The following is a 71,431-nucleotide window of genomic DNA, read 5'->3' as shown; positions in this document are numbered from 1 at the left end:
CATGGCAGCTCTGTGCTAGATATAGGAACACAGAGATACATCAGACACGATTCCTAACTTGGAAGCGATCACTCTTGGCCGCTCCTTTGCTTTGTTTCTAATCCCATGTGGTACCCTAGTTTAGCTTTTCCTCTCTTCTCCAGCTCCAGGCTTGTCTCTCTCTCTCTCTGGCTGGTCCATCCAGACTACCCCACTGGCGATGGGATTCTCCAGTCTGGCTTTGGACTCCCTCCCGTTGGGCCATCCCCAGCATGGCAGCAGCATAGGGGAGAGGAAGTAGTTTTGGTGTCCTTGCTACATCTTAGCCTTGGAGGTTCAGGAGTCTGGCTGTGTTGGCTATCCACCTTCCTGCCTGGGCATTAAGTTTCTAGAGTTGCTTGTTGCCTTTCTCCCTCACCTGTTGGGACATTCTGGCCATCCTTGGGACATTCTACTATGTCTACTATGTCATGTCATCCACGTCCTGTCTGGACCCCAGTGGACTTTTGTACGTACCCCTGAGCACCGATTTGCCCTGCAGATGGAACCTCTGAGCCGCAGCGCTGGGACCTTGCCTCCATCTCATCTTGGTCCCACTAAGTCATGGGAATCTTCTTCCTGATCACAGTTCCTCCATGGCTGCTGAGAGGGTCCAGCTGAAAATGACTGGACAACATGTCACCTTAGCAAGAGGAGGGTTCTGCCCCAATTGGGAGAAGCACAACTGCTCTGCATCCTTAAGATTTTCATCTTTTCCAGGAACTTTGACAAGAGGCACTTTCTTGCTCAAGTCTGAACCAGTTTTCTGAGTCCTACCAAGCGATCAAAGTCTAGTCTTGAAGCCAAAATATCTCATTTTTGGCCTTAATGTCTGTATCTCTTTTAAAGTTTTCCTCTTTTTTTTTTTTTCCAGAGATGGGGGAAACCTAATTGAGAATGGCTATACTGGTCTGGAGGTTGGCAGAGGTTAGGGTATCAGCTAGCAGCAGAGTTGCTTGGAACACGGCTTTCCTTCTGACGTCCAGCAACCCAGTTCCAGGGAGAGATAACCATCCCCTCAGCCCTCAGGGCCAGTCACTTCTGCAAGATAGCAGAGAGCAGGGAGCTCCATTTACTATGTGGATATCATTATTTTTCCTATGTGTTCCACGACGTGAAAATGGTTGAGAGGCTCTCTTGTAGGTTTGGACATCCACTGCTACCTTCCTCATTGCTCTGGTGGAGACAATGCCTTAGAATTCTGGGGTACAGCTGGTGGGGAGGAGAGAAGGATGGACTAGACCAGCTGGAGAGAGGTCCAGGAGCCACTCATAGGAGAGAATGTCTCTCAGTTAACAATCTCAGAGATGCTGAAGACAAAAAAGTGAAGAGCCAAGCTTTGGACCATAAGACCAAGGAGTCTAGATCTATCATTGACTCAAGGGAACCGGGGGAGTTTCTGGCCCAGATGTGAAGGACCAGGAAGTGAGAGCATCAGGGAGCTGATGAGAGGACCAAAGGAAGGGAATCTGAAAGATGTTGCATCCTTGTTGGACTTTCACCTGGGACCCTTGAGAACTAGATGCATTTCAAGGGCCAGAGTGGATCAGAGAAATTCATCATCGGCAAGCCCTACACTACCAGTGCTTGCAACTGGAAGTATTCTTTTCCCTCACTTCCACCTCTTCAAATCCTACTCCTCCTTTGAGGTCCAGCTCAAGACTGACCTCCCTCTGTAACTCGCCATGTCCTCTGAACTCCCACCACCATCTTGATCTCCATCATTCACTTTGGCATGTGACTGCTGATGCATTGCATTGTAAAGGCTCACAGGTACCACCTTAGCCTAGTTTCTCTCCTGGAAACAAGGCACCCTGTCTTAGGTCCTTTCATAACCCTCCCTGCATCTAGCATTCTGTTGGGCTTAGTAAATTCTCATGAAATGGACACAGTCATCAAGTGATATTGACATTCTCAACGGCCCAAATGCTTCACCAAACTTGGGTGTTGCCTGTCTGGCTCCATGCAAATAAACAAATGTCTGTAAATGGAAAGATTTTCTTAACACGTGTCAACTGGTAGAGGGTAAACTTAGCGCCAGTAGGAGAGGCACACCATGGGGCTTAGCAAATTAGGCTAAATCAGTGGTTCTCAACCTTGGATTCCCATTTCCAAAAGCTCCATTCTGATTTCATTGGTCCAGGATGGAGCCCAACCAAGAGTGTGTTTTAAAAGCTCTCTGGATGATTCTAATAGACGACCGGGATTGAGAACTTCATTTCATATTCTGAATCTTTTCAATGTGTTTTTCATACTCTAGTGTCCAATCCTATCTGATCCAGTTTACCCATCCCAATGTCTAACCGGTGTTTTCTACTTTTGTTTGTATAATTTGATTTATTTATCAAGTACTTAGTACATGATGGGCCAGGCAGAAACAAAGAGAAATCTGGTGGTCTGCCCTCAAGAAACCCACTGTCAAGGGAGAGACACTTTTATGGAAATAAATAAAGGTACAAGTAAACTTTGCTGCCTAAACTCGAGAACTTAAGAGACTCAGATAAATTTTTAGAACACACCGTGCTGTCTAGATTCTCACAGCTTGCTACCTGAAATTCAGAAACCAAACAGATTAAGACAGTGTGGGACTCCTCTCTACACAAATTTACCATCCAACCTCTTGCTAAGACTCAAGACCTAAACAGACTGGGAAAGTACACTCTTGTAAGTGCTGTAGAGGAGAATGAGTTGAGAATGGGCAGGAAGGAATGGCCACCCAGAGGAGTAAGGCTCCCTGGTCTTGGGATCTGACAGCTCCCAATAGCCAAGCTGGGTTAAAAAAGGAAGCTTTGTGGGCTAAGTGTGTCAATGCTGTGCTCAGTCTCAGCTGGAGATATTTTCTTTTTTCATTTTTGAGACTTTGGTGTCACCAGTAGCACCTGAATGTAGTTTCAAAGAAAAGGCTGAGAATCTCCCCTGTTTGGCTTAGTTGAGTCCTGCAGATGGCCAGTGACTAGTCAGACAAATTGGGGGTATTTGGGAGGAGAAGTAGGTATAAAGGAAAGGGCAATCAAGGGATGTTGCTTAGCATGGGCCAAAAGATTGAAGAGAAAGCTCGAATTAAGAAGCCAGCAGTGGTCCTGTTGAGTCCAGAAGAACACGCTCCGGGTACCACGCTCCACACTCTCAGTTGACTGTCATGCCTCCTTCCTGGGGCACTTGGATGCTTTCTACAACTGCTCATCTGCATCCCATCCCCTGTCTTAACCTTGACTTTGATATACCTTCAGATACATCTGCGGTTACTGGTAACGTGAACCTGTCCATCACTCACTTACCTCATGGTCTTAGGATAAACGTGAAGGGGCTTCAGAAGTCACCTCTTTTGTGTCCCACCCAACAATGAGCAGAGGAAAAACGCACTCTTCCTCTGTGGGATCCATGCGTGGAGGTTCTCCACCAGGACTGGTATCTCACCTCCTCTGATGCTGCCGCAGAAGCCCAGCCCCCAGTTCTGGACTCCTGATACGCCTGCATTTCCCAAGGCATGGCTGACTCTGCCCATTCCCATCTTTGTCTCCTCTTTCCTCTGGCCTCCCTCCTTCTGCAAATTTTTTCTGCACTTGACTCCAACCATAAATTTTATTAATACTTTGTTAAACTAATAACAAAGACAACAATAATAATGAATGGCAGGGTAGCTATATTGGAGACTTTCAGTTTTTTAATAACCAACCTTTGGGAAATTTAGTAACTATTAAAGCATCTACCAAGAGAATCCTCCAGGGACTTCCCTGGTGGTGCAGTGGTTAAGAATCCACCTGCCAATGCAGGCGACACGGGTTCGAGCCCTGGTCCGGGAAGATCCCACATGCCGCGGAGCAAATAAGCCCGTGCACCACAGCTGCTGAGACTGCGCTCTAGAGCCTGCGAGCCACAACTACTGAAGCCCGTGTGCCTAGAGCCCGTGCTCTGCAACAAGAGAAGCCACCGCAATGAGAAGCCCACTCACGGCAACAAAGAGTAGTCCCTGCCCACCACCTCTAGAGAAATCCGGCGCCCAGCAATGAAGACCCAACGCAGCCAAAAATAAATAAAATTTTAGAAAAAGAAAAGAAAATCCTCCAGAGAGACTTATAAATTAAAAAAAGATGGCTATTTGGGACTTCCATCTGATGGAGTTCACTGCACCAGAAAAGGGTCTCGTGTTGCAGTTTAAGAATGCTCTCTCTGAGTTATGTCCCTCAAAACGATTTCCCAGGCCCTTCATCTGTTGGCCCACAAAGGAGGATTGATAAGAGAGTTCAAGGAAGCCGAAAGCCAGGAGCATTCCCCATGCTGGGTCGAGGAAAGGTTGAAGCAGGCCAGGCACCAACGCTTCAGCTCCTTGTCAGCAGCCTTTGATCTGCGTGGCAGCTGACACGAAAGTAGAATTTGGCCCTCCAACTGTACAGGACGAGACTTGACAAGGAAATCAGTTTCTCTGACAATTTCAAAAGCCCTGACACTTTCGTCACTTGGCACTTGGCCCTGGGGAATGGTGCTGTGGACACACAGGCACCCACCAGAGAAGCCATTTCCCTGGAAGGACTGACAGGCAAGTGAGGGCAAGTCTGTGAGGAATGAAGGACACGCTCTTCCCTGCCCTTCCTGGAGGACAGGTGTTGCGGAAACCAAGAGAATTTTGATCGGAGAACTGAAGGAACTTCCTACCTGTCTGTCTGGGTGGAAAGGCACCAGGAGGGGTGGCCAGGGAGTCTGGAGAAACTCTTTCCGTCTAAAGAATAAGCATAACTGCTCTGGGCTTGTAGGTCTAAGCAGAAGATGCTGTAGCTGGCTCCGGGAAGGATCATTCCACATTGGCGAGGCTACGTGGGATTTAGATGTGCATTTTCAGCGTGCGTCACTGAGCAAACCAAAATACACTGTGTTTGGCCTTTTATTATAATTCCGTCTTACAGTTTGGCTGCCTGAGTGCTGTTGTCAGTAGACTCAGCCCTTCTAGGCTGCCCTGTTTGGGATTCATGACAGATGCTAAGGTGCCAGGCTTGGTTCAGGACCCCTGCTTGGCAGTGAGTCGAGCTGACACCGTGAGTGTTCTTGATTAAAAAGCCAGCAAAGTACAATTACCTTTCAGGGATGCCTAGGACGACACCTGTTCCAGTGAGAAGTGGATGAAACGTCCTCAGAAACTGACGGCCAGAGTCTCTGACATTTCGCTTTGGTGATGGGCTCAGGGCACCATTAAGTCCCAGAGGCTTCTGGAAGCCAGGCTTGACAGGCGGCACTAATTATTCCCCCAAAGACGAATGAGTCTGCAACTGAGTTTGGTGCGGAGGTACGATGAGCGTTGGAGACGCAGTTCTCTCCCTCGGGGGGGTCCCAGCTGACACGGAGTGAGAGACCTCGGGAGATGCCAGCAGTGCACGCTCATCTGTTATGACGCAGACTGAACTCAAAGTTAGTGTGTGGAGCTGCAGACGTGATGTCAGAGCCACTCACACAGGCAGCCAAGAGCAAGAGAAGGGGCAGATTCTGAAAGCTTCTGCGGTGGATGGGTAGTAAGGGTGTTAGAGGCCCACACGCAGTCACCTGGCTGCCGAGAGGGGGACCACCTGCTGTAGGTCAGACTTCCCAGGAAGCAGATTCTGAAATGAAGATTAGCGTGAAGGACATTTATTGGGAAATGCTCTTTGGATCACCACCTTCGGGGGAAGAGAAGAAAGCAGGTAGGAGCAGAGGGTGGGCTGGGCTGCAATGCAGTCCCAAAGGCCTCAGCTGGTCCATCAGTTACAGGGGACGTGCCCCCAGAGGTGTCTCAGGCTGAGTCATGGGGCCATGTCTTTGTACCCTTACTGCCCAGGCTGCCTTGGGAAGGGGACCTGTCCATGGAGGAGGCATCTCTGTTCAGCAAGGGCAATTCCGGAGACAGCTGAGAGCTGAGTGCTGTGAGCCACCGCATCCCTGCCGGGAAGGGGAGTAAATCCTTTGGTCCAGAAGGGAGATCTGAGCAGTACAACATAGCATCTCCTACACCTGTCAGTCAGACACTTCATAGCTCACCTAGATTCTACTCTCGGACTGGGCTTGGGAAAACTTGGCAGAATCTTCCCATGGTGCCCCTCACGGTCCTCTCCAGCATCTTTTACATCCCCCTCTCCTCTAGCACCGCGGAGCTTCAATATCTCCGTACGATTCCATACTAAGGGCTCAGAACTCACTATGTTGCCATCTCCTAAATGTCAAGGAGCATTTTAAGGGTGTTTCCAAGGGATGCCATGTTTAATTCAAAAGAAAAGGCCATTAGTGGTGCAATTTTCATATCAGTCCAGATTGTTAGAGAGAAATCAAAGCCAGAATCCTTTCCCTCGAAGGTATGCTGTTCGGGGGAATTTTATTTCCCCGGAAGACATGTTCCCTGAACTTTGAGCGAGATCCAAAGCTAGTGAAAGTTTCCCCTCCTGGGTGAGTTCCCACGAAGGGTAGTGGCAGACTTGCGATGCTCGGCAGACGTGAAGATGGAGCTGCGGAGGGTGGTGAGCATTGGTGCTTCTGAACTCCCTTCAACACCACATCAGTAATCATTGCTCTCAGCATCCCTCTCTACCACCACCAGAACCATAGAAGTAGCCAAGGGAGGGCTTCCTTAATTAAAGCAACTATCTTGCCTACCCATCAGCGCAATTCGAATTTAATGAACCCACAGCCACTTCCTTCAAGCCTTAATGGTCACATGCTGAAAAAGAAAAAGCCACTGTCCACTCTGAAAGCCCAAGAAGCGGCAGCGCAATTGGAATGAAAGAGATGGGGTTGTTCCGTGCTGGAGAAAACAACCAAGAGAGATGGCTTGAGAAGGACCAGGGGAAAGGCGATCACTTCCTTTTAAGCACTGCCAACTTCCTGGCATGGGGGCAGGGCACGCATATTAATCAACTGTCCATTAATAAGCATTTATGCAACACCGCTTTGACCAGGCCCTAGGTTAGGTCCTCGGGAGACTTGACAGGAAGGGAAATACAAAGATAAAAGCATAGGACCTGATTTCAAGGAACTCACGGACCACTTCAAATGCTACTTCAGGCATGAGCACTGAAATCGTCAGCTAATAAGGCAAGAAAGTCAAGGACCATCTAAAGTCCCAGGAGTTCCAAGAAACCATGCTGTTTTGGAAGACGCAGATCCCGAAGAGGTGGAGGGGAAGTGGAACGCCTTCCAACAGAGGAAACTTAAGTCATTAAATGCTCACAATAACCTTAGGAGGTCGGTCTTATTCTTATCCCCATTTCCCAGATGGGGAAATGGAAGCCCACAGGGATTCAGGAACTTGCCCAAGGTCACACTGGGAGGATGTGGCAGAGCGGAGTCGCAAACGCTGGTGGTTTCATTCCAGACCCTAGAAATATCATGTGAGCTACAGATGTCAGCCACGTACGTAATTTTAAATAGTCTAGTTGCCACATGAAAAAAGGAATAAGAGGTGAACTTGATTTTAATAATATTTTATTTAACCCAAATTTCTAAAATATAATCATTTCAACATGGCATCAACATACAAATTATGAGTGTGCTGTTAGACCTTTTCTTAATACTAAGCCTTTAAAATCTGGTGCGTGCTTTTCACCTATAGCACACCCTCAGTTCGAACAAACCCCGGTGGTCGCAGGGTGCCGAGACGGGGGAGGTTAGCTGCGGCAGGTTGGGGAAGGTTCCTCGGGGCAGGTGAAGGGGTAAATGGCTTCTAGAGACCCCTTTAGACCCGAGGTAACAAACGCGCTGCCTTATATGGGAAGAGAGCTGCACCCTCTTGTGTGATCCGCTCAATGGCACAGAGAAATGCCTGTGACTTGTTTCCTACAGATCCCGTGGTCCGGCAGAGGAAAGCCTTGATGCTGGAGCCCGGGAGACTGAGGCGTGGCCCTGCTTGCCCCACATACGGGTTCTGTGATCTTGGGTAAATTATTTAATCTCTTTAAACCTTAGAGTCCACATCTACAGCTATCAAATGGGAAGAACATCACCCCGCTGTTGTGTGAGGATTACACCGTGCAATAGAGTTAAAGCTCTTAGGACAGTGCTTGGCACATTGTAAATGCTCAGTAAGTGTGAGCCATGACTGTTATCAGGAGCCCCGAGCTACACGGTTACCGAGTTCCAAGTCGCTCAGAGAGCCGGTCACTGGATCGTCACCCAGGTCCCCGCACACTGCCTTCCCATGTGGCCTCTTTCCGTGGTGCCAGGTAGAGCCCCATCAGCCTGGGAATGAACTAGCAGAATCCATGCAGTGACCTAGGAGGGGTGTGGTGGGAAGACCCAGAGGGTCACTGAGAGTCCATCAGCTTGAGAAAAGCATTTAAGAGATGAACTGGGGGGATGAATAATACCTCCCGGACGGGGATTCTCACCCAGCCAAGAGGTGTCGTTGCCAGTGCCAGGCAGCTCCTTAGGGGCAGAAGCCAGGAATCTCAGTTCCCTGTCTAGGGGTCCACACTTAATGAATCCTCTGGGACTGTGTTGTTCTCCTGTCAGCCCTGGCGTGGTGTCAGGATCACCTGGAAAGCTTTTAAAACTTACAGCTGGGCTTCCCTGGTGGCGCAGTGGTTGAGAGTCCGCCTGCCGATGCAGGGGACATGGGTTCGTGCCCCGGTCCGGGAAGATCCCACATGCCGCGGAGCGGCTGGGCCCGTGAGCCATGGCCGCTGAGCCTGCGCGTCCGGAGCCTGTGCTCCGCAACGGGAGAGGCCACAACAGTGAGAGGCCCGCATATCCCAAAAAAAAAAAAGGATCCGAAGAATCATCATTATCAACATGGTTTATACTTTCTCCAGAGCCTTCACTCTGCTGATCTCAGATTACTTCTCCCAACATCCCAATAATGTCAGAGGGAAGAAGAAGGCAACTGAGCAGAAGGAAGTGGCTCAAGATCAAGGGGGAAACTTAGGAAACAAGAATCCAGATCCCGTCCCAAAGCAAGGCTGGTTAGATCAACTCTAACTCTGCTGCACTGAGTCACTCAAAGGCAAGAAGCCGCCTCTCTTGGGGCTGAAGGCCAGACAATTTCATTTCCCTCTATCAGAAAACGATATGTTAAAAGAAGCATTAATTTAAAAAAAAAAAAACAGAGAAAGGAAATAAGCAAATTTCCATCTCTATTTTTTCATTTCTCAAAACACCAGCTTCTTCTGTCCCATTGTTCTGAAAAAAAAGAAATTTCTTTTGCATTTTTCTACGTGTTTTTTTTTTATTTCCCATAGGTAGTTGTAGTCACCTTTCTCCGCTCATATCATTTAATTCAGGTTCCTGAGTCTTTGGCATCGTTTTGTCTACTCCCTCCAAATATCTCATTTCATCTCTTCTCTGTCTTTTTTATTGGAAGAGTTTCTTCAAGCTGTAAGAAAACTCACCCCTTGTCTTTTCCCCATCCCCACTCTTTCCCTTTCAGCTGCTTTCCTGAATGGCTGCTGCACCAATTCTGTTTTCTTGACCACAATTGGTGCAGCTGGGATAGAGAAGGACCAACTGAAAAGGAAATGCTAATCAGACCATTTTGCAGAGTACAGTGAACACACACACACACACGCATGCACACACGCACGCACATGCACACAAATTAAAAAGGGCTCTGGTTTAAGGAGAAAAATATCTTTTCTCAGTATCCCACATTGTTAGGATGCTGGGGTTTCTGACATTCTCCTGATACACTTTTCCTCCAGTGATCCAAGGAGGCCAGGGGACAGCCACGCATGGCTTGTCCTCTCCACAGTCCCCTCTTTCATTGAGCGGTTTCAGACTGAGCTGGAACATTCGGAGGGGGAAAAGTGCACGTACACTCGAAGGCACATTCATCAGCTCCATGTCTGGCTAGGGGCTGCCGCGGGAACTAGAAAGGGCGCCAGAGGAGGTGTCCAGGTAGCAATGGGGCCATGAGCTTGTTTCTGCTTCGGTTGGGAAACACAGAGAAAGCTCAGGAGGACCTTTGCCCTGAGACCAGCGGCACGAACCGTATTACGTAGAGGGTTTGTTGTTGGTCTTTTGTTTTGTTTTTTAACATGCGGGAGAGGAAGAGTAAGTGGCAAGGCCACAGCTGGTGCTCCGAATCCCTTGTGGCCTGATATCCAAGGTGCTTTACTGGATTTCTTGGAGGATATTCTCAAACCCCTAGCTGGGAAGGAGGGAGGAAAATTGAAAGAGAAGGTGAGCAAACAGGAGGAAGCTTGTCGGAAAGGAAAGAACCCCAGGTTTGCAAACAACTCATGCGCAGCTCTCGTAAGGGATGGGACACATCACTTACTCTCTCTGTGCTCTGGTGTCCTCATCTGCAGAAAAAGGTTTAAATTGATGAATCTCAAAATGACTTTCCAGCCCTGGTATTTACATTACCGAATAGTAGAAATAAAAGCATTCCACCAACAAGGACCTACTGTAGAGCACAGGGAACTATATTTAATATTCTGTAATAACCTATAAGGGAAAAGAACCTGAAAACGACTAGATAGATACATCTATGTATAACTGAACCATTTTGCTGTACACCTGAAACTAACACAATATTGTGAATCAACTAAACTTCAATAAAACACATAAAACAAAACACAAAACCAAAGAATTCTCCTTAAATTAAAATCCGCTTTTGTTGTGGACAAGCACATTGGGCTGTTACTTACTGAAGCTTATCTCTCCACAGAGAAACTAAACACAAAGGGGATGCGATGTACAGTGTGGTGACTAGAGTAATAACACTGTATTGTGAATTTGAAAGTTGCTAGAGGCAGTAAATATTAAAAGTTCTCGGGACTTCCCTGGTGGTCCAGTGGTTAGGACTCCGGGCTTCCACTGCAGGGGGCATGGGTTTGATCCCTGGTCAGGGAACTAGAACCACGCATGTGGTGTGGCAAAAAAAAAAAAAAAAAAAGTTCTCATCACAAGGAAAGAAAATAGAAAGGCATACCTCCGGTCTGTTTTGTTATGGCGGGGGATAGAGAGTAGTCATGAACTGGGACTTAATTTATCTTGGGCAGTGTCTCCACCAAGCCAAAAAGCACCATCTTTGAGTGTGAGCCTTGCTTTCTCTCTCTCTCTCTCTCTCTCTCTCTCTCTCTCTTCCCCTCCCCCTCCATGTCTGACGTGGCAAGTGACGGGGAGTTGGGGGGACGCAGGGGAGAGGAGAGCAGGAGATGGGAGTTTTCTAATGATCTTCTTTAGTTAATAGGCGCAAGTTGTTAGCTGGATCTGAGAAGGCTTCTTTCCCCGTGTGCCAATACTCCCCCCTCCTTTCTGTAATGGGTTTAGTTCCCACAGCTAATGTACTGCGTAATGAGGCAGAGGGGGGCCAGTGCTCTGGAGTAATGATACGGAGCCTCCCGGGCCTGACAAAGGACAGAGAGCCCGGCTGGACAGTCTTAATGACGGGTACGGGCTCCTTTCACTCACGGCGCGTTGGAGCCTCCTGCCAGGGCTGGTGTAAGCAGAGTGGCACAGTCCAGGCCCTGGAGTAAAACCCCAAGCGGTCCTGGGGCAGGACAGATCCCTGCCAGGCCAAGTTCCTTTCTTTCTCCAAGCCCTGATCCGACCTCCCCGCCCCTCCCGCCTGGTCTTCCATCCACTGGCTCAGGGGCTCTTGCTCTCAGGATGGGGTACCCTTTCCCCATAGAAGCCTCTCCCCATAGGGTAAGAAAGGCCCCTGCCCTGTTCCGTCAGCCTTTATCAGGCTGCAGATGAGTACAGAAGAGACACAGGCAATGGCCCAGCAAGAGAAGTGGCCGCCTTGAGGAGGGGACCCTAATCCCCTCAGGCCTCCGGGTCCCCCAGCACTTTGCTCTGGTGGAGTTTCACCTGCTTTACTGTGCAAGGTCTCCCCGTGACGCGTGCACCCATCACTCCCGTTCGACCCGCGCTCTGTGATGTCCCCTTACTCACCTTCAACTCCTCACAGCCTCCAGTTATAACACACAACCCAGACTGGAAGCTCACACCATGTGTACCGAGTTGAAATTATTTGAATGACCGGGAAATGGGCTCTGAATATTTATGTCCTTGGGAAAAACTTAAGATCATTATAGATTATTCCCTGAAGCCATCGACCCAGTGGGCTCCAGGGATTCCCGAAGGGAAGGGAGGAGAGGAGGAGAGGTAAGGTCAGAATCAAGGGGGAAAATATTTATCCTTCGGACAAATCCAGTGTTCACTTGTCCATTTAAAAAAATTAAAATTCCACAGCCAGGGGCTTCCCTGGTGGCGCAGTGGTTGAGAGTCCGCCTGCCGATGCAGGGGACACGGGTTCGTGCCCTGGTCCGGGAAGATCCCACATGCCGCGGAGCGGCTGGGCCCGTGAGCCATGGCCGCTGAGCCTGTGCGTCCGGAGCCTGTGCTCCGCAATGGGAGGGGCCACAACAGTGAGAGGCCCGCGTACCGCAAAAAAAAAAAAAAAAAAAAAAGTTAAAATTCCACAGCCGGGAAGTTCAGGAATAGGCAGTTTCAACGATCGATCGGGAGGAGGGTGGTGGGAGAATGTCGCTGGTATGACTGCAGCCTCAGTGTACACTTCAGGGTTTACAGAATGGGTATAATACTGACTGGGTCTTCCTAACATCTAGGACAGCACCCTATAAAATGCAGGCATGAAACCTGGGCTCCCAGAGGTTGGCTTCCAAGGGTGCACGGCTAGTAAAGGTTAGAAATGGTGCCCCCGGCCCTGGGCTCTTGTCACTGTGCCACGGATCTGGAAGGATCCATCAGTGGTAGAGAGAAGGCTGCGAATAGAGACAAGTTTGCGAAGCCCCAAAGGACCAGATCTGGTGAAAATATTCTGCCTTCACAAACCTATAGGTTACCTTCCAGGGTAACTGTTGAAGCTTGAATGAGATAAAATGGGGAACAAACAAGAAGACGGGACTTTTATGAGGTGAGCGGGAAGTAAGCTTGTGGAACTTAATTAGATAAGAAATAGCAGGGCTTCCCTGGTGGCGCAGTGGTTGGGGATCTGCCTGCCGATGTGGAGGACACGGGTTTGAGCCCTAGTCCGGGAGGATCCCACATGCCGCGGAGCGGCTAGGCCCGTGTCCCACAGCTGCTGAGCCTGAGCTCTAGAGCCTGCGAGCCGCAGCTGCTGAGGCCTGTGTGCCTGGAGCCCAGGCTCCGCGGCGGGAGAGGCCACCATGGTGAGGGGCCCGTGCACCGTGGCGAGGAGTGGCCCCCGCTCTCCGCAGCTAGAGAGAGGTCGTGCACAGCAATGAAGACCCAAGGTAGCCAAAAATAAATAAATAAATAAAATTAAAAAAAAAAAAAAGAAATAGCGGGGTCACCCAGCCCCACTGTGTGTCACCTCCGTGCTAGTGCTTTGTTTCCCAGGGGAATTCTATGATTGGACGGGGCCCCTGCCCTCATGGGTCTACTTTAAGAGATGATGCTATTGGGAAAAATAAAAATCTTTAAAGGCAACTGGGAAGTCATATCTGATGATCACAAATAGTTTAGTGGAAAAGTGGGGAGTTGGGGAAAGCTTCCCAGTCCTCTGAAGCTGATACTGGCTTTGCCTTTCCTCCACCAAAACTGCCTTGGACACTGGACGGTGACAGACCCCGGACTGAGCCAGAACCACGCGGCTCTGTGTTCTGACGCACGAGGCCATTTCTCAGACTCCCTGCTAAGTCACAGGCAGTCCTCATGGCCTCTTCTCATCTCTTGGAAAGTTTCAAGATGCGTGGTCCCTCTGGCCTGCATCTCCACTGTGGGCCTTGCCCTGCCCCGGGCCTGTCCCTAAGTTCTCCAGAGAAGAGCCTCTCAGCAGTGAATCACTCATTTTCCTGCAACCAGGCAGGAACAGAGCATTCACCTTTAGCCAGGGATCAAGCCGCATTCCAGACACGTGGCCTCCTTGTGGTTCCACCTCAGAGCACCTCCCTCGGCCTGGAATCCACCCCTGCCCCCATGCCATGGTGATCACGTGACCATCTCCCTCCCCATCCAGGCATCTACACCTCCTCCAAGAGAGAGTCCCTCACTAGGCAGCAATCCCTCCGACTATTCTGTCCCCTGGCCCTGATCCATTTATGCTCCTACTTCTTACCCCTATGTCACCAGTTCTTAGGAAAGCGACTGGCACATAGTAGGTGCTCAATAAATGTTTGCCCAGTGAATGAGTGACACGGAGAGTTCCCACTCCTCAGATCACTTGCAACTAAAAACTGGAGTCGGAACTTCTCTGGTGGTCCAGTGGTTAAGACTCCCCACTCCTGGGCTTCCCTGGTGGCGCAGTGGTTAAGAATCCGCCTGCCAATGCAGGGGACGCGGGTTCGAGCCCTGGTCCGGGAAGATCCCACATGCCGCGGAGCAGCTGGGCCCGTGAGCCATGGCCGCTGAGCCTGCGTGTCCGGAGCCTGTGCTCCGCAACCGGAGAGGCCACAACAGTGAGAGGCCCGCATACCGCCAAAAAAACAAAAACAAAAACAAAAAACTGGAGCCAACTCGAGGGCTAGGTCCCCAAAGCACTTCTCCTTCTTCCTGGCCTCATTTCTCGTGCAATATCTAGAGCAGTCATTGTCACCACTGCTACCACCACGGCTGTTATTATTTGTTTATCAGCACGATGGCTAATGGTTTCACAAAGATTCATTAGACTAATATGATCCTAGTAATTAATGAAATGCTTATAATAGAACAGCAGTGCGCCTGGCAGACAGCAGCAGCTCGGTTACCCTTTGTTCACTGACTCTCGAGATAGTACAGTCTCTCAGTCAAGAGGGTCACAGTCACAACGAAGGAGCTGTGACCATCCGTCAGGTGGGGTCTGTTAGGCACACACCAAGTTTTGGGGGCTTTCAAGTACATCCTTATTCAGTTCTCTCGAGAGCCCCAAGACGTAGGCATTCTCATCCTCCAAGGTCACAGTTAGTATCTGAGGTTGCTGGTATTCCCACTCAAGTCTGTACTAAACATGCCCTGTCCTAGAAAAAGTCCTCTCAGTTACTCCTGGAATAAGCCCTGGTTTCTTCACCTGTAAAATGAAGGCACTGGCCCGAGAGAACTTTTTTTTCAAAAATGCAAGAAATATTTTTCTATTGAAGTAGAGTTGATTGACAATATTATATTAGTTTTAGGTGTACAGCACAGTGATTCAATATTTTATAGATGATACTCTAAAGTTATTACAAAATAAAGGCTATATTTCCCTGTGGTGTACAATATATCCTTGTTGCTTTTTAAAATTTTATACAGAGTAGTTTGTAGTAGATACAAGCTACTATGGATAAAATAAAGTACCCGGAGACCTCTAAGAGACATTGCAGTTTTAAGTTCTAGATTTTCTCTCCCCTCTGCCTTGGTGTGAGGAGAATCATCTCATGCTCACGTAATGAGCTTTACCACCTGCCTCTCTCTCGGCAAGATCTGATGACTTCAAAAGACCCTCAGATATTGTCTCCTCGCTTCACACCTCTTTTTACTTCTCAGAGCATTTCCCTCCTCTGAAGAGGTCGTGGGATCCCCCTTTGGATCTCATTTGCCTCTCCAGGAAAAGGCTTCCCCCAGGTTCTGCTCCCCTGACACGCACCCCCTCATCAGAAACCAGCGACGCCCTCTCTCAATTGGCCCCATCACGTCCTCCTGGTTTCGCCCAGAGCTGCTGCCACGACTTCCCACCTCGCCTGTCTGGCGAACATAACTCCTGTGTGCCAGGGCTCGGGTATCGGAAAGGAAGCAGGACACGTTTCCATCGACAGCCCATAAGAGCATCAAGCCCAGGAGGTCGGGCCAGCCTCTTCATCAGTTATCAAAGTGAGGGAATTAGGACCCAAGCCCTCCTCCTAGAACCAAAGTCTATTTACCCCAAACACCAGCAGTCACTAGCAGAGCGATGCACCGGTTTGATTTGGGAAAAAAAATTCCTGGCATTCTAAGCAGCAAGCAGAGAACATTGCGAGGACTCACTGGTTGGGAGAACAGAGGGGGTTTATGATGCACTTAAAATATTTGTGTAAGGAAAGCAGGGATTCACCACCTGTTCCCCCTCCCACTGCTATTTATGACAGCTGAGGAATCTTACCCTTTACGAAAGCCTAGGCTCCATGCCCGAACTTTGTCGCCTATTCTTTCCATTCACATTAACATTTTCATAGAAAAGCCTAAATCTCGTCCTGTCATGAGAAAGCAGAGTTCTCCCAATGCCTAGTGGGGTGGGGAGCATTTTTCTACAGGTCTTGACAGCTCAGCCCCAACTTCCGGTTTGGAGTGTGAGGTGCATGGGCTGACCTACTCTTCCAGATCCGGCCCGGTGTTTGGCTCTCAGCATCTCCTGATGGAGGGAGTTTAAGAACGGGGTGCACGGTAGGCATGCAAACAAGAGGTGGCAGTCCCCCCAGCCTCTCCTAGTGCCTCTTGCTCCTAAAGCATCATTGGCTTCCTCCTGGAAGGTGACTGGGTGGGTGGGATCTATCTCCCACCCCTCCACCACCACCTTCAAGGGCTGGTCATGCCAGGAACCCTGTAGGTGAGGTTCTCCCCTGCCCCTGAGGAGCTTACAGTCTTCTGGAGCGGGGTACCCCTGCGAAAGCAGAAGATTTCAGAGCTGTAGGTGCCCTACAAGGTGATTTAGTCCAAATCTCCTCCTTGAATAACCCGGAGACTGGAGAAGCAAAGCGAGACTTGATTCAAGGTCGCCCAGCTCATGGGGGGCAGGCAGGGACTCCACCCGAGCTTCTGACTTCAATCCAGTGCACTTTTCATCGTAACATCAGGATCACGATAACAAATAATGGATTGAGCACCTGTCTTTGGAGGGAGTTGAACAAAGCACAACTGATGGACCTGGTCCAGGCCCTTTGCCCAGAGTCTCGCGTGAGGACAGAGGGCTGAACGCATCCACGCCGGCAGCACTGTTGGAAAGGATGCCGTGGTCACAGCACATACACTTGACCGAGGGGAATGCAGACACCCACGTGCTGCTGTGCTGCGAGGGTTCTTGGTGGAATGATGACATTCTAGCAAATCCTGTAAGTCGTGTCAGAACGGAGAGACGGGAGAGTAGCTGTGGTTTGCTGGGCGGTGACAGAGGCAAGGAGGCAGCCTATTGAGAGACGCTGGGTCCAGATGACAGACTTTGCACACGCTTCGGCACCACGCTTTCACCCCCAACCCCTAGACATCATGCACTTTAAACACCCATAAAATGCCAGGAAACGGGAAGCCTCAGGAGGTTCTAGAATGCCGGGTTTGGAGAGCATTCTAGAGCACCCCCAGAGGCCAGCCCGTCCCTCCTGGAGGAAGGTCTCCACCCATATACACCTGCAGGCTTTTAAAAAGACTTATCTACACTGTCTTAAAATCGAGAGAGAAGAGAATTCTGCAGCCCGCAGGAAGCACTCTCCAATGCCGCCCTAACCCTCATCCCCGGGAGCCTCGATTCAGCGTGCTTCATCCAATGGCCACTCCTGCTTGCCTTGGAGGGAGGAGAAGCAGAAACTGAGCTGCATTTTGGCGCTACCGCACCATCCCTCACTGAGCTGGACCATATTAACTATGCCCTCTGTATCCCTCTCCACCCTCTCTAGCCATTTCCTCTGCAGATTATAGAGAGCTGCAGCTTTCCAAACTTCATGATCCTACCAGATCCCTCCTCTTGCTTCACCGTCATACAAGCCCAGAAAAACTGCTTCTACATCCAACCCCGGCCACCCTCCTGTGGCAGACTCTGGATCCTCTGGAGGGCTTTTCTGACTGTCTCCAGAGTGAGGGTCATGAACTGGCCAATATCATAGCCCTATGATTAAGCCACTAATAGTTGAGCATCGTAAAGTAATAGTCACCAGCTCATTTTAAAGGAGCTCTTTTTCCCCGAGTCCAATGTGCTTCCCAAGTGTTATACCGCCCCATCCCCTTATTACACGAAAAGCCAGCAAGACAGTGTTGAAAATCTTAACCCAAACCTCTGCCTCGTCTTACCTTAGCGTCCTTTCCCCTTATGTGGTTCACTGTGGTCCGCTGAAGCCACCCCTATCTGCCTCTGGATTGGTGGTCGATTCTCAATTATCCACAGATAGAATGGCTATTTTGCGGGTCTTTGTTTGCTGATGGGTTGAGACACAGTCCTAAGGCTGGGACCTGGGACCTGGGACCTGGGACCCTTTGCTGCAGTGCTTGCACCTGGATAAATGTCTCCTGGAGCAACAAAATACAAAGAAACCATGAGGGACTAAAAATAACTGTGTGCATGTGCAGTTGGGCCAAATTATGGACAACAAGACACAAAGAGACCAAAAAAACCCAACTGCCACTTCTGAAGAGTTGGGAGCAAACACAAGGTGTTGGGAGCCAAAGCGGGGTACTGCGTATCCCCCCCCCCCCCCCCCCCCCCGCTGCACACAACGCTACCGGAGAGGTGAGCAAGCCCCCTCCCTAATCCACCCCTCTGGCCCGACACCCTCACCCATAGAAGGAACCAGCCTGCTGCATCCCCACCCTGGGGAGTGAGCAAGGGAACTTGTTACTTCTTTTTGCTCCCCCCTGCTGCAGCAGGGACCCCAATAAAGCCTTGCCTGAATTTCTTGTCTGGCCTCTAGTCAATTTCTATTGATTAGAGAAGGCCAAGGACCCTGGTTGGTATCAGCGCTGCAAGGACTTCCAGAAGCCAGGCCGTTCAGTGCAAACTATAAGAGGAAAGCAGGCTTCTGCGCCACAGAGAGCTGAACACAGAAACTTGGAATGGCCGAGCTTTGGGTAGTTGGCCCACCGCAGGGACCAGGTGATGTGCGGTCAGCTCCTCGGGCTTAAGGGAGAGGAAAGTCATCTGCTCTTCTAAGAAAGCTGGGTCCTGGGTGATGAGCAGCATTCCCCCGTGAGCTTAACGGGATGCTGCAAATGTTCGTTGATGAACAGGCATCATTAGTTAATCCATCTGCAGGCTCTAACCACCCACAAGGGATTTGAATTCCACACGACTGAAGCAGCAGCAGAGGCAGCAGCTGTCGATCGGCACCTGCCACAGGGGAACTGGCCAGATTTCAGAAAGGGTCCCCTGAGGCCAAAGACCGCAGGAAGGAGAGATTCCAGGGGGATCGGGGGCGACAGCTGGGGCTGGAGGGGAAGGTGCGGAGAGGAACTCGACGGGGAAAAGAGAAAGGAGAATGTGCAAAGAAAGCAAAGGACCCGCCGTGAACATAGGAAGGAAAAGGGCTAAATGGCAAAGGAGTGACCTCAAAATGAAGCCAGAGATGACTTAGGGGAGTCCTGGCGGGAAATCTCAGCCTTTCCCAAGGACACCATCCTGCTATTTTGGCCACCAGAGGGCTCCTGTATTCCAAAAATATTATGGAAAAGTGGCAAATGTCTCCAATATTTTCCACTCTGAGCATACACACGTGAAATTAGCCCTTTCTGTGTATGCGTACAGAAAACTGTCTTTGAGACTTGGAGATTCAATTCTGATTTCGACAGGGTCCGTGAGTCAATATGGACAGAAAGTATCAACCTCTCTGCTCCGTTCCTCTATCTGCCAAAATGGAGAGGTGGCCGCGTATCTTGTTACAGTCCACAGCCAGAGTCAGGTGGGAGAGAAGGAGAGGGAGAAATGGGCTCTACTGAGTCAGACTTGAGATTTCAGAAAGACATCACCTCTTCTCAGTATTTATATCTAGCTAAGGATAAGAAGGCCGGTATCTTGGATGTCTTGTACCACCCTTGCCCTGGTGAAACTCGTATATCAAGGAAAAAAATTAATGCACATGTGTTTGGCAAAAGGCTCAGGTTAATGGGACAGTTCTGTCAATTTCTAACTATATGGCCTTGGCCTAAACCCCTAACCTCATGAGCTACAATTCCCTCCTCTATAAAAGGTAAAGTGTTCTTATCTCAGAGGCTGGATGCAGCATTGAATGAGATCATGTCTTTGAAGGGAGTTGGCACACGGTCAAAGCTCAGGATTCACACACTTACTAGAATCTGCCCTACACGTGAAGTTGACATTACGGAGAGTAGCAACACCATTGCAAAACTGGCACAGACTGGGCGTGAGGAAGAGAAGACTAAGAATGCCACCATCCCTGCCTTCAAATATTTGAAGGACTCTTACGATTAGGACTTTTATCACCCCAAGGTGTAGAAAGAGGACTCATGAGTGGCAGAATTGGGGAATCAGATCAAGCTCGCTAGAGAATGACTGCGATTTCCAAACGTGAAAGCTTCCCCCAGACGGAGTAAGTAGTCCATGCCAAACAGCAGTTAGCAGTTAGTGTTCCAGGAGAGGTCGGCTGAGCGATAGAAGGGAAGTGACAGTGCAGATTCCTGCATCAGGTGGGAAAGGCTGGATTCGGTGACCCACAAGAACCTTTCCAACTCAGGAAATTCTATTATTCTCTGTTCCAAGCAAAGGGACAAAAGGGAAAGCATTGTTATGTCAGGCTGGTGAGAAGGATGGTCTGTTTTCCAACCTGGCCGTTGTGACACCTTTCCTACATCACATGCTCTTTATGCATCTAGCCACCTCTGATCTTTTTTCTGCGCGTCGAGCCGCTGGTGCTTAAGCCTTGAATAATTACTTCTATGCCAAGAGTAGGGTTATGCACATCAAAGATGGCTAGTATAGACTCACTCCAATATTTTTGGAATGACTGATCGGTGTTTCTGACACAATAGTGATGTCCAGAGGAAGGCAGAGATGGAGGGCAAAGCTGTGAATAAGTGCTGAAGAAACGGGGATAGGTTGGCTCAGAGTTCAAGCTTATTTAGATCAGGAGCTGTGTAATTTGGGCCACTTTCCTTTCCTCTCTTCTATCTGACGCTGAGAACAATCCTTTGTTTCACAACCAGGGAACTCCATCAAAAGGCAGAAGTCTGAACATACAACTTTTGGAAATTCTTCCTCTGTATGAGTCCCAGTGCAAGACTAACTTCCACTTAGACCTTCTATCTTAAGGAGGTAAGTGAGTGTTCCTGCTTTTTCTAAGATAGAATGGGCCAAGAGAGAGAAGGTATTCCCAGCTCTTGGGGAAGGATGGTTTTGAGAGGAATCAGGAGATGCAGCACATCTCAGGGGTCAAAGCATGGGTTACTATCTCGAGAAACTTGGTTTTGAGACAGCTTGATCATTCACTAGATGTGAAACGTTTAACAGTGTCCAAGTTTTGGTGTCTCCATCTGGAAAAGAGAGATAATAATATCTCCTGGAACTTTGCTGAATATATAAAGTGTCCAGTATAGGGTGTGGCACAGAGTGGCGTTCAGACCACGATTGATTGGTCTTGCTATTGCAAATCTGGTACCAGTCAGGAACAAGGGACAAAGGAACTGGAAAAATCCCAGCTCGGATAGGAAGGATATGCAGATTTATGGAGTCCAAGAGAGGCGTGGATATGTTTGCCCTGAAGTTGTAACCAGGAAGCTGTATATCTGGAGCTACATAAATGGGCTGGTATCTGTACCACAGGGTTTGGTTGGGGTAGGGAGAGGAGGGCGTGGGTGTGCACAGTGTGTCATCACAGGCAGTGTCAGTCACCTTATAATGAAACAGACTGGACCATGTTGCATTACAACAAGGGAGCAACATTCTCCACGTGGCTGAACTCTGGAAAGGAACAAAACCCTGTTGCACGTAAGGCTGCCCGAGTTAGGACAAACGTAGACCCTGAGAACCAGTCTTAAAGCAATGAGTATGTCCTAGGGCCTATGGTGGCAGCAGCTCTGGTTTTTGTGAGGCCAGCAGAAGGGAGATGTCCTATGACTGCATAAATGGGAAACTACATGTGAATGAAAAACGGTGCCGTCGTATCAGTGAACCAAGGATGTTGCAGCCACCAAACCAACACATTACAGCTGCCCCGATGGTGAGCGCTGATGGAACTCAGGATGGAAACAGGATGCCCACCATCAGCCCCTGCAGCCACCCCCCGACGGTGCACTCTGAGAGGACTCACGGTGGGAAAGCACAGGATACCAGCCCCGGATAGCTGAAGTGCATATCAAAGGAAGGACTCCAGTGAGCCCAGAGTTTTGCATAGAAGAGCGCTAAATTCCTTAACTTGAGATGTCTGGTTTTTCTTTAATTAACAAAAATCTCTTGATGTTCCGGCTACCCAGTCTTTGTTGCAAAAACCCATATAGATCCCGGTTCTTCCCTTACCTCTTCAGAGCAGTCCCTCGGTGTGACTTGAGATGCTGTGGCCCGGGCTTAAGTCCTCAGTTTTGTCTGCCAAATAAAACATAATTCTCAACTTTTAGGTTGTGCATTTTTTTCAGTTGACATACATTATCCCCACAGGGCTTCCCTACACTCAGGTCTGTTAAGATACTGGTATTACTGACCACAGACATTGTGAAGTCATCTTCTTCAGTGCTTTAAACATAAGTCCATTACTCACGAGTGGGGGATGACGTCTGTCTCCCATCTTCACTGAACTGGTACCCAGATACCAATCACACCACATCAGGGAACCATACACATCTACTGGCCCCCACTGATGGCTGCAGTAAGTGCATCATGTTTCATTGGAAGAATGGAAAAACACCATGGTTTTAATCACAGCATGATGATTTGTACCAGGATCATGAGGGTCTGGGGCAGAGATTGGAAGGAACTGAATTCCAGCTCCTGGCCGTGTTATGTGCTCTGTCAGGCAGGTGTCCTGACAATGCAGCAGGCTACCAAATACTTCAATAGTCCCCTCCGTCATGCAGGGCAAGTGTAATCACCTTTCCTCTGCAGAGGAGGCCTTGGAAGAGATCAGCTAACTGTCTTCAAAAGTTAAGCAACTTCCTTCTCAGGAACTTGAAGTGGGAGAGAATGCAGGTCGCCTGTTGTTTGCAAGAACTTCCTGTGTCTCCGCCCTCCAGCCCACCCCCCTGGAGGGGCTGCAAATGCAATGGAGTTCAGACTTTTAAGATCATGACTGACAGTGATAAGTACCTTTTATATCGTGACCCAGGGCACACACACAATCATACACACAAAGACATATACTTCATGAACCAGTACTTACTACGCGCATGTTCTTTGATATTTTCTATTTCATTCTATACTTATCCATTCCATTTTTAAGTTGTTCATGACCTGAATTTCACTGTATAACCTGACCTTTGAACTATGTTCTTCAGCATTGATCTTGCCTACCGATTCAAAAGCCTGCAATTCCTCTCCATTTCCTCCCAAATAAAGCCCAAATTCTTTAACACGACAGATAAGACCATTTAAATGGTCTCTATCTTCCATTTCAGTTCTGCCATCTTCACCTAAGCACCCTATGCTCCCAACACACCTGGCACCTGCCTCTCCTAGGTGCCTCAAGCCCACTGTGCACTCTCCCATCTCTCTGCCTTGCCTGCGCCCTACCTCAGCATAGATGTGCTTCTCGCTGCAGGGAAAACTCCTCTCCATGCTTAAGAACTATCCCAGATGTCACCTCCTCTGAAGACTACCTTGACCTTCCCAAGCAGAGCTAAACTCTCCACTAGATTCCCACGGTCTTGAGGAATTCCCTTTTTGCTTAGCATTTAGTGATCATCTGACCCTCCTTGTCATAGCTGAGCTGGCCTTTTCTATTTTTGAATTGGTAGAAATAACTTTAAAAGAAAAAAATACCACTTTGGGTCTTTTCTTTCCTTTACGATTGGCCCTTGTCTTCCTCCTTCTTTATCTTCAACCTACCTCTCGCCCCACCACCATCTCCACGCTGCTCAGAAGCACCAGGAGAATGCGAAGGTCAGCTTAGGAGGAAGAGGCCTGTGGTCAAAATTAGTGGTGGCGAACCAATCTGGTTCTAGTGTCTCTTCCTCCAGACTGACAGGGAGTCCAAGCTTGGTAGAGGCACAACGCAATCCATCCGAGTCACAGGAGGCTGGAAGAGGCAAGGGGAGGTGGAGAAACCAAGGCAGAGTGAGAACACTGGCGAAGGCGCGGACGTGAGGAACGGCATAAATACTGATTCACGGGCTGCAGCAAACCCGGATGCCAAACAAAGGCCCTGTGGCCGCCTAAGATGGTAGGCAGTAGAGGCCCTGATAGAGGCCCTGATTTACAACTAGTCGCAGAGTTTAACCGAAAGACCCCGCAGTGCTCTGTTGTTTGCAGAGCAATCATCCACACATTATTCCATTTCACTATGGGGTGTCAGAGCTGGAGGGAAATTTCAGAGGTCAATTAGCCTTATCCCTCCTCCCACAGCAAGTCAAAAGGCAGGCAAGTGACTTGGCCGAGGTCACATCCCTGAGTTAGCAGCTGAGTGGGATGCTCTTCTATCAAACCTGCTTCACACACACGGGTGCCCAGAGCTCCCCTGTTCCCGTGGGTTCAGAGGGCTCTCACGGTTTTACACAGCCTGCATTTCAAAGCCCCTCTAGGAAGCAGTGTGGTGCCTCCCAGATCTTTGAAAGATTCCCAGGCAGAGACTCTACAGCCTCCCTCTGGTCAACCTTCTTAAAATTTGCTGCCACATGAGCTAAGCTGATCTTCACAGTATCATATCCCTATGACCAAGAGTGCCTAAGCTATGAACTCACCAGTAACTCGTGCCAAGCTGCCTCTTCTTTTGCACAAGATGTTCATTTAAAATCAAATTGCACATAAATCCCTCCAGTTTCTGCTCATTTCCCTCAGCCCTTGGCCTTTTTTGGTCTTTTTTCCCCTCTCTGCTCCCAACCCTGTCTGCTGCGAGTCTCTGAGATGACACACGGGCAGGGAGAGCTGGGCCGTCTAGGGGAGCATCCTGGAGTCGCGCTGGAGCCGATGGGCGAGCCCCAGGGCCGCGTCCGCCCGAAGCGCACAGGTTCCCCGAGGGTGTTACAGGGGTGGCCTGACGCAACTACCCTCATAGATCTGGAACGCCCCTTAAGGACTCTTCTAGAACAACTCCCTCATCTTACAGATGTGGAAAATGAGGCCCGGAGTGCAGAACGACTTGCCCTTGCAATTGGGGAACCCAAGCTAGGAGAGCACCCTAAGTGGCCCCTCTCCCGGACTAGTTCACTTTCTGGACCGCTGCCTCTGACTCTGCGGATGAGGAAACTGAAGCTTAGAGAGGTGAAGAGATCAGCCATGATCCCAGAGCTACAAAGTGCGGGCTTCAGTACTGGACCCACAGTGCGATGGGAGCGGCAGCGAAGGGAGACGGGGAAGGGGTTGGCCAGCCATTTCCCACGCGGCGGGAGACGCCTGAACAACTCCAGGGGACGCTGTTCGTACCGCCCCGCCAGTATGTGCCCCGCTGGAGACCGGGATGGGGGCGCAGGGTGGGGAGGAAGGTGCCCCGATCCTGCTGACAATCAGCCCCTGGGCCCGGCATGTCAGGGGCGCCCGCCCAGGTTGGGGTGCCTGGTCCCCCAGCACCACCCGCGGCCCCTGTTCGGGAAGCTGGGGACCGGGTCCGAAGGCCTTTTCCCATTCAGTGGGATTATGCCTTTTGAATTGTTTTTTTAAAAAAAAGCTGCAGCGAGCGAACCCTGCCTGACAACACCGAAGGAATTTTTCCCAGGGATCGGCCGAAAGCTGACTCACATTTAAAGACTTGCCCAAAGTGGTCATGCCCCTCTGAGCAAATACCACAGGCATGTCAAACCCCGCTCCCCACGGCCCCGCCGCCAGGCCCCGCAGCTGCCCGGCCCGGCCCAGCCCGGCCCGGCCCGCGATTGGACGAGCGCCGCGCTGCTAAGCCGGGCCAGCCAATCGCGGCTCCGCGTAGCCGGGCCAGCCAATCGTGGCGCCGCTTAGCCCGGCGCAGCCAACCGCAGCGTCTCTTAGTCGGGCCAGCCAATCGCAGCGCCGCCTAGCCGGTTGCTATCCGGGGCCCGGGTCCTAGGGAGGCGCGGCGGAAGGCGGTTCCTGCTTGTTTTCTGTCCCGCGGGCGGGGGCGGAGCGGGAGGCTCCGGCTGTGTGTTTAGGCAGGTAGGGCCCCGGAGGGAAGTGAAGAGTGAGGGCTGAGCCGCCTACGAGGGAGGGAGGCTGCCTCAGGGCCTTGAGCCGCAAGGTCCCACTGCGGCACGTGAGCTGACGCGAGCTGCCAGGGACTCTGGCGCCGGCGCGGGGCGCATCCCTGGGAACCCGTCCTTGGGAGCCGCTGACAGTCCAGCTCCAGGCTGCCCCAGAGCTCCACAACCCGCCAGTCTTTTCTCCTCCAGTTGTGGAAGGCAAGAAGAGGCACAGACCCATCAAGAGTGCAGCAGGTGCTGGAAAGATATCAAACGTCCGAGGTCTCTCTGTGTTCCCAGATAAATACACGTGTGAGCCTGGCTGAGTCTCTTCACAACTATGGTTCTCGATTTTTCTCATCTTTAGAATGAGAGGTCTGGGCCCCTGTCACCTCTAAGATTCTGGTTCTTATCTCAACACCTAGAGGAACATTGAGGTCTGGTTCTCCTTCTCAGGCCAAACCACTTTCCACCCGGCAGCCCAAGGGCTTTTCTTAACACATGAATGGAATCAAGTAGCCCCCCCCGCCCCCCCCCCCCCCCCCCCCCGCCACACTTGTCCCCTTCCCCCACCCCCACCTCTTTCCTCCCTCGAGGGCCTTTGCACTTGCTGTTCCCTTCATCCCCACCCCAGCCTCTCCCTTGGCCAACTCCTAACTCCTCCAGGTCTCAGCATAAACGTCACCCTGATCTGAATTGGTCCCACTGCCATTCCCTCTTACGGCACCCTGTGGTTTTCCATCATAGCACACACCCTAAACTGTAATTTTATAAGTTTATTTGTGTTTATTTGCTTAATGTCTCCTCCACTAGAAAGGACAGAGGCCAGTTCTGTTTTTTTTTTTTTTTTTTTTGTACCACATCCCCAGTGTCTACGACAGTGCCTGCCACTCGGTAAATATTAGGTTGAATTCATTAAAAAATTATCTTCAGGAGAGTAAAGAATCATTGTACCCATTTAACAGATGACGCTGTGGAAGCTCAGACGGGTTAAGTAACTTACCTACATTCAAATGGTCAAAAGGTGACCAAACTTATCTCTGGTCTTCGGTTTCTGTTAGGCAATTGTATTAGGAGATCATAGGCCTTCCAAGAGGTAGCAAATAAATACTAGAACAGACGGTTATAGCATTTTGGGTGCTGTGGTTTTCCTTCTGCTATCCAGGACTTTTTCCAGCCCATTGAAAGTTCCATTCACTTATTCATTCTACAGATACTTATGGAGCATCGACTATGATGAGCCCAGCAGCCCAAGGTTAAACAGGAGAGTTCCCTTCCAGAACTTACTGGTAAGTGTGAACTTTCAGACCACAAGATATAGCCTTGTCTACCAAAGCACAGAATCTACTCTGTCCATTTAGTAAAAAAATTGGGTCATCTATTCTGATGTTTTGTTGATTTCAGTGTCTGTTCTGGTATGTAGTAGGCTTAACCTGTATTTTTAACTGGACTAAAAAAATGCATTCCCAAAGCTGGAATATATTTTTTAAAGTTTAACCTACTGTTTCTTTGGATTAGCAGTGTTGTCTGGGAACCAATCATGGTTATTTCTAAAGGAGAAAGATGCTACAGCAGGGAAAGGTACACATGGCAAGAGGCTTTTCTGGGTACCATTCCCTCAGCTGTGATCTAGAAGCTGGCTGTGCTGTCAGCTGCACCAAGGACACACGCACACCACCAGCACCACTGCCACTGCCACCACCAAATGGCTGAGTCAAAATGACATAAAAGGGAAGGGAGATGATACTCAGACCAAGTCCCAGCTCCCCCATATAGCCACGCCATGTGATCTCTGGCAAGTCTCTGCCCTTCCAAGCCCCAGGCTCCTTATCTGGCCCCAGTGCTTTCCAGCTATGAAGCATCTGTAAAATGAACTGGCTCCATTACTTTATTCCTTTACTTATTCAGCAACATTTATTAATCATCTCCTATAGGCCAGGCACTCTGTCCAGCACTGGGACTACAATTGAGAATAAAACTAACTATGGTCTCTGCTCTCAGAGAGCTTACGCTCCAGTGGCAGATACAACCATCAATTAAATAGTCACTGATCAAACAATCACCATACACATGAATTACAAATTGAACTGAGTGCCGCCGGGTGATCACATTGGCGTGTGCACCAACCCTGAGGCAGGAAGCCTCCTGCACACTGAAGGACCCAGGGGAATCCAGCGTGGCTGGAAGAGAGCTGGGAGGATAGGAGGGCCCGAGTGGTGCAGGACCTTGAAGGACATGTTGGGGACTTCAGTCTTGATCATGAGGGCGATGGGGAACCACGGGAGGGTTTTAAGAGGAGGATTCGATGTTCCAGTTTTTATTTTGGAAATATTTCCAGCTGAGGCATGAGTTAACAGAGTGGAAGTGAGACGACAGGTTGGGAGGTGAGAGATGTTGGGAACTTGAATTAGGATGATGATGGTGGGGAGGATATGATAGTGATGGGGAAGAAGTGATGATGGTGGGGAAAAGATGATGGTGAAGAGGTGATGATGGAGGGGAAGAGACGATGATGGAGGGGAAGAGGCGATGATGGAGGGGAAGAGATGATGATGGAGGGGAAGAGATGACAGAGGGGAAGAGGCGATGACGGAGGGGAAGAGGTGATGACGGTGGGGAAGAGGCGATGATGGAGGGGAAGAGGCGATGATGGAGGGGAAGAGGCGATGATAGAGGGGAAGAGGCGATGATGGAGGGGAAGAGGCGATGATGGAGGGGAAGAGGCGATGATGGAGGGGAAGAGGCGATGATGGAGGGGAAGAGGTGATGTTGGTGGGGAAGAGTTGATGATGGAGGGGGAGAGGCGATGATGGAGGGGGAGAGGCGATGATGGAGGGGAAGAGTTGATGATGGAGGGGGAGAGGCGATGACGGAGGGGAAGAGGTGATGACGGAGGGGAAGAGCAAGAAGCTGTCTAAACTGGAGAGAGTGCATCAACACTGGTCTATCTTCAAAGCCCAGTTTCTCATTTTTTTTCCATTTTCTCCCAGTAAAAAGTGTATGCGAGACTGTAAACCTCAGCCCTTTCCATACCTGACACTGTACCAGACTTGGTCTATATGTGCTTGTACTGGTTCCCATTTACTGTGGATTCTGGACACCCAACGTGGATCCCAGAGCTGAGAGTCTACAAAAATATATGTGTATCTTCTCTCACTGTCCCCCTGGCTGTGAACAAGTCCCCACACATCGTCGCCTCTGTGGGCGCTTTGGGAGGGGATGTCTGCCTTTCCCTTGAACTGACTTCCAGAGCAAGTATTGCTTCTGATGCTTTGACTTCTGTTGTGGGTAACGTCGGGGAGGGTGAGAGCCTGCAGTGTGGACTCCTTGTGGGCAGAGCCAATGGGGAAGGGTGTAGCGAGCAGGCCATTTTCCACGTTCACCCTAGGGCCCTTGTATAGACCTGATTCACTGGAGTCAGCCTTTCCCTTCTTGGGCCCATCTTGGCCCTCTGTTCATCCTTCCTGTGAGCCCCAGCAAGGCCCCTTGCCTGATTCACTTTCAGTTCCCCAGCCTCTCCCTCTCTCTGTCTCTGTCTCTGTCTCTGTCTCTCTCTCTCAAACACACACACACACACACACACACACACACACACACACAGCCTCAGGCTGTGGTGTTTCCACCCAAGAGGGAACACATCACCTGCTCTGCACGAAATGAGTCTTGTCTAAATGAGAAAATGTGCGCACATGTGTTTCCTTGACTACTTCACAAAGCTGCCCTCTAACCACCATCTTCAGGAAGCCTTCTGCTCACTCCACCTGAAAAGGTAGATCTTTGGGTAGCCAAGCCCTGAACTCCACTGGCCGGCTCCCTGGGGTGGGGATCCCAGTGAGGACCCAGTGCACTGCCTCGGGGACAGGGAGCTCCATACCAGAGAGCATCATCCCAGCTCCCCTGGCCTCCTGCCACCCAGGGCCCCCGGCAGTCCCTGTCCCAAGAGCGTCTAGGTGAGCAATGCGAATAGCTCCGGGCCCTCCCGACTGCGGTGTGTGTAGGAGGGTGAGCATCCCCTTTTCTATGAAGGCAGCACTTGTTCGGAGTTCTGAGACTCTGACAGCGTCCACTTAGCAACAGCCAGCAAGTGGGTCTGGCTCGGGTCTGTGCTGGAGAGAAAGCGGGGTGCCTGATGGGTTTGACTCTGATGAGAAAGCAGTGTACAGAAGGCTTTTTTTTTTTTTGGTAGGGGTGGAACTTTTCAACTTTATTGAGAAACGACTTATGTAAAATGAACTACATTCAGAGTACAGTTCCATGAGTTTTAACGGTTGTATATACCCATACAAAACATTTCCATCACCACACAATGGGGTTTTAAAAAATCATTTTAGATTGTTATATAGTATTACGCTTTCTCCTGACTGGCCCTTCCCAGGTTCCATTCATTCTTTCCTTCATCCGCTCACCAGGCGAAGGCGAAGAGTTACCCGAAGGCAGGGTCATATCTATGCATCTGTGTATTCCCGCCTCTGAGCACAGAGCGCTTCAGTGAATGAACCCATTTGGCGACCATTCACCCCGTGCCATGCACGGCCCTGGGGGACCCAAGGTGGGTACAGGACACCGTCCTCGTCTTCTGGAAGTCGCCATCCGGGTGGAGAGTCAGCTGTGGCAGAGCGATTGCCCAGGCTGTAAGTGTAGGCCAGGGCTGTAACTGTAGGCCAGGGCTGTAACTGTAGGCCAGGGCTGGAGGTGACCCTGCAGCAGAGGAGGACTCCACCCTCAGGAGGAGCCCCTCTCCTGCTGCCTCTGCACCGGCTCCAGGCTTCACGTCTTCCACGGCCTCCCTGGGGTCCCACGGCCCACGTCGGAGGTCAGCTTTCTGCACGGGGACAGGCGCAGGTCTGACAGTGGAGTTGGATCCAGTTTCTGTCAGTCCCCTGCTGTCTGACTTGCACGTGTTCTCAAGCCTTCCTGAGCCTCGGTTTCTTAATCTACGACAATGACAGCCAACATCACAAGCCATTTCCCTGTGCCAGGCTTGGTTTTGACTTACTTGGTCCTCCCAGCACCCATGGTCTTGGTTTTACAGATAAGAAAGTGAGGCCCAGGGAGGGAGCAACCCGTCCACAGGGGCAAGAGCCGAATGGAAACCCTGGGAAGCAGCTCCCAAACGAAGCCTGACTTTGGCCCGCGCCGGCTCTCAGGCCCCCTTCCCAGGCCCCCTTGCTCTCAGCCTCTCAGGCCAGCTGCACCCAAGCAGAGCACGTCTCCTGGCATCACCGGCCTTTCAGAAACACGGGTCCCTCTGTCTCTTTCCGCAGGCCTTGACCTCAAGTCCAAGCCCAGACTCCAGGCGCGTCCTGCCGCCCCGCCCCCTGGGCTGAGCTCCCCCCTCCCCTTTCCTGGGCGCACAGCCTCAGGTCAGCGGTCAGCGGTCAGGTTCTCTGACCCGTCCCCTCTAGCACTCCCCTTTTCCCGGCCGGCCCAGCAGTCTTTCAACCTCAATTGACTCCTGCTGTTTTCTCCTCTCGGCTCCCTCACTTCCTTCGCCCCTTTCATCCCTGCCCCCACTCGGCTCCCACATCCTGCCCTGGGGCCCTCTCCCTGCCGAGAAGTCTGTCTGGCATTGTTCTCCAATTCCAACATTAGCGTTCTCAAACCTACATTTGCATTTGATGGCTCCTGTCCCAGCTAGACAGGGGCACTCTGATGCCTATATATTTAGGAGAGGAGCGCTTTCTCCCGCACAGTCTCATTTTCCACTTTGACTCCAGTGCATTCTCCGGTTCTGGCCCCGATTTACTCTGGGCCAAGAGAGTCAGGCCAGCACCTTTAGGCTATGCTGGGGCTTATAGGCTCTTGGGCGGCTTTGCCTGTAGGAGCTCCGGAGAACAGAAGTCTCACTTCCCCCGCCTCCCAGCCTTGCTCGGAACATGAAAGCTTCTTGCAAGCTCGCATCTGCAACCAGTGTTCTCTCCTCCCAGGCTCCAAGACCTGGCCTCCAGCATTCCGCAGCACAATTGCGGAGGCCAGGGACTGGGGTTTGCGGTGTCACCTCTAGCCGGGACACCCACCTGCCATGTGAACCATCTCCGGCCTCGGTTCTAGGAAAAGCCACGAGGATGGGATAAAGAAGGCTAGTCAGCCAGTATTTCCCAGGGCAGGGGTGTTCCGGCTTTTAGTTTTTCTCTGCCTCTGGGCTTCTGGGGTTCAGCCAGAATTAGAACGGCCAAGTGCCAAGCAACTGAGAGAAAGGGATCTCCTGCCAGGTCTCCAGGGGGTTCGAGGCCACTTCTTACAGAGGTTTAGGGAATTGTGGTTTGCATGGCAGGGCTTCCTGGGGTTGCATCACAACTTCAGAGTGATTTATGACTCCTGTTCCTTTGAGAAGCTCTCGACCTCCGTTTCCACCTACAGCCGAGTCCTTCCATGCAGCGACCCTACAGAACATCTCATATGTGTGGTGTGGGGGTGGGTATTGAGGCACTTGGGCTGGGGAAACAGAGGCACTTCCAGGGGCGAGGGCAGCTGGGCGGGGCGTGATCCTGGAGGCTTCTGACTCCAGGGCGCCAGCGGGGCCCATCCAGGGCAGCAGCAAAGGAGACAAGAGGAAATCTTGATTCCTCCAGTTCTGTCAGGATTCAGCTAGCATTGCTGGGAAGAGTTCTGTGTTCCTGGCTCTGTGCTGGTGACTAAGGTTGATGCAAAAAACAAAACAAAACAAAACGAAGTTGGTGCCCCTAAAACTCCAAGTATTTATGTTCTAGTGGGAAATCCATAAGTGCACCATATTATTAATAATGACTGCCCATCCATCACTTGCTCGTGCGGGGTGTTTACATGCACTGTTTCTAACTTTCACAGCAAGTTTATATTCTGGTGCCAGTCTTACAGATGGGGGAAGAAAGGCTCCTAGTAGAGGCTCCAAAATCACACGGCTGGGAAGTTGCTGAGCCAGAGTTTACACCCATTCGAAGTTCACGGCCCGTGCTCCTTCCCCAGCACCACAGTGCAAGACGAGGCTCAGCCCAAGTGCCAAAGGGGGTGAAATAGCCATGTGCGGGGGAGCCCAGGGAGGGAGCACCCCCACCTCGCTCTGGGAACAGGAGGGGCATCCAAGGGGGCGGGCATCTCTGGAGAGAGACGCCCAGGGGGACGCAGGGAGCAGAAGCACCGAGGTGCACCAGAGAAATAGTGAGTCATCCTGTTACCGAACCAAACGTGGGGCCGCTCGCCCGGGCACAGTAAAGCCGATCTACTGACCCCAGGTTGTAGGGAGGGAAAGGGCAGCGTTTATTGCAGGTGCCAAGCAAGGAGTCGGGGACGGCTCGTGCTCCAAACACCCGAACTCCCCAAAGGGTTTCAGCAAAGCATTTTTAAAGGCCAAGTAAGGGAGGGGTGTCCCGGGGTATGTGATCTGCTCATGCACAATTCTCTAACTGGCTGATGGTGAGGTAACAGGGTGATGTCACAGGGGTTCACATCGATCCTTAGGCTCCAGGAGTCCTGGGGTCTATGTGCTCATGGTCATCAAGTAGTTAGCTTCTCCCATTTGATGGGGGGCGGGGGCGGTTTCACATCGGTAAATCAACTTGGGACATGTGCATCAGGTACTAGCAGGTTGGCCAAAAAGTTCCTCTGGGCTTTTCGTAACATCTTGCAGAAAAACCCGAACAAACTTTTTGGCCAACCCAATATTATCTAAGTCCTTCAGAGAGGACCTAAAGCAGAGGATAGGGGAGAGAGGTCTGCCCCGGGAAGCCCCCGTAGGTTACAATCCTGGAGTCTAGGATCTGAGGAGAAGAGAGTAGGGAGTAGGTTGGCACCAGAGCACAGAGGTGTCTGTAGGCATCTGGCCATGTTCTGTAGGTGTTCAGGGAACATGGAAAAAATTTGAGTAAGCTAGTGATGTGAGAACTCAAGAAGACATAGGTAAAGAGTCTTGGGATGGGGAGAGAATAAAATGACACAGGAGATTCAGGTTACTGAAATCCCAGCAAGGGGCAAAGAGATCTGGAAAAAAGTAGCCTGCGAATGGAAAGATGGTGTTAAGTATCTGAAATGATTTGGGGATGAAATGGGGGTCTGGAGCACGAGGTGAGGTGTGAGCCGGAGCTCCAGGTTTGGAGATTGTAACTTAAAAGGTGATGCTTGGGACTCCCTGGTGGCGCAGTGGTTGAGAGTCCGCCTGCCAATGCAGGGGACACGGGTTCGAGCCCTAGTCCGAGAAGATCCCACATGCCGTGGAGCAGCTAAGCCCGTGTGCCACAATTGCTGAGCCTGCGCTTGAGAGCCCACAAGCCACAACTGCTGAGCCCGTGGGCCCAGAGTCTGCGCTCTGCAACAAGAGAAGCCACCGCAATGAGAAGCCCCTGCACCGCAAAGAGTAGCCCCCGCTCCCCGGAACTAGAAAAAGCCCGTGCACAGCAACAAAAACCCAATGCAGCCAAAAAATAAAAATAGAAATAAAATAAAATAAAATTAGAAAAAAAAAAAAAGGTGATGCCTGAAACCCTAGGAATGGATTTAAGCAACAGGGGTAACAGAAGACAAGAGAGGCGGGGATCAAATCTAGAATCAAAGGTCAGAGGGCAAAGGTGAGACGCAAAGGAGATGAAAAAGAAGCAGTGGGAGGGGAGAAAGTAAATTCCCAGGTGGCTGCCTCAGTCAACTCTGTCTTGTCGCTGCTTGAGACTCACATACCAGATTGGGGCGTGACTGCCAACCCTTCCCCCTGGCCTGTACTCTGAGCGTCAGCGTCCTAATTTCTAAAAGGAAACAGGGCATGAGTGTGGCATCTTACATGATGGCTGGAGAGGCAGAGCACTTCCTAGGGGCTCAGTCGATGGCAGCTCTCATGGTTATAAGTGTGGTCTGTTTACCCTATTCTCTTCCAAGGTCAGGACCTCCTCGAGATCAGGGAGCAGATCTTCGTATGTACCCCAGTTGACACTGGACACATTACAGTCACTCTTCAGATGTCTCTCGAATGCTGAGAAAGTGGGATGGATGAGGTTTTCCTGTTGCCACCCTGATCGTTTAGCCCCTGTTGGCTGTTAGTCAAGAAAGAGCTTGAGAGTCAAGAACCAGGCCCTCCGGAGGCTCTGAACACCAGCCCCTTCCTGTCCTCGGCTTCGTTTTCTCTGCCTAGAATATCAGCCTCAAGTTTCCATTGATAGGGTCGTGGGCAGAGGCCCGGGGCCAAGACAGCAGCCCTGAGACGTGGCTGGTGCCAGGCCCGGTTCTGCGTGGGGCATCGGGGACTTAGGAGGCCACCTGAGTCACTCAGACAAGGTCATGGGAAGGACCTGCTGCTTTCTAGACTCCCGTGATCTCAGGTGGTGAGGGATGGGTGGGAGAAGCTTGGAAAAGCGAGGGTACCTACCCACACCCCTCTGGTGAGGGGTGCGGTGGGGAGCAGAGGCTGGGCAGGACCGAGGCCGGGACTGTGTGGCTGCACCTGACCCAGGGGGCTTTCTTCTCAGCCGTGAGGGGAGAGTAGAGACATCCATCCCGTGGGTCTGGGGAAAGGGTTTGGGAAGGATTCCTTCCCTCTCCTCAGCACATCCTGGCGTGTCCTCGCAAAGCTGGCTCGAGGAATCTGCCCTGGGAGCTGCTGTTAAAATCTGCTCTCCACTAATGATGGCTTTTTTTTTTTTTTTTTTTTGTGGTATGTGGGCCTCTCACTGTTGTGGTCCCTCCCGTTGCGGAGCACAGGCTCCGGACGCGCAGGCTCAGCGGCCATGGCTCACGGGCCCAGCCACTCCGAGGCATGTGGGATCCTCGCGGATCGGGGCACGAACCCGTGTCCCCTGCATCGGCAGGCGGACTCTCAACCACTGCGCCACCGGGGAAGCCCTAATGATGGCTTTTTTGCCCACGTTTGTTTGAGTGAGGTGGAGGTGTGAAGGGCGCAGCGTGGAAGCCCAGCGTCCCCCTTGCTCTTGGCTGTCCCAGGCTCTGATAATGCCGGTGGCCGAGGCAGCCACTGAGCTATCAGGCCCCCGCTCCCCGAGCTGGCGGCTCGGCTTTCATCTCTGTTTGTGGCCAAGGACAGGGACAAGGGGACCAGTGCCCCGGCTGGCTAATGAGTAATGGGAGCCTTGTCTGTCTGTGGCCCTGGACATGCCCCTGGGATGACCTTGAGGTTGCTGGAGCTGGGCAGGCCAAGGCCAGGGGGCCATTTCCTCTTTATCCTCTCTGCTGCTACACACCCCCCCATGAGTCTCCCACCCCCTTCACCTAAATGCCTTGGTCTGAGTCATTTACGAAAGTTATTCCAAAGGCTTTCCTCCTCCACTCTGCTTTTATTACACAGTGGAGAATGATGGGGCAAGTCTGGTGTCCATCTGAGTCAGCAAACTGTACAGCCTCTGGTTACCTTCTTCCTCTCCCCACCCTGAGTGTTTGTGCAAATCTCCCTCTAGGGATGATGAACAAAGCCATGGAGGGGTCAGGCGCACACCTTTGTGAAGGGCTACGTCATCTTGATCTTCCTTCCTCGGGTCAGATCGCTTCCTGCCTTTCTCTCCAAGGGCCTTGAATGGCAGCCCAGTAGGAAGGCAGCGGTCTTTGCTTCCTCCACGTGTGCCTCCCGTGCCTGCCCACGTGGGAGTCTCTTCTCTGTGCCCGTGACTTACTTGCTGCTCTGGGTCCTTGGCGCAGTTACCCAAACTCTCCAAGCTGCACCAGGGGACCTGCAGCACCCCTTCCTAGGGCTAGCGGGGAGCTGCACAGAGGGACCTGCGGCACCCCTTCCTAGGGCTAGTGGGGAGCTGCACAGAGGGACCTGCGGCACCCCTTCCTAGGGCTAGCGGGGAGCTGCACAGAGGGCAGATGTCAAGTGCGAACAACAAAGAAAAGATAGGAATTCCCTGTTTTGGAGCCTCGTGTCTGTCCTCCTCCCCAGCAGCAGCATGAAACACAACACGTGGAAAATGTTTCCCAAAGGAATGACTGAATAAATGCATTGCTAATGGCAGCAAATATATGTGGGCATCTGTCCTCAGGGAATGAATCAGTTCATTGATTCTGAAGTGTCACTGTCTCGCAAGGAGTTGAACCAGGCACATGGAAACCATGCCCTGAAACAATTGAATTGGGCCTTAAAAAGTAGCAAGACTTTCCTATTTTATGTTGGGTTAGTTTTTAGGGAGATGAACATTTGAGAAAGAGCTCCAGCCGCTGACAGAGCGTAATTAGGTTGTAGCGTCTGTATTTTGTTAGATGTTGGGTATATTTCTATGGGGTGGAGAAATGGATGAGTGACGGATTAGCCATCGGCGATGGGAACAGTGCTTATATGAGCTGCTGGGGCTTGGGTACTTTTCAGGGGTCTGGGTACCAGCTTGCCGTACGGTCTTTGCGATGCCTCTTACCTTCTCTTCCTCCACCTGCCTGCCCCCCAATCTGAGGCGTGAAGCGCCACAGTCCCCAATCTCCGCATCTTACAGGAGAGCTAGAAGGCGATCACAGCCTGGGACATAGGCCTTCAGCAGCCTCCCAGGCCAGTCTCCTATGAACATGATCACCTATCCTTCTGGGGCCTTTAGAGCAAGCAGAGTTGAGGGAAGGGAAGAGAAGAGGTTGACGGGGGAGACGTGAACTGGACAAGTCACCGCAGGGCAGTGAGGCCCAAGAGAGCACCTTGATCTCCCTCTCTGCTGTCCTGTCTCCAGGCAGCACCCACTCTGCCTTCCTGCACAGATAGGCTCTCCTAGGGACGGGGCCTGGCAACACAGAGGAGAGGCAGGCAAAACGCTGGTGGATTAACTGGCAAAGCTCTTTCTCATCCCCTGCTTTAAAGCAGCTGTTTCTTCAGGAAGTTCCGACAGGCCCCTCAGAGTTGTGACGGGGCCTGTGGCTGGTGGGGCTCTGGGCTGCCTCAGCCGGGGGCTGCACTTTCTCAGCTGGGAGCCGGAACTTTGTGACGCATCCTGCGAGGAATTCCAGGAGGGCTGGTGACTGGCTCTGGAGCTTAGAACAGCTGCTTGGTGATGGCAGAAGTTCCAATCTCACTTCCTCCAGGAAGCCTTCTGGGATTGCCCAGCCAGGTGCTCCCTTCCCAAGTCCTGTAGAGCTTTTCTGGGGACACTTAAGACTCTCTTTTGTAGTCCCATGCTTGCGTCGTTGTTTTCTCCCTTTACTAGTCTGGGAGCTGTTAACAGGAATGATCCTGATCTCATTTTTCTTGCATTGGTTGAGTGTCTATAAATACTGTTGACTCAATGAAGAAATAAATGGCCATGTCGCCTGTGCTGGCCTTCTCACCTCTCCAAGTTATTTCCAGGAGAAAGGAGGCAAAGTTTAAAGCGCCTTCAATACCTATTTTGGCCGCCTGTGATGACGGTGCAGGCAGGATGAGGGTGCAGTGCCCCAGGGGAGGGAAGTCCAGGAAGTAAAGTAATGGGCGGACAGTTTAGCGGAATGGAATTCACGTGGGTGCTAACCCTTGGGTCCCATTTTCTGGTTTCCTGGCCTGCCCTGTTTGTAAGGTCACGGTGCCTTGCTCTGTGAAATACTAGCTTGAACAAACCTGCCTTTTTACAGCCCCATTTTGGGCTTCAAAGAGTGAGCCCCTCGTTAAGTTTCAAGAGGCAGGCTAGCAAGGTGGGTGGGACCTCAGGTTCTAGAGCCCACTTCCTAGATTCACCACTAAGTGGCTGTGGAAACTTAAGCAGGTTACTTAACCTCTCTGTGCATATGCAAAGGAGGAAAAGAATAGGAGCTGCCTCCTAGCATACGGAGGATTGAAGGACTGAGCAGGTGGAAGGCTCTTAGAACGGTGCCCGGCGGTGCTCGCCTGCCCTGATGGAAGCATCGGCGTTGAGAACAGCACCTTTCGATCCTAAGTTACTGAGGTCCTGCTTCCCAACAAGCCACGCTGATATACCTGTTAATGGAGAAACTTTTTCTGGGTCTTCCCTGAATGCAAGATGCACTGGACATCCACTCCCCACCACCATCAGCGCCTCCTGACCTTTATCTCCTGTGACCCCTGACCCCGACCGGGTCAGAATGTGGAGGCTCAGCCCAGGGGAAAGACGGGCTGACCCTGGGTCAGCCTAGACAAACACCTGCCTTCCGGGGAGGCCAGATGACAGCATTCCTGAGGCCTGAGTGGGCTACACTACGTGTCAGCAGCAATCCTGTCTGCTCACTGCCTAGGACCCCTTCATCAGGTGGCCGGGCATCCCAGCAAACTCCCCAAGGCCATCTGGCTCGGTTAGAAGAGCTTCAGGGGCCTTGGCGCACACATTCTCGAGCCTGGAGTTAGAACGCATACCTGGCTGTGTTCAGTGCCAGGTCTGGTTGTAAGCTCCCCCTTCCAGAGAACAGGCGAAGGAAAGGGAGCTCATGCCCAGGGGCAGGTTGAGTCCGTGGTCAGGACCGTCGCAAACTCTTCTTTAAAAGAGGCAGTTTGGGGTGGGAGATTGGGATTGGCATATATACACTATTGATACTATGTATAAAATAGATAACTAATGAGAACCTACTGTGTAGCTCAGGGAACTCTACTCACTGCTCTGTGGTGACCTAAATGGGAAGAAAATCCAAAAAAGAGGGGATATATATACACGTATAGCTGATTCATTTTGCTGTACAGTAGAAACTAACACAACATTGTAAAGCAACTATACTCCAATAAAAATTAATTTAAAAGAATAAAATAAAATAGGCAGTTTTAGGGTCGATGCACAGACCGATTTCAGAAAGGAAATCCAGTGGAGCAGTTGACGAAGACCTGGGTGGGAGGTGAGACTTCGAACGCCAGCTGGTGAGAAAGCCACGTCCTAGTAGAATTGCAGCATTTGTTTCATGGCCAGGCAGGTGTTAGGTGCGGTGCACAACACAGCCCTCTGAGGTGTGCTTGAGGAAACAGACTCAGACAGCGGCCGTCACACGACTTGTAAGTGGGGAGGTTTGAACCCCCGTCTCCTGGCTTCTGGCCCACTTCTTAGTCCATTGTTCACATCTGTTCATCCTGGAAGGGACCCTGGAGCTGGTCCTGCCCATTAACCTAGCAGGATGCCTCCCCAGCAAGAGTTCTGTACAATCCACCCCCCTCCCCCCACCCCACCCCTCCCCCACCGTGGAGATGCATGAGGAATGGTCAAGGCTCTGAGGCATCCTGCAGTAGAGACCCACGTGTCCTGGTAAATGGACGCACAGGGTGAGGAAGGAATTGCCTGAGGGCCACCAGCCAGTTAGTGGCAGAACTGGGATGACAACCCAGTCTTCCTGACCCTCAGCTACATTTTTCTGCCACGCCTGGCTGACGATGTTCCTTGACTTGGTACAGACGCAGTGGGGACCCAGAGTGAGGAAAGACGGAGACTTCACCTCTGGCTGGACACAGGTCAGGAAGAGGTCTCAGGAACATTTACATTCAACAGATCAGCAAAAGTCCATCTTCAAGGGTAGTGGGGTATCCAGCTGCTGACGAGGGGTGAGATCAAAGCCTGGGCTGTGGGCTGGATGATGCTAGGAAGGATTTCTGAAAGACGGAAGTGTGGAGACAGACTTTGAGAGGCTGAATCACGTGTATTTCTTTATTTTTTTGTTTTAGTATTTTTTTAATTGAAGTATAAGATGTATTCATTTCTGCTCTACAGCAAAATGATCCAGTTATACATATATATAAATCTTTTAATATTCTTTTCCATTATGGTTTATCATAGGATATTGAATACAGTTCCCTGTGCTGTACAGTTGGACTTTGTTGTTGATCCATTTTGTATATAAAAGCCTACATCTGCTCCCACTCCATCCCTCCCCCAAGCCCCTGCCCCCTTGGCAACCACCAGTCTGTTCTCTACATCCTTGCTGAGTCACTTTTAAAGGGAAAACAATTAAATGTCGAATGTGAAAATCTTATTTTATTCATTTAAGAAAACGATTTTGCACAGGTATGACGCCTATAAAGATTAGCTGACCCCCCCCAAAGTGCCTTTCCCTCTTGCCTCCAGATGTGCTAATTGAATATCTTACATGAACCACCACGACCCACCCACCACGATCCACCCACCACAATCCACCCACCACGGTCCACCCACCACGGTCCACCCTGACACCTTCTGCTCCAAGGTAAGGCAGCAGGCATTCGGGGGCAACAACAGTACACCTGGAATAGGAAAAATCCACGTTTGAGCCCTGGCTTTGTGATTTGGGGTCCTTCCCTTTATCTTTCTGGGTCTAAGTTTTCTTAATAAAAAAAGAGAGGATTAAACCCAAACATGGGTCCACAGGCAGACAGCATCAGCATCACCTGGGTTAATGAAAGGGACAGCTTCCTGGGCCCTACACAAGAAGTACTGCAGCAGAACTTCCAGGGCCCATGATTTTAACAAAGGCACTAAGTACTTCTGATGTGGAATCAGGCTTAGGAACATTGGACTAAATTATTTTTGAGCGCTTCCAGCTCTCAAATGAGTTGCTTACGCTTACAGAATATCAACATTCTTGTCATAAAATTAGATACTAATATTCACCTCCAAGTCATATATATTATATCAACATATTGAGGACTTCATCAACTCTAAAACCACCTACAAATAATATCAATATTTGTAGAAAACAATTTTGATGTACAAAAACTCACTTCATAGGGAAAATATAGAAAGCTCACACCCAAGTCTGTGGGAATCTCCTGCACGGTATGTGCATGAGACCTTAAAATCGAGCTGGTCTCAAGCACGACTATGAAACACATGAAATTTTTACTTGGTCATGGTTTTTTTTTTTTTTTTTTGCGGTACGCGGGCCTCTCACTGTTGTGGTGGCCTCTCCCGTTGCGGAGCACAGGCTCCGGACGCGCAGGCTCAGCGGCCATGGCTCACGAGCCCAGCCGCTCCGCGGCATGTGGGATCCTCCCAGACCAGGGCACGAACCCGTGTCCCCTGCATCGGCAGGCGGACTCTCAACCACTGCGCCACCAGGGAAGCCCGGTCATGGTTTTTTTTATATATAAATTTATTTATTTATTTTTGGCTATGTTGGGTCTTCGTTGCTGTGCGCGGGCTTTTTCTAGTTGTGGCGAGCAGGGGCTTCTCTTGTTGCGGTGCACGGGCTCTAGGCACGCGGGCTTCAGTAGTTGTGGCACGTGGGCTCAGTAGTTGTGGCTCGCGGGCTCTAGAGTGCAGGCTCAGTAGTTGTGGCACATGGGCTTAGTTGCTCCGCCGCATGTGGGATCTTCCTGGACCAGGGCTCGAACCCGTGTCCCCTGCATTGGCAGGCGGACTCTTAACCACTGCGCCACCAGGGAAGCCCCACTTGGTCATGTTTTTAACCTTTTGGAACTTTTCCAGCTCCCGTTAATCTCCCTTTACTTTTCTGGATTATCCAGAGAGAAAGCTGCAGAAGCGGTTTACACAAAGTCAGCGTTTCCCAAAGTGTGTCCTGTGGAACACTAACAGGTGTTAGGGAAAGAATGGGGGAGGCTTCTGGGTCAACTGCATTTGGGAAACGCTGTGCTGACCAAGTTTTATCAAGAATTTCGAGAGCCTTTACCACGCTAATATTAACAGCAAATCTGCAAGAAAGCAAAAAGTGTGATTAGCGTTGCCACGCATATTTGATCAGGGAGACCCTTTATCGAGGGCCATCTCTCAGGACCAGGATAATTTTGCATTAAGGTCCCAGCCCTTTGGGCTCATTCCTCTGAGGTGTCCTTCCTTTTCAAGTTAGGACAGCTGGGAAAGCAAGACTCAAATCAAAGTGAACTGAAACCTGGCTGTGGGTCACCAGGGGACCATTTAACAAATGTGAATCCCTGCTCTCCACCCCCGGCAGACTGCGTCAGTGCGCAACCAGCCCCAGATCATCTTTGGACCAGTGATTGGGAATCCTCCAAGGAATGAATCACTTCAGGCATCTAAGTGGGAGGAATGCGTTTGGGTGTAGAGGGTAGAGAGGGAGGAAGACTGGTTGGTCCTCCAGCATTCCTTAAATTGCATCAGGCTGTCAGGGCATCAGCTCTCTCTTGTGAAGCTGGACCCTCCCCACAGGATGGGAGGAGGCTTCTCAAATGTTCTCAAATGTACCTGAAATCTGGAGACTTGGACTGTTGTTCAGATGTGATCATAGCCTCCCTGTGTGACCATGGACCAGTCCCATAACCTCTCCGAGTTTCACTTTTCTCTTTGCAAATTGGCAGTGTTCATAGACACCTTGGGCCCTTTACGGAGACATGGTGGAAACAAAGGAGGCTAGGTAGACAACAAGGATTCACTGTAGAGCACAGGGAACTATATTCCATATCTTCTAATAACCTATAATGGGAAAGAATCTGCAGCTGTACACCTGAAACTAACACAATAGTGTAAATCAACTATAGTTTAATTAAAAAAAAAAACAACGAGGCAACAGACAAGGCTGGGTTTCTGGCTTTTCCAAAAGCAACAGCAAGTCAGGCTATTATGATTATTAATCCAGATTTAATGTCTGTTAAAAACTAGCACTTAAGGTGCTAAGAGACACAACCCTCTTAGTTTCCTCCGAAGAACCTTTGCATACAGTTTGAAATAGTGAATCAACATTGTATTTTTAAATAAATATATTAAGGAAAGGATCAGTGAAACAAGCAGGTCTGTACCGGGCAAGACAGGGCAGGGACTGGCACAACTGTCCTGATCACTCAGCCCCAGGCATCCCCGATTTGGGGTGGGGATTATCTAGAAAATCGCCTCAGCTGTCCACTTCATTTTCGGTGCTTGCTCAATGGACCACTGTCACATACATTTTTTTAAAACCTTCCAGCCTGCCACTAAGATTGGGGGTTATGTCGACAGTCCACAAACCTGGACGTGTGGAAAGAATTTCACTTTTTTTATTTTTATTTTTTAAAGAATTTTTGATGTGGACCATTTTTTTTAAGTCTTTATTGAATTTGTCACAATACTGCTTCTGTTTTATGTTTTGGTTTTTGGGCCCCAAGGCATGTGGGATCTTAGCTCCCTGACCAGGGATCGAACCCACACCCCCTGCATTGGAAGGCGAAGTCTTAACCACTGGACCACCAGGGAAGTCCCAAATTTCATTTTTTAAAAAATACATGATGTCCACTGGATTAAACTAATTGGGGCAAGACCATGCCTCTCAAAGAAAGTGAGACTGGTTATGAAAGCACTGTTTACCAAATACCCATCATGTGCCAGGTCTCAAACTAGCTCCTTTTGTAAGTGTCATCTCATTTAATCCTCAGATCCGTTTAATTACTTTAAAGTAGATGGGGGATAAACAACAAGGTCCTATGGTATAGCACAGAGAACTGTATTCAATATCCTATGATAAACCATAATGGAAAAGAATATACAAAATAATATATATATATATGTATAACTGAATCACTTTGCTATACAGCAGAAATTAACACGTAGGTCAACTGTACTTCAGTAAAACAGTATTAAAACTGGAAAAAATTAAGTAGATAGGTAAGGAACTGGAGATGTTAAAAAAACAACCAATTAACAAAAAAAGCAAAAAACACAACCTGCCCGAAGACCACAGTTGGTGGATTTGAAGACCAGTGTTTCCAATGCCTGTTGCTACTTTCCTTCCTAGCTCCTTCCTTCCAAAATGGGAATCTTTTAAACTTAGAAGTCTCAAGGAGGCATAAGATCTATTCTCCTTTCATATTTCATATGAAGACAACACAGGACATAGAAAATTCTTAATTCTAACCATGCAAGAGTAGAGCTCAGGGGGCTTCCCTGGTGGCGCCGTGGTTGAGAGTCCGCCTGCTGATGCAGGGGACACGGGTTCGTGCCCCCATCCGGGAAGAACCCACATGCCGCAGAGCGGCTGGGCCCGTGAGCCATGGCCGCTGAGCCTGCGCGTCCGGAGCCTGTGCTCTGCAACGGGAGAGGCCACAACAGTGAGAGGCCCGCGCGCGTGTACCGCAAAAAAAAAAAAAAAAAAAAGAGTTAACTCTCCTACACTGGGGTTTTCAAAAAAAGAGGATTCACCATTGCAGATCCAGCACGAGGGCATGCCTGGATGGTGGCCCGGCACCTCTTTAGAGAGGGGCTGTGAGCTGTGCAAGATACAGATGAAGTGGGAAATTATACCCCATCCTAATGGTTGGGCCTCAGTGTTCTCCCCCTGTGAAAGGGGAGTGAGAATAACTTACTCACCTGAAGTCGGAGGTGATCTTCCGGCCCAGGCAGGGAGGCTGCACTTCCGAAGGATGGATGCCTGGAGAGCTTCCATTTCCCCATTTGAATGGGCTCCCCCCTGCTCTCCCCTGAAAGGAACTTCGAGCAGGACAGTGTCTTTCTTCCCTTGTGGGTCCACTTAACCCTGAATAGAAGCCGGGCATCCTGCCTTCCAGCCCAAGCTAGTCCGGACCTGGCACATCCCCACCTTGTAGGACACTGTAAGCCTACATGTGTACGATCTTTCAAAACCATCCTTCCCACAGTCTGTGGGATGTTCAGAGGGCCTGGCACCCAGGGAGAAGGGGCAGGCAAACCGCCAGCCCAAATACCTTTCCCGAGGAGGCCCTGGGGAGGAGAACCCATCAGTGGGACGGCACGTGCCACTCAGGGAGGCAGGGGCTGGAGGGGCCGGGCCAGATTCAGGACAATAACAGGAAAGTCTGCACGTAGCTACCAGCCCAGGCAGGGATGTGTTCACCTGGAAACTCGGTGCCCCCAAGAATGGCTGCAGCTGTGGGGTTTGCCCCTCGGGGTCCCAAGCTCCCGGCCAGGTGGTAGGAGACTGCCCCTGCTGGAGCAGGCGCTGCAGGTCTTGCCCTGGGAGGAGAGTGGGGCGCTGAGGGCCAAGATGGTACCAGGGAGCCGCAGTCCCTGTGCCCCTGGCACCCGGCGCCTCCGGGCACAGATTTCTTATCCACAGCTTCCGGAGGTTGCTCTCAGCCAGGCCTCGATGTCTCTCCCGGTCCTGGCGTTCATTGGCACCCAGGGCTTTGTGCAGTGACAGCCTCCTCTCCTGACTCAGACCCAGCTGAGCCTCCTAAGGCTGTGACTCTAGTGAGCCCGGGGGTCGGGACCGCCGTGTGTCCCTCCCGTCTCGGCTTTAGTTGGCTGCGTGTTTTGAGAAAACCACCTGACCTGCTGTACCTTGGATCCCCCAGCTCCATCTAAACACCTGGCTTATGAAAAGCAAAGGTGGGGACTCCCTGGTGATCCAGTGGTTAAGCTCCTCGCTTCCACTGCAGGGGGCACGCGCTCGATCCCTGGTCGGGGAGCTAAGATCCCACATGCTGTGCGATGGTGCAGCCAAAAAAAATTTAAAAATAAATAAAGTGTATAATTCAGTGGTTTAAAAAAAAAAGCAGAGGTGGACCTAGAGATTCTGCCAGTCCTGGCCATTGAGGAATGAGAAAACTGGTCTCTCAAAGATGGAAAAATAATTATTCAGGACAAACTGGAGCTAGGTCTGCTAGTGTCTCTAGTAGCTATTACCTGCTTCTTCCTTAGAATCGCAATCTGTAACCTAAACAGAAGGATGACATTTATCGACTTCCCTTGTGGCCAGTAGAGTTTAGGGGAAGTGTAGTGGGCAAGTTCCTGGAAGTGTCTTTAAAGGGAAGAAGTGCGTCCCTCTTCACTGCTTCCTTGTTTCGGCAGGTGGGCTGCCGGCCTGAGAGCTGGAGCTCAGCAGTCATTCTGAGCCATGAGGTAGCAGCCAAGCTCTGAGAATAACAGACCACATAGAAGGATCCTAGGTCCCTGATGACCTTAGGAAGCCTCCCTGGCACCCAGACTTCTAAGTCTGCACTAACGCCTCCAGACTTCTATTGGAGGGAGAAGTAACTTTCCATCTTGTTTAAGCCAATACTATTTCTGTCACTTGCAGTCAAAGCTAAAACTAATTGTACCAAGAAGACAGTACGTGGTTCATTTGGAAGAAATAGCCAGTTCTAGAGATCTGCTCCATTAGGAAAGCTTATAGTTTAATTTGCGTAGAAGAAAGGATCTCGTCATCTTGGAAGAGGCGGTCTCTTGCCTACAGCTCAAGGCCAGGGTCTAGAACCTTAAAGAAAAATTTCAAAAGGGGAGCTCTGTTTTTATTGATTGGAAAATAAAAAGAAATGCCTTTTTGGGAAGGTCACTGCCCCAAAGGAGCTGACTAGGTAACGTTAACCTATGTGTCGCACTTAGGATTGGGAAGGCGACGAGGGGAGCCTTACAGCACATACATCCAAGCTGGGTGCGAAGTAGCATCTTTGTGTGGCCGGCAGGGGGGCAGGGATAAGAGCCCTTAGGAGTGGAAGGAGGATGTGGGTGGAAGTAGTCCAGACAGTGAAGTCACACACGGCCCATTGCATTATAGTCATTTATGCATTTACTCTGGTTTATTAAGCAGCTATTAAGTTCAAGGCAAAAGAGGACACAATGATCAGACACAGACCCTGTCCATATGCAGCTTATGAAGCCTGGTAGGGAAGGTAGGATGTAGCTTACCTGTGAACACGAGATACAGTGATACACACCTGGGCAGGGGCTGGATCAGGTGCCGTGGGTGTGCAGAGCATGAGGAGGTCCCTGCCAGGCGTGTTTCAGGGAAGCTTTGTTGGGAGTGGGCTTTGTCTGCGGTCTTGCAGGGTGGGTCAGGTTTGGACGTGCAGGCCCGGTGGGGACAGAGAGTGCCTTCTCCCGGGTCTGCCCATTCTCCAGACCACTGGTAAGATGTCCACTTCCTGGCAGTGTGATGACTAACGAGCCCCTCCCAAGGCTGTGGATACCGTAGCTGTTCGCTGCGGGCAGGAGTGTGTTCTGTATAAGATGCAGGTGGCTTGGGGATGTCGTTATGGTCCAAAGCTGAAAGAGGAAGGACCAGGCCAGCCCTTGGTTTCTGAGGTAGATACACTTCGACGGCCATCTCAGCTCAGTTCCTCGAGCTCCTCAGGACTGGAGGCTTGGATTGAGATGGCCCCGCCAGCTGTGGCCAGGCCTCAGAGGCGGGCCTTAGGAGAAGCCTAGGGAGGTGGTTGTGAGGGGGCCGGGAGCCGGGCCTCCCCCAAGCCCATCATTCCATCTCCAGGGCCCTAGAACCACGGTCTGGCGTAGGACTGGTGTCCAAGCTTAGGGACACGGGAAACACCAAAGCAGATAAGTGCCCAGGAGAGGCCGTAAGAGGGCCAGGTCCCCTGGCCCTGGAGGCCATAGGAACTGATGGTCAGGCTGTCGGGGACACTGCAGGCAAACCATGAGGGGGACCCCTGGCGCTCGGGGCTTCGTGGTACATAGATGTGCTGGCCGCGGGAGGAGTGGCTTCCCATAGTTCCAGTGTTCTGTTCTGTTATTTTTTCTTCTCCTCCCTTCTCCTCTCCTTCCCTTTCCTTTCGAGGATGAATCAGCACAGACCCATGAAGATTCACCACCGCCATGCCCAGGACGCACACCTCCATGCCCAGGGTCCGCGCTCAGACACGACCATACCCAGGGGAGCTGGCTCTTTCGTCTTTGTCTTTAGTTTTATGAGTACCTGGAGGCAGAGGGGTTGAGGGAGGGGCGGTGATCAGTAAGGAAAGCAGAAATGCTTTTGCCTCTCTTCGCAAGAATAATGGGAGAAAAAAACTAGACCTCAAAAGGTGAGGTGTTTGTTGCCCCGGAGTAGAGCGTGTCCGGGCGTGGGGAGTGAGGGCACATTTTACTGTTCATCTTTGAGACCTTTGCCCGGAACCAGGAAGTTTGTTTGGCCCACTTTACCTGCCGGGGTCACTTTCTATCTACCTGGAGGCACAATCTGCCGTCTGTAATATCAGGGTCCGTTGCCGTGGAGACCGTGACGTTAGCACATCAGCCTTCTGGCTGGAGGAAGGGAACAGTCTGCCGAGACGGGGCCCCGTGTACAAATAAATACATTCCAAAGCAACAGGTGAGCCTCAGAGAAGCCAGGTCTCTGGTTTCCACTGAAATGTTTCTGACATTAAACAAACATCGGAGGAAACACAAGCATCTGTCTAGAAGCGAAGCCTGGAGCTCATGAATTCCAGGGCTGCGCCAGGGCCCCTGCATCTGATTTCCTGTGTGGGCTGAGACCACTGGCTCAACCTCTCTGTGTCTTGGTGAACTGGCTGTCTCTCCTTCCTGGCTTCCACCCTCAGCCCCGGCCTCTTGGTGAGCTTAGGGGGGCAGATGCAATTGGAAAGTAGAAGGAAGTGTTTCATTCCACGGTGGCACTAGGCAGAAGTGGGCAGGAGAGATGATCACCCTGCCAGGGCTCATAACATCCTCTCTCCCAGCAAAATACCACCATTGGTTAACCCCTTCCCATCTGCAGTTATTTCACTATACTAATGTGGGAAAAAGTCCACAGGACGTGGTACCTCTTAGGATGATCTGTGTCTTAAGGGCAATTTCAGCTCTTGTTGGGGAACCTGGCACGTGAAATAGTGCATCAAGTCTGTGCGTTCGGCTTCACTGTGTGCTGGATACGTGGTTCAGTTCCTAAGCAAGATACACTCTCTGAGCTTACTCGTAGCTAGCTTGAACGTGGGGACCCATCATCTCCCGCAAAACTCAAGTCACTGATAACGCATCCTAAATTTCCAACCTTCTTCTTGGTACAGACAGGCTGAAATACCAGCGTAAATAGTTTGGTTTACTTTAAAATTCAAATATACAACTAGCTTATGCTCATCTCTAAGTCATAACTGAGCACTAACATTGCTTTGCATATAACAAGCAACTACTGAATGAATGAATTAGGGTTAACATTCATAATCTGGGTGCAGTGGTCCGTGTGTGTGTGTGTCCGTGTGTACACAGATGAATATTTAATCCTAATGTTTTAGAGCCAGAAGGGACTTTAGAATCATTTGTACCAGCATCTTATTTTGCGCAGGGTGGGCCTGGGACTCGGATTGATGCAGTGACCTTCCCCAAGTTGCAGCTAAAAGCACAGTCAGACTAAACTCCGAGACCATAGAGTCTTAGACCCGACACCATAAGACTCCTAGAAGAAAACATAGGCAGTAAGCTCTTTGACATCAGTCTTAGCAGTATATTTCTTCTATCTGTCTTCTCAAGCAAGGGCAGCAAAAGCAAACATAAAAGTCTTCGGCACAGTGAAGGAAATCATTAACAACCTACTGAATGGGAGAAGGTATTTGCAAACAATATAACCAATAAGGGGTTAATATCCAAAGTTATTTATAAGCACTCAACTCAATATCAAAAAAAAAATCTAATTACAAAACGGGCAGAGGATCTGAACAGACATTTTTCCAAAGAAGATATACAAATGGCAAAGAGACACATGAAAAGATGGTCAGCACCACTAATCATCAGGGAAATGCAAATCAAAACCGCAGTGAGATGCCACCTCCCACCTGTCAGAATGCCTGTTATCAAGAAGACAAGAAATAACAAGTGTTGGTGAGGGTGCAGAGAAAAGGGAGCCCTCCTACACTGTCGGTGGGCGTGAATGGGTGCAGCCAGTGTGGAAAACAGTATGGAGGTTCCTCAAAAAATTAAAAATAGAACTACTATATGATCCAGCAATTCCGTTTCTGAGTATTTATGCGAAGAAAATGAAAACACTAATTTGAAAAGATACACGCACCCCTAGGTTCACTGCTGTGCTATTTACAATAGCCAAGACGTGGACCAAAGATATGGACACCAAAGTGTCCATCCATAGATGAATGAAGAAGATGTGGTATATGTTTATACAGTGGAATATTACTCAACCACAAAAAAGAATGACATCTTGCCATTTGCGACAACATGCATGGACCTAGAGGGTATTGTGCTAAGTGAAATAAGTCGGAGAAAGACAAATACCATATGATTTCACTTATATAGGGAATCTTAAAAAGAAAAGAAACCAAAGGAGCAAACACACACAAAAAGGCAGAAACAGACTCATAGATACAGAGAACAAATGGGTGATTGCCAGAGGGAAGGGAAGGGGGGATGCGCAAAATAGGCAAAGGGATTATGAGGTGAAAGGTCCCAGTTATAAAATTTAAATGTCACAGAGATGTAATGTACAGCATAGCGAACATAGCCAATAATGGAGTAATAACTTTGTACGGAGACAGATGGTAACTAGACTTATCGTGGTGACCATTTTGGAACGTATAAAAATATTGAATTACTGTGTGGTTCACCTGAAACTAATATAATACTGTACGTCAGTTATACTTCAATTGAAAAAAAAAAAAAGGCCGTGGATTCCCAGTCCATTGCTTTTTCTCTCATTTCCCTCCGCACTCCTATGCTGCACCCTCACCGCATCCTTCCTTCCCTCTTCCTCCTGATCCAGTGGGGAAAGGCCACTCAAGCTTCCTGAGGTCACGGGGACTGCACACATAGCTCTGTACTGCCTTTACTCGGAGCTGCACCCAGCAAGGCCCTCGGAAAGGGCTGGGAGGCCAGGCTGCCGGGTCTGGCTCTCTTCCTCTTCCCAACTTGGAAGATGGAGTCAGGAGTGTTGTGTTTGAGCTTCAGCTCAGTGATGTTCCAGCTGTGTAACCTTGACCGAATCATTTCAATTCCTGGGACTCGGCTTCCTCCTCTGTAAAAGAACAGTAATAGTTCCTGCCTTGTACGTGTTCCCGGTTTGGGGGGATCAAGTGAGATAATATGTGTACAGAGACTAGGAAACGTGATACCTATATCAAGGCATAGTAATACGACAATAATCGTTACGATCATTTTCAGTGATTTCATACCTGAGAAGAGTGAGGTACCCAGTTAACTGTGCCCTACGGTGTTTCTAAAACATCTGTGGGACAGAGATGGGCACCAGCCATGCACAACTTTGGGTCTTGACTCCACCTACATTTACCAGGGCTTCTGCCCCTGGCCACACCTCTCCCTCCACCTCTCCCAGGTCACAGGCAAACCCGTGCTTCCAGCCGTGACCCTAAAGGCTCCCCATAAAGACTGTCGTTCTTCGTTGCTGGAGAGAGTTGGACACTGGACCACTCAGTGCCATCCATCCCTTGACGTAGCCCCTTTCAGGCTAAGTACACAGAGGGTTTTATTTTTTTGCCATGTTGGAGTCAAGTCAACCCTGAGCACCAACCAGCCTTTATAGTCTGTACCTCTGAAACCCAAGACTGACGGCGTCTTCCTTTTTTGCTCTTCCTTGCAGCTCTGTAAGCCCAGCAGCTTACAGCCAGTGAGCCCCCTCCCACCCACAATGTTTGGGGTGGTTTGGGGTTACCTATGGGGAACCTCCCACCCCAGAAGGTCTTGCCCGAATCCCCCATCCTGAGCTTCCTGCCACCTCTGTGTGGAAGCCGGGCACCTTGTTTGTTTCCACCAGTGCCTTCTACCCATCTGTTACAGGAGAGCTGGCTGTGACATCAGCTCACCAGAGAACCAAGGGGAGGGTACGCACCCTGTGTTTGCTCCAGTCTCATCTTTAACATGGGGCCGTCCCTGCTCTGAGGTTTCAGGGAGGTGCCGGGCATGGAAGCGGGCTTTGTAAGCAGTTATACAGATCGAAGGATGATTACTTGGCTGTCATTGTTCTCCCTTCCTGTATGACACCTACCTCCCCCCTCCCCCACCCCCGCCCTTAGGGCTTCCAGTGCACACCAGGCTCAGCCCCGTGACGCCTGGCCTGAGCCTGCACACACCTCACTTTCTGGAGTTAGTTTTGTCCCAGAGGGTCACTGTTTGCATTCTGCTGGGTACCGCGTGGCTCCTCAGTTTGGAAGTGGCGAGTTGGTGAATTCAGTTCTCCCATTTATCAGATGAAATAACTGAGGTCCAGAAAAAGTCAGGGGTGAAGGACGTCCGCCAGGTCTGTGGCGGAGTACTCATTTATTACCCTGGAGTAGAAAGTCTTCTTTCCCAGAGTTTTGCAGGAAAGGAATGCAGGGAAACAACCTCCTCTGGTACTGATTTGCATGCAGTCGGTTGGGCTCAAGGGGCCCCAGGGGAGGAGAAGTCCTTTCGGGGAACCAGTGCAGGCTAATTATGCCCCGACTCCCTCTCCCTCCCGAATGCACAAGTGCTTGACAGCTGCTTCTTTGTACCCTTAAATATTTGAGCAGCCTGCGATCCTGGGATCCTGGCTGAGAGCTTGTCACTGCCGGCTCCCTCCACCCGGAAAGCGCCCAGGTCTTGCTGGGCTGCCCCTCATTCCTGTGATTAGATATGGTGCCTGTCAGGAGATAAAGAGGGGTCAGAGGCCCCAGGGGAAGAGGGAAGGAGGCGGCATCTTCTTTTCCCAGAAAACAATCCCCACGGTCTCTGAATGTTATTAAGAAGGTATTAATGTAGAATTCAAGTTCATTCCAGCACAGAGTGGGTTTGCCAAGTCCAGCCAAGGGGGTTTTGTGGGTCAAGGACTATGACCTCAACTGTCCATCACTGAAGTGTATGTATTGACCGAAGGCAGGTCATTCTGTCTTGACAGAAACAGCAGGAGAAGCTGACTCTGGAGAGAAGGAATAGAGAAGAGTGTGGGCTGCAGTTCGTAGACACACACACACACTCATAGAGACACACACACACACTCACACACACACACACTCACACACACACACACTCTCTCTCTCTCCCTCTCTCTCTCTCTCTCTCTCTCTCTCTCTCTCTCTCTCTCTCTCTCTCGTATTAATTGACAAGTCACCACTGCCCTCTACTGGCAAAGCCATCACCTTCTCCCAGTGTTAGAAACCGCCTGGAACCTTTGTTGCTTCAGAAAATAATTTGATGGCTTATTGCATGATTTTCCACACAACTTGCAAATAAACTGTATTTCATAGGTTTTAGACAGTGCATTCGTTCATTCATTCCACAAGTAGTAACAGAAATGGGAAGGGCGTGTGTGTCCCTGCTCTCAAGGAAGTTATAATCTTCTATTTCTAAACGGAGGAAAGGAATGCTGATTTAATGAGTGCAAGTCATTTCACCTTGTCCAGGTTTAGTACCCAAGGCACAAGCCCCCTGACCCGTGGAGCTCAGGTTCAGACCTGCCAGTTTTCACCTGCCATTAGGATACAGCTGGAGAAAGGAGCTCTTTCTCACTGTCAAGGAACATCTGGACTAGAATAATTAATCTTGGAATCGTGGGTCTGGAAGCTCATTCAAGACTCAGCCAAAGCAGAGTGTGAGGTTCCTAAGTCCAGATGGAAACCCCTCCTAACGATTCTCAGAGTCTAACACCTCCTTCAGGTGCGGGAGCCTGTTTCTCCCGCTTCGCCCCGCGGACCCCAGTGTGGCTTCAGATTCTTGGAAACCATGATGAAGCGCTGCCTTTGCCTCTCCTCCTTCCTAAGATTTTCAAGCTCTTTGTAAATCCTGGGGTTTTCCTGGGCAACTTAAATAGGCATGGTTCCATCCAAAGCTTCTGATCCTGGCTTTGCTTTTTGTGCTTTTCTTTAATCAAATTAGGCAAAGTACGTATCCTTTTTCCCCCTAACATTTTTTTGGATTAGGTAATGCAATTCACATGGCCCAAAATCAAAACAATAAAGAAGCTTATGGTAAATTTCAGTTCACCCTGTCATCCACCTACCCTCATGTCCCTCTTTCCTCTGTCCTCTGCCAGGAGAAACCATTGTTGTTAATTTCATGTGTATTCTCTCCGTGTTTCTTTATGCAAATGCAAACATGTGTAAATATACATTATTGTTGCCCTTCCCCACTAGACAAAAAGGAAGCACCCTTTGTACACATTTTGAAACTTTTTTTTGCAGAACAGTGTACATTGGATAACTTTCCATATCAATATATTTTTAAAACTTCCTCATTCTTTTTATGGCTGTTAATGTTCCATTGTGTGAGAATATTGTGGTTTATATAACCAGTCTCCTATTGATGGGAACGAGGGTTTTTTTTTAAAGAATAAGTACGTTTGAGCTCATCTTAGTACACTGTTTTTGCTCCCTTCTTCTCCCCACCCTTTTCACTATCTAATACGGTTTGAAATAGTGTTACTGAACCATTGGAGGTTTACTGCCTGGGGACTCACTTCTGAGTGCCAACTGCACACTAAGAGCTCTGCGAATGTCCCCAGGAGAGCAGACTGCGGGACCAAGCTCTCCATGGCCGTGGGCAGAATGCCACACCTTCGGACAAGGTCTGCTCGTACTTGGCACCTGGCTCGGTAAAGAGAACTTTTACTCCAGAACTCCGAGGAGAAGAATGATGGGACTTTCTGGGCGGATGGATGGAGACAATGACCCTGGGATGTGCTACAAATCACCTGCAGGGAATTGAAACTGTATAATCCTTGGATGGGCACAGGAGCCCAGGCGGTGAAGGGGCCAAAGAAACGAGGATGGAATGGAACACCGTCAGACTTAAAAGAAATGTAAGAGCCCCACTTGTCCTTTCCAAAGCTGCACCAGAGCATTCCAACGCGCTCCTGGTCCTGTCTACACAGTGTCAAGATGCGTGGGTGATTCCTTCCGTTCTGAGGAGTGAGGCAGTCCTATGGGTGGTTTGCAGCCCATGCAGCAGTCAGTGGTAGACTGACTTTGAAACATGGCCGAAAGAAGTCATGGCTTCACTGGTGTCGGGCCACAAACACGATCACAGAGTGTTTCAGTGTGTTTACTGCTGTGTAACAAACCACCCCAAAACTTAGTATCTTAAAGTGACAATTCTGTGGGTCAGGAAGTTGGGCAGGACTTGGCCAGGCAGTTCTGGCCATGAGGAGGCATCTGGGGTCATTCATTGGCTGCATTCTGCTGGCACTGAGCTGGTGGGAAACCAAGATCTCAGTCCTGTGTCTGGGGCCTTGGGGGTCCTGCACACGGCTTCTCCTCTGGCTGCCTTGGGCTTCCCCATAGCACATGGGCTTGGGCTCTCTGGCATTTTCCATCCCTGCTGGCTTCCAAAGAGAGAGGAAGCAGGAGCTCCCAGTCCTCTGAAAATCAGGGCTTGGAAGTCCCAGGTTACTTTAGCCAAATTCTGTAGGTCAAAGCCAGTCACAGGCCAGCCCAGATCAAGAGGAAAGGAAAGAGACTTCATCTCCCCACCAGGAAGAAATGCCTACGAGCACAGGGTGGGGAGAGTTTTGGGGGGGGCGGTGCTGGAAACTGGCATCCACAAACAGTGGACAGAAAACTGCAGGTAGGAGGAGCCTGCAGAATTGGGGGACATTTTGAATAAGACCCGGGGGCTCTTGGTGTCTCTGTAATTTGGTTTCTCTTTGTATACTGGGGATTGGAAGGTTCAAAAAGCTTTTTCTCTCCACTGGAAAATCACTCGTCTCGATGGCCAAGCAAGGGCTGGGGAGCCCCGAGCACGCTTGCCGTGGGCTGGAGAAAGGGAGGGCACGTCTTTGGAGTTAAGGGTGGAGCCCTGCAGGCTTGGGGGCGTGTGTTCTTCCCAGGTGCACTGGCTTGCCTGTTTCTATGCCGAATTCAGGGGCTGCAGTCTGAGTCACCATTCTCCCCCTCACCCATAGCAGACATTCGGACCACTCTTCCTAGCAAACCTTGGGATTCTTGTTAACACACAACCTAGGTAGACAGTGTAGACAGATCAGAAGTGTAGCATGCCTCGAAATCTATACACTAATATAGGCTGTCCTCTCTGAAAGGCACTGAAGAGGCACTCCCAATCCCCAAGTAAGAAAGAAAGTCTAGCTGCTGCTGGGGTGGGGAGAGGTCAGGGGGAGGGAGGAAGATGCCCTCCTGACAGGTGTTTCCCAGGTACCACAGGGGAACACACCTCCTGTGGTTTGTTGGGAACCGTGCTCAGGTGTCCTTGGAGGTGGAGTCATGGCGCCAGCAGGAGAGGAAAGTGAGGCACCAGGGGCAGGAGACCTTGGGCATGGCATGCTCTCCCCTGACTAGTGACAGGGCTGGTCATTAACAGGGGAGCTGGAGAGATGTCTGGACACTCTGATGTGACGCCGGGGCCCCAGGGACTCAGTGTCATCGTCTGTAAAGTAAGGGAGCTTGTTTCTGTGCCCTGTTCCAGCTCTGACATGCTGTGGTTCTAGAACTAGCTGAACCGTGGAGGTCTTTCTTATAGCAAGAGATGGGCGACTTTTCAAAGCAGATGAAGGGGGTGTGATCCCTGACCTTCTTGCTTCAGATGCAGTGAAACAGATAAGGAAGGACTTTTGGCCAACGCTGTACTTGGGCCGCAGCTAAGGGGCAGACTTAGAATCAGAGACTTCTCCGCGTGGCAGGATGGCTTAGAGATTTTTTTTTTTAATTTGCCTTTTAGGACAAGAGTTAGAGGGAGGGCAGGAGATGACGGGCGTCAGCCCTCTGCCTGGGATCCAGGCGTCCATACTCTGACCACTGGCTTGCATCACCGACGCCAGCCAGAGGCTGACTCTTCTGGCTAAAACAGCCCCTTTCCCAGCTGGGGTCTGGCTGGGGTCTGGGAATGCCCATTAAAAGCCAGTTCCACCCACTCAACCTCCTCCTCTGGTCCCTCTTTTCCCTTTCTCCACCTGGTGTTCTCGCCTTTGCCAAAAAGGCTTAAACCTTGTCAACTTCTCAGCGATGAGAAATCCCACGCCCCCTCCGGCTCCCCCAGCCTGATCAGGCTTCGGGAAGGAGTTGCAGAATCCTGAGATGTGTCCATCAGAACTTCCCAACCCCTGAGAAAGTGGAAAACACAAGTCGAAGTGGCGTCTTGAACAGATCCAGATGGAGCAGAACCCTCTGAACGGACTAGACCATGCAGGAGGGAGACAGAAAAGAGACAAAGCAAAAGGCAAAGGGAGGGTAGCAGGAGAGAGGCCTGATAGATGGGGCCTCTCCCTCCTCGGCAGCTGGGCCTCTGCTGAGAGCACGGCTGAGTGAGGGTCGCTCTGAGCAGGGGCCTGGGGCCCCATGTTCCCTGAGAACGCAGGGGAGATTCAGTGGGGCGGGAAGATGCCGGGCCAGGCGCTGGGGAGCCTGTGAGGGCCGTGACATCCAAGCCGTCTCCAAGGCCTGCTGGGGCAGGCCAGGCATCCCCACGCGGTCTGGGGCCGCACAGCAGCCTGGGCCCCAGCCCCAGCCGTGGGGCCCTGCTCCGAATTTCACACCATGTCTAATCCAATCAGCGGCAGATTGCAAGCTCTCTGCCTACCTCCCAGATCGAGCATTCTTGGCCGGCTCGGCCCAGCCCGGCTGGCTGCCCTGCTCATCATGTAGGCCGTGCTGTGGCCCCCTCTGGCCCCTGCCTCCCCTTCTGGGCCCACAGAGTTAATCCTGTTTGCCTGGTCTGTCGATTTAAACAGCTTTAAGTATGCCTCCCCAGGTCTGGGTGGCAGAGCCCTGATGCTTAAAAACAGAGGCGTCGCCTCGAAGCAGGCCGGCGGGGACACAGGCCACAAGGATGTCATTCAGAGACACAAAACCCACCCCTTGTTCAAAACAAAAAAAAAGCAAGCCAAGTGAATCACACACACATAAAGAAAGAAACCCCTCACCACCCCACAAAACCGAGTGCCCTGTACCGCGTGCAAAAACAGCTCCAAAGCAGGGCGACATGGGGCTGCAGCCAGCAGGACCCCAGCTGGGCGTGAAGCTCGGGCTTCTCCAGTAGGAACAGCGATGGAGGGACCCATCGCCTGGAGGACCGCACCCACCCGGCTCGGGGTAGATGGCTGGGATGATTTTGGAGCCGAGCCCGCTGCCCTCGGGAGCTCAGGGAAGGGTGTGGTGTAGGAATCTGGCTCTGGGTCGAGGCTCCTGCCCCAAGACTGAGCCCTAGCCCAGCGCTTCTCAAACTTTTACGGACAAATGAGTCACTGGGAGATCTTGATAAAATTGCAGAAGCGAAATCAGTAGGTGTGGGGTGGGACCCGAGATTCTGCATTTCTCCTTGGCTCCCAGGGGAAGCAGATGCTCCTGGGCCGTGGACCACAATCTGAGGAGCCAGGGTTTAGACGGAGCCTAGCGTCCTCAGCCTTGGACTGGGCTGCCTAGGTTTTGACTTCAATCCCTCCTCCTCCAGCGCGCTGCTGCTCTGTTCCCTTCTCCGCAAGAGATAAGACAGGAGGGGCTGGTCTTGTGTTAGAGCAGGCGACATCTAACCCAGATCGCAAAAAGGTGTCGTTCCCTGTCTGTGCCATGGTCATGGAGCTGCCCGTCGCTGGAGTGTGAAAGCAGGGGCTGCTTCAGGGGAGGCCCGCAGCCAGGGGTCTATCTGCAGAGGAGGACGGAAAGCCTTAGCTGGAGGGGGGTGCGAGAGATGACCCTTAAGGGGGCTTTTTCAGCCCAAGATTCTCTTATCACTCCTGACCTTGGCTTTGATAAGGGAAAGCATCCATCCTCCCTCCCCCTCCCTCCATCACATAGGGAGTGACCCAGGGTGCCGGCTAGAAACTGCTATCTGTGGAGGGCTCCAGCTCCAAGCAGATCAGCGGGGGCCTTGGGACATGCGGGAAGGCTGTTTGCACTCGGTTTTGCAAGTTCTGTTTTGACTTCTAGAGAGAGGGGGCAGGCCCGCTGTCCCACGACTGCTAGAAACAGAGCCTTCTAGCGACAGGGGCACTCAGCTGGCCTGTTGGCATCCTCCCCCCATCCACACCTCCCCAAACTCCACCTGTCACCCCGCATCAGTGTCTCCGAAGAAGGGACAAGGCTGGTCCAGTCCAATCTGCTCAGAGTTCCTCTCCACTTGGAGTCCGTGTTGCCCAGGCCTGACCCAGGCCAGGAGCACAACACGCAAAGCTGGGGAGAAAGATCAGGACAGGTCCAAGGAAGCGCCAAGTGGCCGGTGCTCCAGGGACCTCTCGGGGTGGGGGGGGGGGAGGGGAGGCAACCGCAAGCACAGTGGGCGGGGCTCAAGGCAACAGCCACACTGGGGCACCCCCCGAAGCCACCGGCAGCCTGAGTGGAGGCGGGTCAGATGGGGCGAGGCTTTGGTGGAAGTGGCAGGGAGGCTGATGGGAGTGAACGTCTTTATGAAAGGTAGAGTCCAAGCCAAAGCCACATGAAAGAGGAGGCAGGAAATGCAGCTCCCAGCCGAGACCTTTCCCTGGACCCTCACCTCAGTCGCACACGATTGTCCCCTGGAGGCAAGCAAAGTGCCCAGCGGGCAGACCGAGGTGGCCCTCGCCCTCAGAGCTGGGCGGGAATGCCTCACCTTAGTCCCAGCCCTGCTCTCCAGTCCTCAGTTGGTTTTCAGAGAAAAGAAAGACATGCAGATCCAGAGAGATTTTTTTTTTTTTTGGTCTAAGTCACATGATAAATAAGGTCCAAAATGCTGCTCCGTTTTGGCCGGAAGCAGAAGTCCCACATTATTTCTCTAGCCCTTGGTGTCTTCATTTGTAAAATAAGATGGTTGGATTAGAAGAGTTTACACATTTCTATTATAGAACTGTTAGCCTCTCCATCATTAGTTCTTCAGATAAATCACTAATCAGCAGAACTCCAGGATACCTCTTTCCTATCCCTGACTTAAACCCATACTCTTTTGTTAGTGAGGGGGAGGTTCCTCAATAATCCTAGATCTCTGCACAGGGGATCTAGTCAGAAAAGGTCATGCCTGAGTAGGATGTGTGATCCACCTGTGATCTAGATGCTGATGGGTCAAAGGTAGACTTCCTTACCCCTTTCTGTTTCCCTCCCTCCCTCCCTCCCTTCCCTCCCTCCCTCCCTCCCTCCTTCCCTTCCTTCCTTCCTTTCTTCCTTCCTTCCTTCCAACACACGTTGAGAGCCTGCGCCGTGCAACACTTAGTGAAGAGGTCTCCCTGTTTCCCCGGGGAAACAGCTGCCTGTTGTATAACTTACAACATGCAAGAAGTGACCTAAAGATACCCTTTGTGAACCTTGGCCCACCTGGCACCGCAAGCAGTGAATAGAAACTCCATCTCCTGGGCGTCACCTGCCTTAGTCTTAACCTCCCTGCGATAAAGGGGGGAAAGGGCAGCAAAACAACTGCAGGGCAAGTCCAGTGTTAATTTCTGACTCTACTGAAGACTGTTTTGCTGTTTCGGTCTCTAGAAAATTCTGATGGGAAACTTCCCAGTGAGAAGACATTGCCTTTGTTTTTCTTCTTTAAGAAAGAAACCTGTTTCGATGATTAGAACTTCATCTTGCTCATTTTGAAATGCCGTTTCCTTTGGGGACCTGGGGGTGTGATGTCACTTTCACCAAGGTGTCCTGCATCCTCTTTGCGCCAGAATGATGTCTGAGCCACAATGATTGTTCATACCTTTTCGAGGATGGATGGGAAAAGGGATGCATCCTCCTGGCTAATTATGGGCCACTTTTAAACGTTTATGGGTTTGTGTGTACATATGTGAATGTGTGCGTGTGTGCGTGTGTGTGTGTGTGTGTGTGTGTCTCAGCATATATATCCCCTTCCTCGTGGCATCCCACCCCCATTGTGTGCAGTTTGGGGGAGACCATCCTTTGTGCGCCCCTAGCTAAGTGGTGGTACGTGAACTAAACTAAGCCAATCAGACTCTTTGCCAGTCCTTGAGGTCTTGAGCCGAGAGCTGGAAGGATGAACCAACACCATTACCACAAAGACCGGAGGGTGTTAATTCCCGGGCCAGTAGCCGGATGAGGACTCCAGAAGCTGTGGTGATGCTAGCCCTGGTTTCTCCTCTGCGTCCACACCTAGTTCTGCAGGTTCCTATGCTTTTGGTCCCATCAGTAGATGAAGGGATCCTGCCTTGGTTTCCGTGGCCTGCCACTGAGGAACCCAGGGTGAAACAAGCAGCCACCTCCTGTGTGTGGTACCCAAGTGATGAAAATCTCCCCTCCCTCCTCCAAACTCACAGTGAAAGCACACTGTGGTGTGTGCGGTGACAAACTGCGCTGACTCCACCTTCCAGATGAAGCGCTCATTCTCCCAGATGCTGGAAGTGTAGTGGGCTGGTGCATCTCTGGGAATTGCCCTCTGCTGAAGACAGCCACCTGACCCAGGGTCATGTACTCCAAAGGGGCAGCCCACATCCGATGACAGGTGGATGGGGGTATATGGAGGCCTGGCCCCCTTTCCTCAGGGCAGGACAACTCTTAGAAGGCATCTCAATTATTCTTCAGAATTCCCCGTGGGAGCATCTGGGGCTGTTGGGACTGTCCTACTTCCCCATAAGTATTTTTCCCACAGTCACTCCCCTGTCAACCTCCATCTCCGGGTGCCTGTTGAAGAACTGACTTAAGACACTCGCCCAAAGCACTGATCTTTCTTTTTTTGGTTTCAAAGTAAGGGTGTTATAGACCCCCCAAGTCTGAGCAGTGCAGCTCTAACAGGACTGTAGCAGAAGTGGCCCAGGCACACCTAAATTTTTTAAGCAATGTAATTGCAGCGGGTGGCTAAGGTCATCCCTCTTGCCCTCGGGGCTGAGTGTCATACCCTGATTTATAGAAAATAGTCTGACCTCAGTAGAGGCAAAGGAAAGGAGCAGATTCCCCTGACTGAAGTTAAGAGGCAGGAGGGTGAGTAGGAAGAGATGAGGCTGGGAAAAGAAACGGGGCATGCCAAGTTGTGGTTCCCCCATTTCATAAATACTATAGATTATCTAACTAAAGGGATGCATTCATGGGATTACCCAGGTTCTTCCTGGTTCCTTCCTCGCCATCCTGCTATGAATTAATCCAGAAATACGTGGACACGGTGATAAGCAATTCTCCCATCAGGGACCGTGTCATGTTCAGATCAGCCCACATCAGATATTTAACAGAAGGCAGAAAGTTCAAATTGAAACCAACCCTCTCGGTTTCTTTCGAGTTTCTTTCACAGAAAGAGAAAATAAGTGTTAGAATATCTGTAAATCATCGTTTTACCCGTTCCCTTCCCCCATACCTGCCCCTGCTATAGACCCTCCAACGTTGACCAAATACAGTAGCAGAGATGACAGTTTGCAACTTAAAGGTCATGGCTGCTAATAACTCAGAGGAAACCCAAAGTTCAACCCGTCGGCTGCCCGCTTTTGTCAGATGAGAAGACTGAGGTCAGAGAGGTAACCGGGTTGTTGAAGGTCACGGGGCTGATGTTCGTGGCTCCTTCACCAGAATCACCACCCTCTTTGTCGCACTGGGATATTGACCGTGACTCAAAATGTTGAGGGTCACGAAGCAAGCCTTGGAGACACGGTGCGTTCTTCCTAGCAGTCCCTGTGCCCTTGGGGGAGTTACCACCTCAAAGGACAATGATGCCTGCTGGGGGTCTGTGGGCCTCAAGATTTCCCTACAGTCGAAGATAACTTTAAAAAGTTCTTGAATTTTCTACAAAAATGTCATTCTTTATGAAAGTCTTAACACCCATTGAAATCACTCCCTGATGTCTGCTTGTGCCAATTAGATCAAAGCTCAAAAATGCTACAACACACAGAAAAACGTTAAGTGTATCTGTAGTTAACTTCACATTTAAAACATTTTTTATTGGAATGCAGTTGATTTATAATGTTTGTTAGTTTCAGTTTTTACAGCAAAGTGAACGTTATACATCTATATGTATCCACTCCTTCTCAGATTCTTTTCCCATATAGGTCATTACAGAGCAGAGTGTAGCGTTCCCTGTGCTGTACAGTAGGTCCTTATTCGTTATGTATTTTATACATAGTAGTGTGTATATGTCTAACTTCACATTCATCACACAGTTCTGAATACAGTTTTCACTAAGTGGGGCGTTCGGATTTATTTTTAACAGCCACGAACTAGCTCTTCTCTGTTCTGTTGTGGTTGGTTATCAGGGATAATGAGTCTTTACCTCTTGTAACCCTCTGCTCTGTAGTTTGCTGCCACAAGAAACTTCTCTTAATGTTCGACAGAAAAACACATCCTGCTTATCGCGCTGGGGTTAGCACTCAGCTGACCCCTATTCTCTACAGTGAATGAAATTACGTCATTCCTTTGTGATGGTTTTTTCTCTAGAGACATTTCAGCTTCATTGTACAACCGGTTAACTTCCCTTAACTTACTGCTAAAGGTTGTTTACATTCTTTTATTTAATTGAAACATAGTTGGCAATATGATGCTAGTTTCAGGTGTACTATAGTGACTGGACATTTGCATACATTATGAAAAGGTCACCGCAATACATGTAGTAACCATCCGTCCCCATAGAAAGTATTACAATATTATTGAGCGTATGCTTTCCGTGGTATATTACATCCCTGTGCCTCGTGTATCTTCTCTCTAGAGGTCTGTACCTCTTCACCTTCTTTGCCCTCCCATTTCCCCCTTCCGTCTGGCAACTACTGATGTTTCCCTGTATCTAGGAGACTGATTTCATTTTGTTTTTTTGTTTGTTTTGTGTTTTAGATGTCACAGGTAAGTGAGATCCTAATGTATTTGTCTTTCTCAGTTCGCTTAGCGTAACACCCTCTAGATTCATCCACATTGTCCCGAATGGTAAGAGCTATTTGTGACAATGAGAGCTATTTGTATGGCTGAGTAGTATTTCCTTTACACACACACGCACGCACACACACACCACACCTTCTCCATCCACTCATCTATCAATGGACGCTTAAGTTGCTTCTGTATCTTGGCTACCATATCTAATGCTGCAGTGAACACTTGTGTGGACGTATCTTTTCAAATATGTGTTTTCATTTTCTTTGGATAAATACCCAGAAATGAAATTGCTGGATCATACGGCAGTTTTATTTTTAATTTTTGGAGGAACCTCCATAGTGTTTTCCATAGCGGCTGTTCCAATTTACAGTACTACCAACGACGCACGAGGAGCCCCTTTTCTCCAGCCAAAGATTGTTTCAAAACAAACAAGCAAACCAACTTCCTTAGAAGAGCATAGCAGACGTTAGGCAGCTTCACTAGTCACTAAATGACAGTGTACGAGCATGTAAGCTTTAGAGAAATGCAAGAGTTGTGACATTCTCACTAAGAATCATGGGCAATCTTTTAAATGCTTTATATCTTTCAATTAATCTTTAGGAAAGCCCTAGTAGGTAAATATTTTTCTTATGCCCAATTTATAGGTCAAGAAACTGAAGCAGCCAAGTTAAGCGTCTTGGCCAAGGTTCCTCTGGCCAGTGGTGGGGCTCAGATTGGCGCCCAGGAGGTCTGACTCTGAGTGTCACCCAGGACACTCTTCCCTCTCCAGTACTTCCTGTAATCTCACTTCAGAACCTTCTTTGGAGAGGCTGAGTCCTTTCCCCCCAGACTAGTAGAAACCCCACGTCCACATAGCAGAGTGGCAGTTCACCAAGTCATCAAGTCATTTGTTATAAATAATAAGAGACCCAAGAACGCTTCGACGGCATGGGAATTTTCTTATCTTTGGAAATGACCTTACGTTATTACTGCTGGAGACAGAACTCTAGCCCAAGGGTCAGCAAACTTGCTCGGTAAAGGGCCAGAGAGCAACCACTCTGGGCTTCGTGGGCCATGTGGCCTCTGTCGCAACTACTCATTGCAGCCACCTTAGGACCAAAGCACCCATGGACCACAGGGAAACCAAGGGCAGGGCTGTGTCCCAATAAAACTTTACCTGTGGACGCTGAGATCTGAATTTCATCCAATTTCCACATGCCCCCACCTACAATTCCTCTTTTGATTTTTACAAAACCAAGTAAGAAGCTGGCGGGTCCTGTAAAACCAGGCCTTGGACCACGTTGGCCCGGGAAGCACCAGTTTGCAAACCTCACTCTAGCTGCCCCTTCCACCTCCCCAGGAGCTCCCGGAGGGGAGAGCGTATCAGAGTCAGCTTGGAACATTACAGACGTTCAGTGGAAGTTTGCTGGATGGAAATGAACTGAACTTGGAAAGGAGGCGGGGGGTTGTTTTCAGAAAGCCCTTCCGGCCTCACGCTCAGAGAGGAACTAAACTCAAACAGTGGGGGACAGCCCTGCATGCCGCCGCCCTGGCTTTTCGGAATAGATTTGTTCGCTTTTGATGGCGCTGGTTCCCGCCTGATGCGGGTCTCCCCCGTGAGCTCGCTCTCCCTCTCTGTAGGGCAGGTTTCAGGCTTCAATCTGTAGATAGAGACCAAGGAAGGAAGAAGACAGGCTAACAGGCTGCTCTCCTGCGCTCCCTGCTAATCAGCGCCCCCAGCACCGCAAGCCAAGGGGGCCGTCCAGGGGAGTTCGTGCTCGTTCATTTGGCTGTGTGGCAAAGCAGAGCGCTTCTTCCTGATTTCTGCTCCTGAGAGCACAGCGGCACCCAGGTCAAAGGACGGAGTGCTCCAAAGCACGCTGGGAACTTCTGCCTATTTGGGGAGTCTGGGAATCTAGCAGGTTTGCAGCTCAGAGAAGAGTACAGGGCACCTCGCTGAAGGTCTCTGCAGATGTAGGAATTAGAGACCCCCGGGATGCTGGGGCTTTTTAAGATGAGGGGAAATCCCAACTATCCTGTGATAGACACAGACCGTGACCTCGGAAGGCTTCTCCCGGTGGGGAGACTTGGTTACTAGAAACAAAACCTCATCCGCACCTGCAGGAAGTGACAGGTGAGTCTGAAGACTCCACAGCCCGTCAGGTTAGCTGGGTGCAAGGCTGCTTTCTGGCTGCTTGGAGGGTTGGGGGCTTGCCTGCGGGCGCCCCTCTCCTGTGTGTCTGCAGCGCCTAGAGATTGGTTCTTGGCAGGGCAGAGTGAGAAAAACGGCGCTTTTAGTTCGGGTGGGATATTTTCCATCCTGAGCGTGAGAATCTTCCCCACACCCATCTTCCCCAACAGCACCGGCTCTGAACAATGAACCCCAAAAGGCAGCTTACAGAGGTACCCTCCCCTCTGCTCTTCAGGTGTGCTTCTCCAAGCGCTCAGCAGGTGACAGAGGGAACTTCCCCAGAGGTGTCACCACGTGCTTCTCTCTTTGGGGGGTGCACTGCTCGTGTCTTTGCTTTTTCACTGAAATAATTGGCATTCTGTTTTGCTTTTTCCTCCCACTGTTACTGCATTTTTTCAGTCCTAGTTTGTCCCTGCCTATGACCCTAGTCTGGAGACTTGAAGGAATCTCCAAGTTTTTCCCCAGAACTGCCTGAAATTCTACTATTAGTGACTCACTTATTTGGGTGAAGCATTGACCCTTTACTGTAATTCTTAAAAGTCAAAACAAACACAAACAAAAACCCAACAAGCAACCATGGATATGACTGAAAGGGCGGCGCTTCAGACTTTGAGCTCTTATTCATTTATAATCTAAATTTTCTACTGAATAAGAGGGATGACCCATCATGGACACAGTGACAATTGTGGAAAAGGCCCAGGGTACTTCCTGATATGTTATAAAAAAAGCGCACGAGACCCCATGTGGCTTGCTCCTGCCAACCCGCCTTCAGCCTGCATCCTGCCCCCATCTTTCCTGCGCCGTAACATCATTATTTCTCTTCCTCAGACACATGAAGCTCGTTCCCACCTCAGGGCATCTGCAGATGCTGTTCCCTCTGCCCAGAAGTTTGCATGGCTACTTCCTTCTTGTCATTTGCTTTTACACTTAAATACCACTTCCTGCTACGTAATCTAAAGTTGCCCACAGATACTCTATCATGTTGCCTTAGATTGTTTTTATAGTGGTTGTTACTCTCTGAAATTATCTTGGCTTTTTTTTTTTTCTTTTGGCCATGACGCGCAGCTTGTGGGTTCTTAGTTCCCCGACCAGGGATCGAACCCGGACCCTCAGCAGTGAAAGCACCAAGTCCTAACCACTGGTCAGCCAGGGAATTCCCTATGTTGGCTTTTTATTGTGTTTCTTTCTGTGGATTCTCAGTAGACTGTAAGCCCCATGGGAGAAGGAACCTTCTCCACTTTACTTAATAATGAATAAAAGAATGAGAGTCAGGTCTTCCAGCAAGGACTAAAAGCAAAGAAACAGGAAGTGTAAGCAGAAGCTTCAGGAGAGCAAGGACTGTGACCTGGGGGGTCCTGGACAGGTGACCCCTCCAATGCTGGGAGCCCCCCAGGGTGACTTTCTTTAGGAGACACAGTGGGAGCCTTGATTCAGTAAATAACATTCCTCCGTCCCATCCTGATTCAGAGCCATCAGGGGAATAAGGCGAAGGAGGAAGTGATGGGAGCTGAACTGTCCTTGTCATTATTGACAAATTGGAGAAAGCGATTTATGTCTATGGGCGAGAGGGCTCACGCTATGAAACACCAGCATTGGGCAGACTGTCCGCTCAGCCGCAGCAGGGCTGTGCTGCCTTCTCTGGGGCCAGGCCTCTGGGAAAACTGAGAGCAGAGAGTAGCGGGCAGGACGCAGGCTTGTGTGGGCAGCCGGCTTCCAAAAGAAGAAGCGAGGAAAGGGCTGCCCAGCTTCTCCTTCCAAATTTGCCAATGAAATACACCCTCCACCTCCCTGGGACAGAGTGGGTGTGGGGAGGTGGAGAGGCGGGGTGTCAGGGAGGCCAGTGACAGCTCCAGGTGGAAGGAAGTGTCAGAGCGGGAAGATACTCTCCTCCAACCACGGCTCATCTCAGAGGCGGGAATGGATGGACCAGGGTAGTGGGTCCCTAAAGGGCAGAACATCTGAGGACCTCGACTACCTGGCTGCACCTGGCCCTGGCCCCTCCTCTGTTTCACCTTGGTCATTTCACTCATGCTTTATTTATTCATTTGCAGACTTGTTCCACAGACATAGAGGCTACGCAGGGCTAGAGATGAGCAGAACTTATTGCTTTCCTGGGTGGTCCCAGACTAGCCCTGGCCAGGCCACTCCCACTTCTCTGGCTTCTCCCCCAGCATCCTCTCTACCCCAGGATTCCAGCCACTCGGCTTCCTTGGGTCCCATGTGTGTGATGCTCTCTACTCAAGCCCTGTGCTCTTGCTGTCCCCTCTGCTGGAGGTCTCCTCCCCCGTCCTGTAGCTATTTGGTGACCCGGTTTCCAGAGAAATCAGCTCACTCATTGCTTCCTCTGAGAAAACCTTCCCCACCTACCGTGATTCTCTCCCTTAAGTGCTCACATCATACCATCTGTCTCCGTCCTTCAGAATACTTGTCACCAATGGAATTTTGCATTTAGTTGTGTGATTCTGTTATTTATGTTCAAAAACATTTTTTATGGAAAATTTCACACATATACAGAAGTAGAGAGGATAGTAAAAATAACTCTGTGTATCCACCACCCAGTTTGAACAATCATTAACTCAGGACCAATCTTACAGATTCTTTTGTTGCTTATTCATTCTCTTCGACAGAACTTAAGCTCCAGGAAGGTAAAGAGAGTGTTTGTTTTTCTTACCACTGCATCCCTAGTGCCTAGTGCAGCATCTTGCTCATGTAAAGCCCATGGTTTTGAATGAACACTGGGGTTGAAAGGCTGAAGGAGATGAGATGTATTATCATTATGCAAAAGCACAGCCCAAGTTGCCATGAGAGCGCAGAGCGGCGGCATCTCGCCTCGACGGAAGAGTTCTCACGTGTCCACTCTCCCATCTTGGCTCTGACACTGAAGCTTTGCGGGGCAGAGGGCAGCGTGTGCAGGATGGAGAAGACGGGAGATGGGATTGGGGCGGGGTAGGGTAGGGTCCACTAAACCCAGGAGAGGGCAACACAGACCTGCTTGGCATCGTGGCTAGCAGCGGTCCAGTCCACCAGTCTTGCTAAATGGTTTGTTGTCTCTACACCAGAACTGATGCTTCGGCACTGATGGCCTCAAATAGTAATTCCCAAGATGCACTACTCTGGAGGGCTGCTTCTTGATGAAAAAGGATCACTGGTCTGGTAGGGTTGGGAATGCTGCTTACTCTGCCCTCTTGTTGGCTATTCCCTCTTGCAGTTTTTAAAGGTTTTAATTTGGTCTAAGACAGATCTTTCCAAATTTAATTATCAAGGACCCCATTAATTATCAAGGACCTTCATTAATGCATGAAGAACCAGTGTCTGCAGAACACACTTTGGGACACATTATAAACACATTTTCTCCATGACTTGCCATTTCCAAAAGAAGAAAAATTGTAAGCTTGTTTCTTTTCTTATTTTAACCTTTTCCTCTTTTTAGTATATAATTAACACATGGCTAATAGAGAAGAAACAGAAAATAAAGGAGAAATAACATCATATATTACATAAATAAATAGCTGTTTATTTTAATGATTCCATGCATAGAAATAACCCCCTGACTATTTTTGCTGCATCTGTTTCTGCATTAAAAGATGCATAATTACTACACATATTTCTCAAAAGATATTTTATTTATTTCTTTTTTTTATTGAACTATAGTGGGTTTACAATGTTGTATTAGTTTCAGGTGTACAGCACAGTGATTCAGTTACGCATATACATATATGTATTCTTTTTCAGACTGTTTTCCCATATCGGTTATTTCAGAATACTGAGCAGAGTTCCCTGTGCTATACAGCAGGTCCTTGTTGGTTGTCTATTTTATATATAGTAGTGTGTGTATGTTAATCCCAACCTCCTAATTTATCCCTCTCTACTTTTAAAAAGTAATCACTGGCACTGATTTCCAGGAACAATGACAGAACAGTTTGAAAGGAGAATGCGTCCCTGACAACTTAAGTGTGGGGTTCTTCTTGGCGAATTCCAAAGTGCTTTTTTTTACCTTTTGTTCCTTTGTTTTATTGTGAGTGAATTCCAGTTGCTTTCCTCTGTTTACCTGACATCCCCCCCGGGCTAGAGTTAGTCCAACTAAACAGACAGATTGCTAGTTCAAATACAGGTAGGACACCAAACTTTTAATCACAGCCCGGTGCAGGGAAAGAATGAAAATTGCCTCCCTTCTTGATATCAAATGACTGAAAGAGTTCCTCAGCAGAAACTTTTATAGGTGGAGAGGTGGGGGGCTCTCCTTTAACTATGGTCCCACCTACTCGAGACCAAGAGACTTGGAAATGAGCTTGAGTTACTCCCCAGTTATGTGCCTTTGGAGTCCTACTAAAAAGTAGTTTTCAACTTCTGTGGGCTGCTCTCTCTTGGAAGCTGGGTCACCCAGCATTTTTGAGTTTTCAGTGCTTGCCATTTTCTTCCTACTCTTCTCTCAAAATACTTCATAGCATAGATCTGTTGGCACTTGAAGTTAAAGTGATTTGGAGAATTTTGAAAGGAATTATCCTGACACCCTTTGAATGGACTGGAAACCTATTTTGAGAGCTTGAAGGTTAGCTGGGGGCATCTTTCTCTTAGACTTTGCGCGGAGGTCCTTGATCACTGGTCTCCCTGCAGTGATGTCAGGCATCTCTGCCCTAGTGTGTTCTCAGGGTAGGCAGGGTGGACTTCCCTGTCCTGGACCTTGATCTTGGCCATATGACTGTCTTTGGTCAGCAGGTTGTAGCACGAGCAAAGGCTTGAATGTGCTTTAGCGATGGGGCTGGTCCTCTGTGTGCCTTTCTTTGCCCTGAGATGCATTGACCCTGGGAAACCACTGGCCCAAGGAGGAAGCGAGACACATGGAGCCGAGCAGAAATCAAGCCAGGCCCAGCTGAGCCACGGAGGCGAGAGCAGGAAGCAGATGCTTAGAGCTGCACACTGTTGAATTTCAGGGGATTCTCCCCACCCCCCCGCCATTATGGTGATATAGCTGCTCAGTACATGTAGGCAAGGGCTGCATGTGAAGAGCAGAAATGGGGCACCTGATGGAAAAGCCAGTGAATAAGCATCAAATAGTCAACATTTAGGAGTCTAGTATAGTGGTAACACTAAGACTTGAATTTTTCTGGGACCCAATTGCAAATATGTGGCCCTGTTTCCCTCTAAGGAACATTCTCATCCAGGTGTAAGTGATTTGGAAAATACTACTGTGTGTCCGGCACTGGGCTTCACGGAGGACGTTACAGAGAACACGGAACAGAATAAAGGCAGTTTGGTGTGCATAAAACAGCCTAGACTTTGAAGTCGGAAAGATGTGGTTTTTAACTTACGCCTTTTTTGGGCTACTTACTAGC

The 71,431-nt window shown here is 50.2% G+C and overlaps 1 long non-coding RNA gene across 1 annotated transcript; it reads left to right on the top strand.

Annotated features, from left to right (window-relative positions):
• The first annotated feature begins 25,832 nt into the window (after nucleotides 1-25,832).
• Nucleotides 25,833-54,834, top strand: LOC132434381 (uncharacterized). Its single transcript, XR_009521294.1, has 3 exons — nucleotides 25,833-26,091; nucleotides 27,050-27,125; nucleotides 54,730-54,834. It is a non-coding gene; the product is annotated as an uncharacterized lncRNA (long non-coding RNA).
• Nucleotides 54,835-71,431: the final 16,597 nt, after the last annotated feature.

Source organism: Delphinus delphis, chromosome 11, assembly GCF_949987515.2.
Source record: "Delphinus delphis chromosome 11, mDelDel1.2, whole genome shotgun sequence".
In the NCBI taxonomy this organism is placed as follows: Eukaryota; Metazoa; Chordata; class Mammalia; order Artiodactyla; family Delphinidae; genus Delphinus; species Delphinus delphis.
Note: the sequence above shows the minus strand (reverse complement) of the source record. Positions and strands in the feature narration are given on the sequence as shown.